Consider the following 72,089-nt stretch of genomic DNA (forward strand, 5'->3'; position numbering starts at 1 on the left):
GGTAAAATAAAGAACACCGTGGTCAGTACACTCAGGTTCATTCACTAAGACATAACATAGGCCTATCCAGTCAATATAAATATATATATATATATATATATATATATATATATATATATATATATATATATATATATATATATATACTATAAATAAAAAAAAAATAAAAAGTGCCTGCAATAGTATATACCTCAAACAATCCTTGTCAGGTGCACCAGCATACAAAAATTAGAAACGCCATAATTTGAAACTAGAAATGCCAATTCCACCCGGTATCCTTCGGCTAAGGGCGGGCTCCTAATGAAATCCAAGAAATAACTAAATAATATCTAAAACTAACTTAAAATTAAATAACAAAATATAAACTATATAAATGGCAACAATAACAATAACAAATAAATAAAGAATATGAGCAGGGTATCACAGATGTTGACTAGAAGAAATGTCCATCATGGTGGCCGTCCTTCAGCAGAGCGCAAAAGCGAAGGGTTCTCTGCGACCACGCATGATGGAGAGATGACAGGAGAAAAACCACTCATCTCTTGGACCTCATCAGTGAGGGGCCGTAAACTTAGCCGCACATGTCAGAAGGAAAACAGCTCAGCAAAACTAACAAAACACTTAATTAAACCAAATTTTAAACTGGAGCTACTCCTAACTTGTACACCACGGCTCGGAGTCTTGACGCCACTCTACTGGAAAGGCCAAACGCCTTCAAATGGTCAGTGGCCTCTGCAGCCAATAAACCACACACACATACACTATATAAAACACACATGAGCCAGGGAGATATAGGTATTGAACCGGCTCAGTACTACATGAAGTACTTACTTTAACTTAAAAATTGCGTGCGTAGCAGGGGTAAAATCTAGTTTACTCATATTGAAATACTTGCATAAATTTACTTTTCATTTCATATTATTGTAATCATATAATATTGTAAGATAGAAATACATTTGTAGTTCAGAACTGAACTTGATTTATTTTTAACTCTCTGATATAGATTTGAGTTTACACGAGATTTAGATAATCGATATTATCGATAAATCTCCTCTACAATAGGTTCACCTGCCTAGAAACTTATGTTAATTTTATATTTAAATTACATTTCTAATACTTTTGGAATATAATAATATATTTTTAAAACCAGTAGATATCAAAAGTATAATACTGTATACATCCACTACACATGTACTTTTAATACATAATAATATACAACAGTTCTTAATGTACTATTGTGCTTAATTTATTGATTTAGAGAGCAGTCTTGTAAATTAGGAGCATAATATGATTTAAATATAACGTGAAAATATTATTTAAAGATAAAACTAACGACCTCAAATGGCTGAGCTAGTAGTTCATCAGGAAACTCGGCACGTCTTTGGAGAAGCTGGCCTCAGCTGTTTCAGTATCCGACTAATTACTTGTATCAAAGCCTCAGCGGTCAGCTTTTTTAATTAATTAAGATGGATTGTGAAAAAAATCAAATATTACGTAAATCTTCACTTTTTGTTAGATTTTAAATGAAAAGTCAGTTATTTCAGTATTTTATGCAGTTACAATACTGCGTAGAAGTGTAAAATGTTTGCTACTCCTTCCATGTAGAACACGTTTTATGATACTCTACTTTTAAGACATCGTGCATTTATTTGTACTTTGTCTCAAGTAATAGAGAATTTAACATTTTTAACAATTTATTGATTATTTGCTCTACATTTATTATTTACGCTTTACGATGGTTTATTTCAAAATATAACATGATTTCGAATATTTGGTATCGTGAAAAAGGTAAAAAGAACTAACAAATACGAGTAACATAGTGTAGATATATTAATTAAATTAATCAATTGCTGAATTCTTTATTCTAATTTCAATACCTTATAAATGGTGTTCAAAAATTACTTCCTTGATAATTTTTGCACAGTCCAGTGTGTCGAAACCTAATGTATGTACAAGTAAACAGGTATTGCATTTTCTCTCTTATTTCTTGTAAGTGATGATTTTATTAAACATTAATTGTTTAACTTTGTTTTTGTTTTTATTGGCCAACTTTACATCATTCACTTCCAAGTAAAATTTTAGTTAAAACTTTTCCGTTACTATTACCGATTTATTGAACTTAATGTTCTTCAAGACCGAAATGTTCCATATCTTTTTCTTACATCTTACATCTCTGATATAAAAATCAGCATGATTGTGACAGCAGTGATATGATAGATTTTAATTTATTTTAAATATGTATGTAAATTTTGGAAAATAAATATTTATTTATTTGTGGTCCTAAAGCTCTGGGTCGTATTGTATTCAAATTTTCAGTTAACTTGATATAAAATACGATACATTTAACACTTAATTGTACACCTATAAAAATATCACTTTCGCTTTATATCCGTCCTTTCCCAGATAATCGTGTGAAATATTTCGCTACCAGTAGTTCGCAATTAAAGCGTTCCCAGACTTACGTTTCTATAAACTATATTCATTATTTTGATGAGAGGAAACCACCTGAGAAAACTTTTGGGTTACTCGTAAGGTATCCTGTATATAAAAGGTAAACTAATTCCACTTTAAACAAAATTAACTATACAAACCTAAAAATATTGTATTAAAAAACATAAATTAGCGAAAAATACGCATATTACCAATACCGCTAACTTGTATTCACCTTGAACTCTGATGCCTCAAGTGCAAAGGCCCACATCCTCCCATCACTATACTGCAACAGTCCGCAATATTAAGCCTCTAAACACTGCCTCGCAGGACGTTTATCACTAGCTTTGGTGTTTGCTTTGAGACCATTCCATAACCAAAACAAGTAAATGTTTAAAATATTTAAAAAAATATGATTTAAAATAAAAAGTATTGGTAAATTGGAATAAATATTAAGTTACTCCTAGAATTTTATTTATTTATTTCGAACATAGATTAAAAGTATCTTAACAAATTGTTTGGTCAGACCGTTGACATGAAACTTATTAACTGTGGAGTTCAATCTGCTATTAGAGGAAAAGATAAATTTCAAAGGGTAAACCTGAATTTAGTCTATAATGTTGAATTTTTTATGTATAAATAATATACACTACGGACAATCTTGTAGAAATGTATATTTAATGAACATAACTTTCTGGTTTATTGCCCGTATGTACATTAACTCTTTATTCAGGATGTATTTATTTAGATCAATCATACTAACTCTGTCTACTCTGTTTCATATGTCTCCCTTAATTAATACAAGAGCATAGTTAACATTAGCTGATATTATTAGGCTATGTAACTATTTATTTTGCATGTATCCATATATATATAAATAATCTGGACGGTGCCTATTTTCATTTAAGTGTCGCCTACACAATATTTTGTACTGAAAATATTCAATGTAAGCAAATGGTTTAAGTATCAGTTAGTCTCCTCAGAACAAATGTAATAATTTGTAGATTTGTGAAGCTGCGAAAAGCACAATTTAAATGAAATAAACTTTAGTTTTTTTTCAATTTTCAATTTACCTTTATGCCCTTTATTATAGTACCATTCATATAGTGTCATATTTGTTTTTTCAAATAAAGTGCTGTTGTAAAAACGATTTATTTTATTTGAAATGTTAAAAAATAACGTCTGAAACTTTAATTTGATATTAAAGTGACATTTGATTACTTCTCTAGCAAGACCAAACAGGTTACGCATATCGACGGACAACCAACATCTCTCAGAGCTGTGCCGTACAGGTTTACAACACAAGTTTCTAATATGTTTACTGTCTCACAGTTCTTGTATATTGCGAAACAGTTATATCTACTTAATGAGTCAGGTAACGCACATCGACGATTAGACACAACCAATTTCTCCCAGAAGGTCTGACCTTAAAGCACAAGGTTCTAACGTGTTTACTGTCTCACAGTTCTTGTATATTGCGAAACAGTTATATCTACTTAATGAGTCAGGTCACGCACATCGACGATAAGACACAACCAATTTCTCCCAGAAGGTCTGACCTTAAAGCACAAGGTTCGAACGTGTTTACTGTCTCACAGTTGTTGTATATTGCGAAACAGTTATATCTACTTAATGAGTCAGGTCACGCACATCGACGATAAGACACAATAAATTTCTCCCAGAAGGTCTGACCTTAAAGCACAAGGTTCTAACGTGTTTACTGTCTCACAGTTCTTGTATATTGCGAAACAGTTATATCTACTTAATGCGTCAGGTCACGCACATCAACGATTAGAGACTACCACTATCTCTCTAGTGTTATAAGTTAGAAAACAATATAAAGATTATATTGTGTTCATATTATATATGTAATCAAGTTATTATATCATGATCTAGAACAACATAGTTATAAAAAGGGAAGAAAAAGAAACAATTTGATATAGTACTATAGTTTACAAAATATATATGGAATTTTAAATTGTAATAAAATATAAAACAGTACATTGTTTTTTATTTTTAGTGTCAAATCGTTATTAGTATAATAAATGACTAGATGTTTTTACTGTTAAAAAGCACATGTAAAATACAGTATATCCAAAAATTATCTCTAGATAATCACATTAAATTTTTAAATTATATTTAGTAAAAACATATTGCTTTTGGTGACAACATTTACACATTATATATAACCTAATGTTATGGATATAACAAGGTGATGCAGTCTTTTTTGCCATATTTTAAATATTCAAAATAACCTTGTGTAATGCATAAGTAGTAAATAAGAAATATTGAGTATTTTCTTGTGCCATACTGGTGTTTATATTGTATACCGAATCAAGTACATATATAATAAATAGGTGGAAAAAGTTTTTTCTTCGGTGATAAGAGTCCACTTTCGGCATTATTATCTATTTCTATAATAAAGTAAGTTTTGGTGCTGAAGCCGCGTTTGCCATATTGCATAGTTCAAGAAAGAAATATAAAATGTTAGTCTGAAAAGTCTACTATGGCGACCTAACTAAGTTACCACCAGTGCCAGTAATCCTTTAGAAATTAAGACGTACTTTAGTCAAAACTAGAACATCTGAATTATTAAAAAATAAGATATTATTCTCCTAGGAGACCGAAGCCTATATGAACTAAAATGGGAGGATAATTAGCATTCAAATATAAATTTTTGAAAGGACACAGCTCTATTTAAACCCTTAAGGAGTTTTTTAAGTCATAAACATTCTTTAGTTGTTCTATTTGAGTCATGATACATAAAATAGAGATTAATAAGTAGGTGTTTTAGCGGTTTAGCATTTATGTATATAGATAAAGAAAAATTAAATGCAATAATTATTCAATAACACGCAGTATGCTAGGTAGACATTATTCTATACATTATTAATTTGTTTTTCAATTAAATATAATAGTTTGTACTAGCTGTATATAGAAATTTTTTTGTATTTTAATACTGGAATGAGAGTGAACTTCTATCATCCTTCACTCAAAGAATGCAATTACAGCCTGGAACATGTCAGTAGAAATATTTCCCGGAATCAACATTCCACTATCACTGTAAGTTAAGGAATTTCTTCTTTAGCCAAAAACTTAGTTTTAGTAGAATGTTCTTAAATTCTACGTAAGATTTCCCCGGAGCTTAATTCGATAAAAATGTTTCATAAAAAATTGAAAATGAGGATTGTTTATAAAAACCATTACATAATTGAAGTATAAATTATAAATAAATATATAATTATTAAAAAGTCTACTTTGATAACGTTAAGTCTTGTCTTTAAATTACATTTATACATTAAATTAACTAATTAATAACCTGAACATTACACTTATACATTAAATTAACTAATTAATAACCTGAAAATTGTATCCTTCCTGTCTTCTTCCCTTAGTTTTAGATCTCTTTTTTAAAGTTGAAATCACTTTTATGGATTAACTATCTTTTTATTACGTGATATGATTTATATGATAAAACTTTTGCAATTGATTATAAAATACGTCAGGAACTAGTAAAGTAATATTTGTATAGTAATTAAGTTGACACGCTAAAAATATTAGACCAATGTAGAGATATATCTACTAATAAAAACGTTTTGTTATTTATTTGTAAATATATTTTTAAACCAATTTACACTAAAATTATAGTGAATGACCTATAAAACTACTTTCATCAAACACTACCTAGGTCATTCTGTGATATGATATAATATATGATGTGCCACAAAGGTCATGCAACATGTGCGTGAGAACAAATTCCCGTAGTCTGATATTTCCCTTTTAAACAGAGGGAATATTTGTTCTCTAGTGTCTGTCAATGCATTTTCTGTATCATTGAATCTCTAATTAATACATAAATGATGAAGACATTGGGTTTATATTATCATAACTTTCAAGTCATAGAAAGAATACATTGAAGACCACCAAATATTCGAAGTTCTTTTTATGAAAAACACCTCAATTAATACAGGTAATTCGCTTCGAGATGTGTAGACCAATATTTGAACAATTCTACAATAAAACTCGTCGTGGTAATATTTTCTTAATTAAAACTGTTAGACAGGAACAAATATCACACGAAGATGTGTTTTAAATGTTCTATCAGTATCTATTTCAATATAATTAAATAACTTAACAATTGAACTAAAAGCCTCGTTCAGGAAACACTCCCATCTATTAGCAATGCACCAAGCCCTTCACCCTCGGGGGCTTTTTGAGAGCTTTTGTAATCATTCTTTGTGTAGTTCCGTCGGGAACAGGCGCAATGTTTTAAGCCAACTAGTTAAGCTTCACCAAATAAATTAAATTGGGTAAATACTTGTGTATACAGTATTGTAAAAGAATTCTACTCACAACTTCAGTACACATATAGAGATTGATATATTGATATTGATTGGGTTAATTTAAATTATGTTCCAAATAACTGGCATTACAGATCAAAGATGTTCATTTTTAATAGATACCGTACATAGACTGACGGTTAAAGTAAACGAAATAGAACATATTGTTATATTTTATGTGTCTACTATAACTTCTTTCAGTCAAGTAAAGCTCTCAAAACACCTTGTATATGACGTTAAGTATTTATGCTCTGCTGAATACCGGGATTAAACTTTAAAATTGGCAACGTGGACAGGACCTTTACAGTTGAACAGGACACTGATTACAGCAAAAGCCGATGTATACATACATTTCCCAGACCCTATGGATGTCTAGGAGCGGTACTTCGCTAAGCGAAAATGTCGAAATTCTGGGGCACAATGGTTATTCGATAGGTATAGTCCACTGCGAGAGATAACTACTGGAGTTGATGGTGTTTTTCTCCTTAAGAATCAATGGTTCTTGCCAGCCTAGACATAAGGATGTACCACCTCCTGATGGTTTTGACAGGAGGAGTTAGTTCAGAGCTGGCTTTTGCTTATTTCAAGGGGTAATAACTGGAGATTAGTGCACTAAACCTTTCCTCAGGAATATCGGTAGGAGGCGCCCCCTACTCCCAACCTTATCCATCCAAAATATCTTCCAGAAGCAGTAGGATAGGTATAATTAAGACTGGATGAAATTTTCTAAGCTTCTTGTCAAAAGATTACAAAAAACAACATTAGAGTATACTTTATATACATGGCTTAATTTAAACCTGGACGAAAGATTTCATTTCAGAAAATAGTTAATTTCTTAAAGTATTATAGTCACATAAAAATAATTAAATCGAGCCATCAAAAAAGACAAAATATTATTGGAATAACGATAACGTTTACATAAAAAGCAGGTTTTCTCTTTTTGGAATTTAGATAGAATTTAGATATACCTATAGCATTTTTCAATTTTTTTCTTAACAATTAGTCACTGCATGAAAATGAGAGAAAATTTAAAGGAATTATAAAACTTTCCGTGAATCACATATAGGCCTGAAAGTAGAACAGTTGAACTACAATTTCTTTGTCAATCTCAAGATCTCTTCACATCAGATTTAAAGCATTGAGATTCAGACTAAGGTTATAAATAAATTATTTACTAATTGGTAGTTAAAAAAATTTGTAAATAATTATTTTTTCAAACACACAATCCCGTACACTTGAAAGCTACGGTTTCACTTTTACAACTATTGTGGTATATGTGTCTCATTATTTTCCACAGGGTATGGTATTTTCGGGGCACGTTAATCCGTCAAAAATAGTAGCAAATAGTCAAATTGTTCAAAAGGCAGACAACAAAACGTGGCTTTTAACAAGGTACGCCGTTCAGGCTGATTGCACTAGAAGTTATTTAAATTTTAGAAACTTATGAATAAAATGAAGTAAATTTTAATTATTAAGTTATTCGTCTGTTATGTGTTAAATCATGTACCGTAGGCTATGTACTACCTATAAAGGTTTGAAATGCTAATAAAAACAGAAAGTGCACCTTTAAAACTAACATAGATAGGTACTTGTCTTGTCAAAAAAATTTATATTATTGTAGTTTTACTGAAATAACTTTTCATATTTTAAAATAAAATAGAACATTACATTCAAAAAACCAGTTGGATAAATACTATTATTTATCATGAGATTGGAACGTATGTATCGCAAAGTAACGGTGAATGATTTGAAAGGAGAAAAGGATTTTTAATTTTTTCTTATATATTACAAAAATACAAAACTATATGTTGAAAGAATTTAAATCCATCCTATATCTCTGGTACCAAAATTACTCTTATAAATAATCCAATACAAGCACATAATATAAAAATACAGGGAGAGATAAAGTGTCAATAATGTTATTGTATATAAAATATTTTTAAGAGTTTATATTTAAGTTATTTGAATAAAATATCACACTATAAGCTTTAATGTGTTATGATACGCTTCGTCACCAACATTACTTTGCTTTTATACTTACAAATTATCAGCAGTACCGTTAAAACCATCAATACCGCGTAAGCGTACTTACAATGTTGACATACCCAACAAGCATTACAACTGTAACCTTTGTTAGTGACTGTTATTGGTCGAGAAACCTTAATTAAGGGCCTTGTAAAATTTAATATCTTCTCTGAATCTGCCTTTCCGCGTTTCTTGAAAGTTAACTGATCTATAGATTTGACTTTTTCATGGAGCTTATATTATATAGGAATCACTGGCTATAAAGATGCTGCACGTCACTCCGTGGGATATGGCTAAGCTTTAGAGAACATGTTTGTTGTTCGTGTTTTCGGTAACAAAAGTGATAACGAGAAATTCGTTTCACAAATACATGTGGAAAGAAAGTGAGTACCACCACAGACGTTTTAAAATTTGACATATTAATACATGTAGCCTAATGATATAAGCCGTAAACTGGAAATTTGTAATGTAGTCTCAGAGAAGTCTTGTACTTGTATTACGAACTCGATCTGTCATACCCACATTTCTTATCATACCAATCTCTATAATAAGTTGCATAAGGACACTGTAAAGCAACTTTGAGTTTTTCACACAAACTGAGTATTGCCTGAGTGGTCTCAGCAACCTAGACATTAGTAGTGGATAAAATATGAGGGTGAAAAAATCAGTCCCAGCTGTAACATTAACCACGCCATGACCTTGGCAGCAAGCCAAGGTTACGCTACACGTGAGGCAAGCTGCACACATAGCGATATTGGAAACAAGATATATTCTCGTGTTATATTTTGACGGTATGGCCTTACAAATAGCGAAAGTGATTATTTTACAGTATATAAACAGTATTTACTTTATTTATAATTAGTTCCATAACTGTATCTATTTATATCAATCTAAACCCTGTGTTCTAAAGATTTTCTAGTACACACGGTTCGATATATAGTAATAATTATTGACAATGGGAGAAGGTTACCTAACTGACCCTTAGACCAGCGGAAAAGTGGCATAGGTCTGTTAGGGCGCAAGACACGAGGCAAGGCAGTAATCCTGAAACAGTGTCTAGGCCTGAATCCACGCGACCCGTATTGGGTTTATTATGTATTCCCTGTGTTACAAGGGACGGGTCCCACACTCTCTGCATCAATAAATTTTCCCTACGTACAAATCAATAGAAGAAAATGGTTATCGGGGAACTCATAATACACGGATTTTAATATTCATATTAATCTTCATAGTGAAACATACCTTTTCAATACCTTATCGCATATCATTGAAAATATTTTAAAATTATATTTTGTAACTAGGTATTTTGAAAAAATATTTTGTAAGGGCACAGTAATTTTTTAATTCATCTTCATTTGGAGGAAAAATATAAGAAAAAAGTATTAAGTATTTGAAAATAAAGGGGATGGCTATACATTGTTGATGTTTATAAACAGATATAATCAAATTATAGAACTAAATATAGATCCAAACACAAAGAGTCAACGAGGGATCCAGTCAAATTGTGGAAATATCGTTCACGTAAATCCGAACTCTAATCTCTTAATGTGGATGTGTGAGTTCGTCTTCTTCAAAACAATAGTATGTATGAGTGTGCTGAAATTCTGCATGACTTAAGTTTCAAAACCGAAAAAATAATTTACGTCAAATATCCCAAGTTATATTCAAAATTATTATTAGGCTTCTTCGTACTGAAAACAAGTTATTATCAATAATTAATGGAACCAAGCTTACTGCTGACTTTACGATGGAGCCATATGGAGCTCTTAGAGCTTATTCTCAGTTTTATTACACCATAAAACGCACTTTTTATTACAGCCTTGCTGTATCAACACAATGCTAATTGGCAACTGAAAATAAGTATTAGCAATAACCTGTTAACTTATCCCAGCTTAATTGAAAACACGATATTTCTCCTATATTCATAATAAAAATATATTGTTGTGTTTAACAAAATATTGAAAATACGCCATGAGTATATCTAAGTTAGATATCACCTGGTAGGTGAACATTATTTTCATTGCTTTGTAACAGTTAAGTAAAACTTGGGATACTACCTTATTCAAGAGTTTTAAAATACGTTTGTTAATGCCGTAGTTTAATACTAGTCGTCTTTAAATCTGGTAATTAGTGCATAAATTGTGACAAAATATTTTTGTAACATATTTGAACTCTTAATTTTTCATTTTTGAGTAAAAGTAAGCCTAAACTTAACATAAATTACATAAAAATAAATTTGTATTAATAAGCTATTAATTTATGAATGAATTCATAAATGATATATAATTAAAATTTTAGAGGTATCTGTAATTGCAGGAGAAGATTTGGAGAACAGAGAATGCACAAAATTGATCTACCTGTGTTACTAAAAGTAAACTGTATGTCAGCTAATATGCAATCTGCATTACACAACTGATCAAGCACTTTACAAAAACAGTTTTGTAAGTTTTAAATGTGAGCAAATATTTCTGTCTCTTTTATTAACCTCAGCTGAACGTATTACCCGATGTTAAGTAACAGTTTACTTTGTATCACGTGCCGTAGCGCCGTCACCTGGAACTAATGTAAAGAATTCGAAAACAAACAACTACTTAGAAATTCAAAATTAATTTTTAAATTTTCCAGCGGACCAAATTTTAAATCAAACCAATCTTATACACCCTTCAACACACACTCAAAATCGGTCCATTCGTTTTTGGGGGGGATTTAGTGAGATACACACGCAACCAAGAGATATATCATATTTATACTGTATATTATACTCCGAATGCATCTTTAGAATTATAAAAAAGAGATATTTAATACAGGCGCTAGTTAACTATGATGGAAATCCGCACAAATCGATATATGTCGAGTTTGTATGAATCCGTATACAAAATCCAGGATGGTTTGCTTTAGATGATTCGAATGTATATTAGTAGAAAGTAAAAGCTAAAGAAATTATCCCGATTCTAATGTAAGTTTTTATAACATATTGATACAGTGCTCTTTACCAAATAATGATTTACCAAATGCACTGCTCTCTAGTTTCTATTAAACTACTAATTAATTAGTTATATTGAAACTGTAAGAGAAACATTTACACAATTTCTGAAATGTGCGACTCAAATTCATATTAAACTACTAAGTAATAAGTTATATTTTAACTTATTCTACATTGAATTGGAAACAAGATGATGTAAACTAATAATTTTTGTCCAGCATATAACCTTTTTAACGAGTATATTGCAACACGCTTGTCAAATAACCGAGTCATAAAAATAAAAGACAGGTTAGGCTGCAGTCTAAGCCATATCGGTGTTGGCAATACCAAAAAGGAAATCAATGACTTGCGAAATGTGATGACACATCATTCGTGGAGACACGGTACTTGTCGATAGACTCGTATTACTCTCATTGAGCTTAAACGTCCAAATATTAATTTGTTTTCAGATTGTATAGTTAAGCTTGAACGAAAATTTACTTTGATTTTAAATAAATATTGATTGGAAATACTTGAAAAATAATGTAAATATATGTTTTTGGTACTTCAGTATTGCGTGGATATATTAAGCTAAATGATATAGCTGCCTTATTCTGATATTATTTATATTAACGGTTACGAATAATTACTATAAAAAGAAATTGGTAATCTAAGAGTTAAGATATCCTATCTTTTTAAATCTCTATTACTTGAACGCAAATACTTGGATTTTTTAAGGGAATCATATGTAGTAGATGAATAGATGGAGCCAGAATATTAACTAAGCTGTCCAAGTTATAGTGTTTAGTTAGTCCAACATATAAAAATAAATATATAGAGAAGAAATTTGTGGGAATAAATATTCCATTTTAAATGGCATTACGTTTCGACACTCCTACTTTACTCTTGTTTAGGTCATAGATTATCATTCCTTATCTCGGGTACAAATAACGGTATAGTACTAAAATAAAGCATAATATTTGAATTACCTATTTATTTAATATTTTCACGTATTTTTCCGAATAATAGGTTTTACAAGGTCCTGGATCGGGATAAGGAAGGGCCAACGATAGGTCTACAAGAAGTTATATAAGGGTTTATTGCCCTTACTGTAAGCTACGTGTTTCAGGCTAGTATATGTTGACTAGGCTATGTGTACAATGTAGCTTATTATTAGTTACGTTTACCAACATTCAAAAACAATTTATTCCGCAATTTTATATTACCCAAATTCTGTTATTTAACTAAAATTCTTTTATATTTACACTGTTGATTTGCATAAGGAATAAGAGTTTGATGTTTTAGTTTATGTTACAGCTCTACACAAGTAAATCACAGTGTATTACAACTAAAATTCTGCGTATAATTTGAATGAGTTACCAATAATATAACTTTACATAAGTTAATTTAAGACAGAAGAAACGAAATAAATTTTGTATGTATTTTTATAAACGAATAAAAAGTGATCTTGTGATCAAAAGCATGCAAAAGGGCCTACTTTACTTTAAGTTTCCAGTTGAGTGCAGCGTTAAGCGACCGACGTTGAAAAGGTTAATTAAAGAAGTACCGTGAAAACTTGAAACTAGCACCAAATGTCATTTTCCTGAAGCCAGAGAAAAATATTTACTCCTTTTTTCTTTTTCCATTAAAGAAACATTTCTTCAAAAAATTGCTATGTGTAAAGAGAATAAGTAATAATTTTACACTATAAAAAAGCGAGTTATGTCATTATGAGTTATTTTATGTATGATTAAGTATAATTGCTTTGAATTTGTTTTATTGCTTTTTTATCAACACAAATTTATTCTAAGGTGTAAAATTGAGGAGGTAAAAAACTGGACAACATTTTTTGCCAAACCCTTTTCTTAAGTTTACATTGTGGTGTTTGTCTTAGAGATACAATGTTTGGAAGCAAATCTTAAACATTCTCTTAATATAAATTGATCTGATTGGTGATTTCAGCTTTTGCTGAGTTATAAGCTAATACACTTTTATCCACAGAAAATGGTTTTGGTTTATTTAATTTTTAATTTCGTAAGTACATTATTTAATATTCAAGTTCCTTAGTGGAATGAGCTAGTTCTATATAATGCTTAAATATCTGAATTCAATATACCCTGTAAACTTCAAAGCAAGTTAAATAACAGGCTGAGCCGTCTATATTGGCTGGCGCCTTTTACCTGTTAGAGATGGTTAAAAATTTAGCTGTAAGATCATTACACATAAAAAGTATTTTGACTCATACCACTATGTTTGTTGGTAGGATAGATTAAAAAAACGCTTACGTTATATAACGTTTCAATTACAAATAGAAGGAAGCCGTAATGGAAGTGTCTGCAAGAGCCATGAGATGGCTTATAAACTGAATTAGACATGCGATAAAAACCGAAGTTGGCTCTCAATAATGGAGACACCTCTCGTAAGTGGGGCATGATTTCATCTTCCTACCGTAGATGTGATTTGACATTTCTGACCGCATCATAAGAGTAGATTACTTCTGCAAAACATGTTCTTACTATAATTTTGGTTATATCCTTCTTCGCTAACGTAAATTAACGATCCTTATTGAAAATTATAAATGCTTCTATTCTTGTTACAAGTAGAACATTCCTACATGTAACAATACATAAGCTAGAACAGAAAGTATAGTGATTTATCCTAAACATCTGTGGATACTTACTCGTATTCCACTTCCTTGTAGAATTAAAACATATAAGAACTAAGTAAGAAAGTGTCATCTCACAGGTAATTTTCTAACTACAACACGATTAAAAAAGTTTAACCCTCCGAGTGGTATAAAACGCTGCACCGTCTATTTCTGCGCTTCCGTAAATGGTAGAGACGCTCCAGCGTCTATTTATGCAAGCCTTTTTTCTTTTTTACGTTTTTTTCTTAGTTATGAGGCAAAATAAAGTGTATTTGGTGTCTAAATGAAGCTAAGATTCTGAACGTTAATTTTGTATAGTATACGTTTTTGCTGGCTGGTTTGTAACCTAAGTATTTTTAGTGTTATACTCTATGCTTTTGAGCCTGCAGTTGCAGTCAGCTGCCGTGAGGTTATGTAAAAGCGTCTGATTGTTGAGCTTTATACTGTACTGCTTACTTTGTTTTAAGGTAAAATGAGTAAAAATTTACGATCTGAGGCTAGTTAAATTCGTTATTTGCTTGAAGTAAGTTATAATAGTGACTTAGATGGTTTAAATTTCCCTGATGATGATAGTGTTGGTGATTATTCATCAAGATCTGGTGAATTGTTTGAACCCAATTTAGATGAGGCTTCATCTTCTGACGAAGGTAGGCCTAGTTTAGGCGAAGTTGGTGCTAATGAACCAAGTTATCATGATACTTCTAGGCCTTCAACATCAGTTCAGAGTAACTGGGTTCGAGCCTATAATGGGGAGCCACCAATTGATATTGAAAGTAAATTCTGCGTGAGACATCCTGGCACTAGGTTATGTCCACCTCAAAATAGCTCACCAGTTCAATATTTTATTTTGTTTTTCACAACTGCAGTATGGGACAAAACTGTTCATGAAAAAAATGCCAACGCTAAAATTCTGATTGAAAATAAAAGGAGTTCTGGCAACATGAAACGGTGCTCAAGACTACGTAAATGGGTTGATGTAACAGTGGCATAAGTAAACAATTTCATTGCTTTGGTCACAAATATGGGCATATAAGAACTAAGTAAGAAAGTGTTATTTCACAGGGAATTTTCTAACTGCAACACGATTTAAAAAAATTAATAGCATTAAAATGTTGTTGTAAGCTTTTATTTTTATTACCTAATTGTTTATGAGAACTAAAAAAAAATATTGCAACCAAGGATTCATAAGCATTCCAGCAGCCTCACCTACCTAAAAAACTCAGTAAAACTACGTTTCGAGAACTAAAATCTAATCTCTTTATCAGGTGGATATTAGTATATTTTAAATATTGGTTCAAAACATCTTGACATTATAAATGTTTTGCAAAGTATACAAAGCGAAAACTGCATGTAATGTTAGGAGACCTCAAACACAATCGTGTTAAACACATTTCAATGCTGGTCTCAAACACTGGTGTTTTCATAATATCTCTCCGTAGTTGTGTATCAACGTTTATAATTTTAAGGCTAGGTCAGTCTGAATTTTTTTATTCTGGTTCTGGTCCATAGATACATCTAAATTCGTATATAGAATTGTAAAAGTTTCGACGACATAAGTTGTATTTTACCTATTTGCATTCTTGACTAAAATTATCAAGATCATTGTAATTCAAGATTTCAATCAAGTAGGCAATATTTGAAACAATATGAACCGGAAATCTTATACAACAGTCAGAGAGTAGGTAAAAAATATTTAACACGCAACTTTTAATTCTAAAGTATCAAGCACCAAAGAGTCAGATAAGTCAAATCAAGATAGCTTGTCTGACATACAAAAAATAAGCAAGAACATACTATATAAGGCACATGTCTTGATAACAAAATGAAAATATATTTTACGATATAACTATTTAAGAGGTTAAATTTGACGGTTACGTATTTTATTTCCTTTACCTATCATATTTAGAAAGGCATATATACTGGAGGATTTCTCAAGTTTCATAAACTACAAATATAAAATAGCATAATATAACTCGTCTTACAGTAATTTTAAAATTCGTTTTAAATTATATATATATATATATATATATATATAAACACGTAAATACATGGATAAAATTACTTAAATTAGCTAATTTGTAGTTTATTTTAAACAATTAATAAATATTTGTATTAAAAATTGTTATATTTTGATTCTGGACCACCTTTATACTTATTAACACTTAATATCAAGAATATAACCCTTTAAAAACACGCATGTCAAGTACTGAAATCGTAAAGGAAAGGTTTGGCTGCAGTCCAAGCCATATCGGTGTTGGCAATACCAAAAGGAAATCAATGACCCGCAAAATGTGAAGACACATTATGCGTGGACACCCGTTTCGTGTCGATAACCTATCATGCTGCTCGTCCTCAATTATGCTGAAACGTTTCGTAAAATCAATTTAAAATTTTTAATTGGTATTTTAGCTTAAAGTTTCATATTAAAATTTAAATTAATTTTGTGATGAACTGGAAATGTTTACCAAATAATTTAACTATAAGTTATTGGCAATGAGTATTGATTGGATTTGTCATGTTGAGCGGTATAGTGTCCATATTGTGAGATTAATTATATATTTTTTATAATTAATTACTTTAATTGAAATGTTTCATATTGTAGCGAAAGTATCACATGATTAATTAATCTATCTCAGGGTAATACATCTATTTGGTATTTTCTAGGAAGTCATACAAACCATACGATCAAATAGAATCAGAATATTACCTGAGCTGCACAAGTTATATTAAATTATAAATTCCGTCTAACATCTAAAATGCAAAAGAAATACCACCAAATTAAGGCATTAAATGCTCCATTTTAAATGACGGTAAGTGTCGCCCCTACCGCTTCACTCCTGTTGAGGTTTCATACATTCATATTTTTAACGAATACAGATAAAGTTAAAGGACAAGAATTAAGATCATTAAAATTTGTACTCAAGTAAATAATGTTGCTATTTTTTCCCACCAAAGTTAAAAATTACTAACTCCAGGATTTGAAATAAAAGAAAGAAACATTTATGGCAAATTATAAATTAAAAAAAAAATATTTTCTAGCTCTTGTACGCTATATACGTTGAAGAGGCTATTTGTGCTGAAATGAGATTCGTTTAAATTAGACGCATTTTAAAACAATTTATAGGGGTTTTAAAACTTTACCAACACTATATTTGTGAAACAGAGTTTAGTAGACGTTTACTTATTTTTATAATTACCTGTCTATTGGAATAAAAAAAATGATTGTTATGCTTTTGTTATTTTTATAATGTTGCAGCTCAAAATTATAAAACCATTTATATTAGCTACATTTATTTTTAGTTTTCTATTAAATTATTTATTTTAATGCATATAATACGCATAAATTTACATGAATATATGCAAAAAAGAACAAACTAAAATAAAACAGTATATTTATAATTATAAACAAATTAAAATTTAGCAAAAGCATGCAAATAGCTTTACTTTACCTTGGGTTTTCCTGCAGAACGTGGCGTTAATCGGCCGATTTTCAAAGAGTTAATTACATATGTACAGTGGTAACTTGAATTTAGGAACAAATGATTGCCCTTTTACTGAAGTCAGAGAGAAAGGTTTTACATGCTATCATTAACTATAAGGAACCTTTATCCTAACGAATTGCTTCTTTAATATAGAAAACCTTTTTTACAATAGATAGAAGCATTTTTCATCACTAAATACTTTTTTAGTATTTATAGCCAAAAATAATAATATTTCGTGTTTTAGTTTACTATGCGCACTAAGACAAATTTAATTTGTTGAATTGTTAAAAATACCCACACCACGTTTGACAAGAACCCATATCTGAAGTTCAAGTTCTGGTGTTTATCTTTCAGAGAAGATGTTTATAAGCAAGTATTAAGCTTGTGATAATCTAAATATTTCGAAATTCTGATTTAAACCTGAGATTTGTTAAAAATGCATGTACTTGTATACTAACGATTTTTTTATTTTATAATAAATAATAACTTACATACATTATTTAATATGTGTTATTTTTTAGGATGAACCGCTTTTATAAAAAAGTAGACATTTTAATTCAATCTGCCTTGCTAACAACAAAGCAATACATACTGAGTGATCATCCATTTTAACTGAGTGAGTTTCAACTGCTAGAGATAATAATAAATGTAACTGGTGGATATTTGAAGTGGATAAAACTTAGAAAAGGACAAAATGACATTACGATTCAATCAGGAATGGAAGCTATAAATGGAGTGGCCTTGTGATAGCTTATAAACTGAATTAGACCTGCTATATAAATACCTCAGATCTCTATAATGGGGAAATCTGTGGTAAGTGGGGCTTTATTTAATCTGTCTGTATTTCAAACCACACCATATGAGTAGATTACTTCTGTTAAAAGTGTCCATCCTATACTGTAGACTGCTTGTTCACTTTCCAATAATAAATTATAGTGCTTACTTAAAAACACCAAAAGCTCTTATGAATGTTCAACATATGTGGGTACTTATTCAAATACAAATATATATATATAAATATACAAATTCCAATTCCTTGTAAAAACATAATTCAAAGTTAACTACCTAATTACTACCAAGATTGAAAAAAGGTGAGAGGATTCAAATATATATTAAAAAGATAAAATATTAAAAACACCTACTCATTATGCACCACAGTTAAAAGATATTTACGAATGGTAAAGAGCCAAAGACTATTTACAAGAGCTAAGTTATAATGTAAATTTATGTGTATAAATTTCTGCTTGAACTTAAAGCTTGAGTGTTATTCCACCTAATAACATATACGTGTACAATGGCTATAAACAGTGTTGTACAATTTTAATATATTTTATTTATCTTTATTACGAGGCAAACACTATATCGGGACTGGAAATATAATTTTTTTAAACAATAATTACTCATATACAGACACAGCTTAGAATAAGCGTGCAAAGCCCCTGTGAATTGGCTAGTATTTATAAACAACTATTACATACTTTTAAATAGACAATCATTAATGATCTATTGATCTACTGACATTCCAACCTGAATTTACAAAGTCCCGGCTATATAAACTTTAAGCGTGAAAATATGGTACCTGCTTTTTATAAAAAAATTGGGATCTCATTAATGCAGCATCTATATTCTAACAATTTTGCTGCTGTTTTAGTAGTTATAACAGTTATTTAGTGGTTTTAAGTCATATCTTCCTCATTACATAAACTTGTAATAGTTGTGTGATATAATATGTGTAATGGTTTGTGCCAATTATCTATATATTTAATAAATATTTGTATAATAAAAAATAGATTATTAGTTAACTAGTTGCGAAATGATGGTCGCATAAATTAACATTATTTTTTACGTTAGTATTTTACAAATAACATTTTCTCTGTCTAAAAAAATGATAATATTAATATTATTGTAATTTTAGTATTACAAATTAAAAATATAATGTCGTAAAACGCATCATACATCAACAAAAATAAAGGTAAAATACGATAAAGTAGTCCGCCATACCCTTCCGTGCAAACAAGAAAGTTCGTGTTTAATGAATAAGAAAGAGTTTTCAATCGTAAACGGTCTAATTATAAAAGGATTTTTCAAATTTCTGAACTTTATGTTGTTAAACTTTCTCTCACATGTATTTAGTACCTAGACTAGGGGATTAAATAGTATACTGTCTGCTTTGGGAACCATTTCCGGCTCGCTTTGCTTTTTTGTGTTTCAGCCTTAGCTTCCAGATGCAATATAATTTAAAACCCAGCTAAAACCATGTTCTTGTTTGATTGCTTTGGTTTGGCTCAAATTTATGCTTTATCATCAACTATATACGTATCTCGACATACACTAATTATTTTGCTTATAGAATGTACATATATTTGTAACTGAGTAATCAGCTTTTTATTATTTAGTATTTGAAAGATCATTGTGGTGGTGTTTATGAAAAAAATCTTGTTATAAACCTTGAGCAGCTAGAAAATATGACTTTACATATGAGGTGTAAAATGTAATAATTTATTAAAATTTGTATTGCATTTAGTAAAAGAAGCAAAGTATTTCTGTATCTAAATGCTATGTCCTATTATATATTTATATATATATTTTTTTACCTATTATAAATATATTATTTTAAACACATTTAGTTTATTAATCGTCTACGATTTCTTTATAAAATATACTGAGCACTTACGTTATTTATTCTTCGTAATAAGAAATAAATTCTGTGTGGGTTACAATTTTTAACTTTAAAAATTTTTAATTTTACATTTTATAATTTGAAAGAAAATTTAAAGTTCATGTTTTACCTCTCCCTTCTATCTTTCTGAAGTATTTGACGTAGCTTTAATTAAAAAAAGAAAAATGTATAAAATTTTAAGATTAAAAAGTAATAATGCAATATTAAATAAAAGGGGGGTAATAATTCAGTCGAATTTTGAAGAAGAAATTCTATTATTTCATACTTGCCAAAAACACTATATAATTCTGTAACCTCTCAATCAAGCTATAAGGTATTTTAATTGAAGGAGATGGTAAATAAATATAGCAGATAATAAACAATAACACGTTTCTTATCTAGCTTAGTTCAGAAATGTCTTGATATTATAAAGAATTTATCTATGCTGAATTTACCTATGTACAGAATTACATAACCATGCAAAATAATGTATTCCTTTCAAACGCTGAGATTTTAAAATCTTTATGGGCAATTTTCTTTCACTCAATGAATGTATAAAAATAATTATAAAATACTATATTTTTAGGTTATGCTAAATCAAATCTAATGGAATATAAGATTTTAACATATATTTGATTATATTAGAACATATTATTATCTATACCTTTTATGTCCCATTAATTAAAAAAGGTTATTGAAGAGGTGCATTAGTAAAACTTACGAAGCTTGAACGTTAAAAGTACATACAAATTCACGATATTATTTTCAAGCATATATTTATAATGAGAATAATAATAAAATCAGTGTCAGAAATCAAAATATTAAAAAGATTCATAATAAATATTCAATAATATTATGTACGGTTTTTCATTTTAGGCGGGTAGATGTAGAGATGAAATAAAACAAGCTATGTATGATATATTAACGAAATTTATTTTTCATTTCAAAGGCCCATCTATGCCATTATGTGTGGAATATAAAATCGTTAAAATGACCACCGCGGTTCCTCATAATAGTATGGATTCGATTGGTCCAATTTTCAATTACTCTGCCGTATAAATCCGGTTGAATTTGAGCGATGGCCTGGGATATGTTGATCTTAAGCTCATCGGTTGATTGTGGCTTATTAGCATAGACCTGTGACTTCAGAAAACCCCATAAAAAAGTCTATGGGCGTCAAATCGCTAAATCTCGTTGTCTAATTCATGTCACCTCTGCGAGAGATAACCATACCCTCAAATCGTCCATGCAAAATGTCTATGGTTCCGTTCGCTGTGTGGCACGTAGAGCCGTCTTGCTGTAAGCACATGTCGTTTACATCCATATCGTTCACTTGGGACCAAATAAAAATCCATTACCATCGTTCTGTAGCGTTCGCCATTGACAGTGATGGCCTCACCAACGTTTTTTTTTTTCAAAAAAATACAGACCAATCACACCGCCAGCCCGAAATCCGCACCAAACAGTAACTTTTCGTGGATGCACCGCTACCTGGTGAACATCATGTGGGTTTGAGTTGCCCCATTTACGGCAACATGCTTGTCAACATAGCCATTCATCCAGAAATATGCTTCGTCGCTGAAGATAAATTTTCTGCCGAAATTAGGGTCCCCATCCAAACGCTCCAAAGCCCACTCGTCAAACAAACGGCGATGTGTATGGTCATAAATTTTGAGCTCCTGGATTAGTTGGATTTTGTTAGGATGCAGGGCTAAATCCAGACGCAAAATCCGCCAAGTTGAAGTTTGTGAAAGGCTGAGTTCTTGTGCACGGCGAGGAATTGACTGTCACGGGTTCCTCTGCACACTTTCACTGACAGTGGCGACGTTCTCGATAGATCTGCCGTTCCTTTGACGTCTGGGTGTAAGCTGGTTGTTTACCGAGCCGGTCTTCTCGAATTTAGCTACCAAACCTTAAGAGATGAATTTAAGGACCTCCACGTCTAGGACAACGCACGTAACGTTTTAACTGGTGAACACTCATTTTGATAATAAAGTTTAATCATCTGAACGTGATGCTCTATCGTGTAACTCATCATAATGAAATAAATTGTAATGAAATGGCAGAACTTACTGAACAACAATACACTAATGAAACACCTGGCACCAAAATAACATAGCCGCCATAGGCTGCCAACATCTACCGGGCCAAAATGAAAAACCTTACATATATATGTGTGTGTGTGTGTGTGTGTGTGTGTGTGTGTGTGTGTGTGTGTGTGTGTGTGTGTGTATGTATGTATCCAAATTTAAAACTAACTTTATATTTGTAATATTTTTTAACAACAAATTTTTGATGTGATAAAATTAATCCAAATGTACTATTAAATGAAGAAGATTTTCTAAAAAAATGTATTTTTTGATGAAATTTTAAGCGATATCAATTTATCTCTTAAAATTATATACAAAGATTTAGCCACCAAGGTAGTTCAAAGCATATGATAATTTACTTTCAATGATTTATTTACTTCAATTAGCTTAACCTATAAGTACCTGAAGATAAATTCATTGAATGAAAAATGTATATTGTAAAATAAAAAATACATAAAAAGTGTTAAAATGTCTATTATTGTATATTATATCAAACAATTCTTGAGGCTCCATTTCTAATATAAATAATATGATTATATTAATCTTGACCATACACAAATATGGAACATCTCCACGCAAGAATATTCGCGATACTAAGATTATCCTTAAATTTAAAATGCAATCAAAGGTTTGGTGGTGGATTGTGTATATGGTTTTTGTATTTCACTATCTACCATTGGCATTTTTACTGAAACGTTGCAAGTATTGAAAACAGTGTTGAAATTATTAAGATAATTTCTTATGTTTTAAGATTGACGGATATATGCTAATAAAAAAAAACCTTCATTTTATTAATATATATTTTGGTAAAGGAATGCTCAAAAGTGGCAGTAGGCCAAAACAGGTGTGTCGTAACAGGCTTAGCTAAGGCTATATTAAAATGTTAGTCTATAGATCATTTCATTGTTGAAAGACAAACTAACAGGAACAAAATAAACCTTTACTTTCCCCGGCTTTAAAGGGGTGAAGCTTTCATCAGAACTATTTCTCCGTAAATAAAAAAAATTTTGAAAAGATTTAGCTCATTGGCTAACCATTTTAAATGTACACAATTCCATTCTATGTTCGCAGCTATGTATTACACTAAACTGCAGTGATATCGAATTACTTGTTTAAGGATTTTCATGGTTGTATATTTGAATTCATACACCATATGGTATTTTAATATTATTAATAATAAAAATGATATAAACCTTTATTTGTGTGATTGCTTTACTATGAAAACCTTAGTTGTTACAAATAGTAATAAAAATTTGAAAAGTGTTGTTTTACTAAATACTAGTTTAAAATAGGTCGGGGAGTTTTCAATAGTTTTATAGGTATATCTAAAATTTAAATGTGATAGTGCATAAATTATTTTAATAGTATAATTAAGAATATATTACACCATTTATAAGTATGTTAAGTATGACACTTAAATAGCTATCTAAAATGCCTTAATTAACCTGGTACGTAGGCTAATGTAATTATACATAGCATTAAAATTATATTATTCTTTAGCATTTAAATGTTGTAATAGTGATAAAACTGTATTCTACAATGAAATGAATGGATTGGCGTTATCTATTTTCGCCATCACACAAAGAACTACGTGGTTAATACCGACATTGTAGTCAATATTGGTTTTATATGAGAAGAAAAGACAATACGGACTTGCGAAATACAAAAACCAAACACACTCCATCAATGAACTTTAGATTACCTTTGGGATTTTCTGAAGAGTTCTTGCCTTGGACAAGTTTCCAAACAAAAGCAAATATTCTTCTGAGCAGTTACAGATACATCATGTTGAACTAGAATGTATTCTTGACTTCTTGAGAAAAATAATATTTGCATGAACACATTTGTATTGATAATAGTAAAGTATATAAAATATTTAGTCACTTATATTTAAATTTTAACATGTACATCTACAAAGATATAATAGAACTTAGTAATTCTTGATTTTTAAATATTTTATATGCCGATATTTTTTTTTAATTATTAATATTATTATATTTTGTTACATTTAGCATTTATGGGTGTGACAAAACATTTATGTCCAAAAAACAAATGTTTCAACTTATTTTCAAGATATGAAATTTTCCTTGTGAATACTTAGTAATATACCGATACTGTAATCATTTATAGTTTTTATAAACTGTATATCTAGTACATCAATTTCAGCTAATGAATTGTAATATCTAAGTTTAAAAATGTAGTTTTAATAAGAAATATTACTACATATTAATTTGGTTTGATAATAGGGTTATATATAAATATACATATGTGTGTGTGTGTGTGTGTGTGTGTGTGGGATATGTATATATATATAAGTAGATATGAATATGGCGGTTCTAGACCACTTTTGGAGTAAACAGAAAACCAACGGAAAATACTGTTTAAAGGACAATAAACGAATCTGTAAAATCAAACAGTAAGGGGTTCCTAGACCACTTTTGGGACAGTCAGAAAATCAATGTAAAATACTGTCCATTGAACCATAAACAAATCTGAGAAATCACGAATGTTAAATAACCGAATCTTTAGCTGTTTTACTGTTCATTGTAGGCTTCTACATTTCTAAGCTGTTTTAATGAAAAAATCCAGAAATCTTCGAAATCTTTATTCCACGAAGTTAATTGTAACACAGTCTTTATCTTTAATAGTCTTCTTTCCAGTAACAACCAAGTGTAATTTTTCATTTTTGTTCAATTCTTTAATCTTTTTTTCATCCAAAACAGTCAAAAATCTGTTCGGTAAGTGTACTTTACAATCTTCCAACTCGGCAATTATTGTAAACCCGAATTTATCTTTCATTTTCTCCAAATTCACAATTTTGTGTTTCTTATTTTCTTCTAATTCTATTAATTTCTTGTATTCTTTGAACTTTAAATCACCAACCTCATTTAATTCCTTTAGTAGCTCCATTTACATAAGAAAAAAAATATTGAAAAAATAGTATAAAGAATTTAAATTACCCCCTACAAACCAATATAGTACTATTTTGTCCTATAACTATACTATTTTTTCAATAATTTTAAGTCTTAGTTTACAGATTTTTCTATAATAAATAGAAGAATCTATCACTGTTTCACCAGAAATTGTGCTGATTTCTGTCAAATTCAAGTAAAAATCATTAATTTTTTAAATTCTAAAAATATTGAAAAAATAGTATAGAATTTAAATTACCTCCTACAAACCTTAGTTAAGAAATTTTCCCTATTTAAATGGAGGGTGAAAAAGTAACATGTCCGTTTTGCAAAAAAGAAATTTTAAGAAGAAACTTCGATCGACATTACAACTCAAAGATTCACTTAAAGAACAAAGACATTTACTACAAGGAATTGAATCATTTAAGACAATGGGCCAAAGAAAATCAAATTGACGATCATGAAAAGATGTTCAATATTGAACAATTACGAGAATTAAAGAGAAATTTCAAAGTTGAAAAGAAAAATCTCAATCTATTTAATGATGAAAAAATTAATTCAATCGCTGAAAAATTGGCTATCGAAACTAATGATAAAACAAAGTCTGAAATGATCGAAGAAATTGATAAACACAAATCTGAAAATATCATTGATGTAGAAGTTTTATCGTCTATACACGGTCTTTTCAAGCAATACATTTTAACGAATTTAAACGATAATTTCATGCCACTTTACAAATATCTTTCTATTTTGTGGCCAGAGATTAAGAGTTTAATAGAAAAATTTCAAGAAACTGTGAAAAACAGTAAAGGATATATCTCTTTTGAATGTGAATACGAACGTACTTTAGTGAACGGTGAAACACAAACTTGTCCAATGTACTTTACTATAAAAGCAGACGAAATCTTTGACATAAACGACTTTATTACTAAGCAATTTAATAAATTAACACATCGAGAACAGACAAATCATCCAAATCGAGGTTCTGGATGGACATTAAAACGCTGTAAACAACTGATTTTGAGCCTTAATAAACACGAATTTATGAACGCAGGATCATATATCGATTTACCAAAGAAAATCAAAGATAAGAAAGCTTGTATAAATATCAAAAATAAAGATGATTATTGCTTTATTTATTCTATCCGATGTGCTATTGAAAAACCAGAAACTCATGTAGACAGAGCAAAACAATATGAAAAATTTGTAAATGACGAGATATTTTCAGGTTTCGAGTATCCAATGTCCTTAAAAGATATACAATTATTTGAAAAACGAAGTCACAATTCCAAGTACAAATATCCAAAAATGTCTATAAATATCTACAGTTATGATGAGAAACTCAATATTGTTCCATTACAAATTTCTGAAAAATACGACGCTGAGTTAAACATTGACTTATTGTATGTTAAACAAGAAGACAAATCTCATTATGTTTTGATAACAGATTTAAATAAGCTCGTTTTCTCTCAGTTATCTAAGCATGAACACAAAAAATTTCTATGCAGAAGATGTTTAAGCCATTTCTACAAATCTGTAGATTTAACAGACCATTTAGAAATTTGTAAAAATCACGAAGTTTGTAAGCCAATTATGCCGTTTCCAGGTCAAACAACATCATTTACTAATTATCAAAAGAAATTTTCTCATCCTTACGTTATTTATATGGATTTTGAAAGCATATTAGAGAAGATTCCCACATGCAAAAACAATCCGCAAAAATCGATCACAACCAAGATTCAGAAGCACATTCCATATGGTTTTACTCTATACTTAGTGTCTAATGTGACCAATCGTATGTACAAGCCGATATGTTATCGAGCAAAAAATGAAGAAGATTTGCCAAATGTTCCTGCAAAATTGTTTGAAGAACTTAATAAATTATCGAAATACATAGCTAAAAAATATAATTCTAAGAACCAAATACCTATGAAATTGACCGAAGAAGAAGAATTTGCGTACCAAAATTCTAGTCTTTGTCATATTTGTGAATGTGAGGGTTTTGATAATCAAACAAGAAAAAAAGTACGAGATCATTGTCATTTAACAGGTAAATTTAGAGGTTCAGCTCATTTATCTTGTAACTTGAATCTCAAATTTCCTCAAAATATTCCCGTTTTCTGTCACAATATGTCATGTTACGATACTCATTTGTACATAAAAGAGTTGGCGAAACAATATGGAAACGTTGATTTGATCGCAAACACCGATGAAAAATACATAAATTATTCAGTAAATTCAGGATATGGGTATGAGTTTGAAGATGATAAACCAAGAAAGTTCATCAAGTTTTCTTTCGTAGATACGTTCAGATTTATGGCATCGTCTATAGAAAAGTTAGCTAAAAACCTCAAAAAAGATGATTTCAAGCATACAAATCATTTTATACAAGATGGTCTGAACGCAATTCTAGATAGACAACCAAATGACGAAGACGAGATTTTTAAAATTCTATCTGGAAAAGGAATATTTCCCTATGAATTTATCGATAGTATTGAAAAACTTAATTACACAGAAGAATTGAGAATTCAAGATTTCTATTCACTTTTGACAGATGAGAGCATATCTGAGAAAGATTTTCAACATTATTTAGCTGTTTGGAATAAATTAAAAGAGAAAAATCTAGGAAATTACTCCGATCTCTATAACATTCAAGATGTTCTATTGCTCGCTGATATCTTTGAAAATTTTAGGAATATTTGTTTGAATTGCTATAAACTTGATCCAGCACACTATCTAACAGCTCCCAGTCTTGCATGGGATGCTATGTTAAAATTAACGAATATAGAATTACAATTAATTAGTGATTATAATATGTATTTGATGATCGAAAAAGGTATTCGCGGAGGCATTTCTCAATGTATTAAACGATATGTGAAAGCAAATAACAAATATTTAAAAGATTTTGATAAGACAAAGCCTGAAAACTATTTGTTGTACGTCGATGCTAATAAACTTTATGGGTATGGCCTAATGCAAAATTTACCATATAACGAAATCAAGTGGATGGATCCTAAAACGTATACAACAGCAGATTGGAAAGAAACAATTTTGGAACTCACTGGCGACGAAGATTATGGCTATATTCTCGAAGTCGATCTAGAATATCCGAAGAATTTACATGAAAATCATAAAGATTTGCCTCTTGCTCCAGAACATTATAACAACAAACTTTGCACAACTCTACTGGATAAAACTGAATATGTTGTTCATTCGAGAAATTTGAAATTCTATCTGGAACAAGGAATGGTGTTAAAACATGTGAATAGAGTTATTGCATTCGATCAGAAGCCTTTTATGAAAGATTACATTGATTTTAATACTAGTATGAGAACCAAAGCTACAAGCGACTTTGAGAAAGATTTTTACAAGCTGATGAACAACTCTGTTTTTGGAAAATCTATGGAAAATGTGAGAAACAGATGTGATATTAGACTAGGAAATGAAGAATTTTCAATGAAACAAGCTAAGAAAACAAATTTCAAATGCTTTAACATCTTTGACGACAACTGTATAGCGAGTCACATGTACAAGCAGAAAGTTAAATTTAACAAGCCAATCTACATAGGTTTTTCAGTTCTTGACCTTTCAAAATTGTTAATGTACGAGTTTTATTACAACAAATTAAAGAAGTTTGATCCAGATTTGAATCTGTGTTACATGGACACAGACAGTTACTTCCTAGAATTGAAACGTGATCCTTACAAAATTATTAAAGAAAATATAGATGATTTCGATACGAGCGATTATCCAAAAGATCACGAATGTTTCGCTACTAAAAACAAGAAGGTAATAGGGAAATTCAAAGACGAACTAAATGGGGAAATCTTAGAAGAATTTTGTGGTTTGAGGTCAAAGATGTACTCGTACAAATATCTAGACAAAAATCCAGTTAGGTGTAAAGGAATTAAGAGAAGCGTTGTAAATAAAACAATAAATATCGAAAACTTGAAGAGATGTTTGTTCGAAGATAAAGAAGAATTTAGGGAGATGACTGTAATAAAAAGCTATAAACATGAATTGTATACCATCACCATAAACAAGCTGGCACTGAACGCTAAAGATGATAAGAGAAATGTCCTAGAAAATAAGATCGATACAGTACCGTATGGATATAAAGGCGAAGCAAAATCTAATATATTAGATGAGTTAAATAAACTTGGAAACTTTGACATGTAAATGGAAGATGATTTGATTCACTGCCACAAATGCAAGAAAAAAACGAAAAATATAGATTCTAAAATCGTTCAAACTCAAAACGGGTTGTATAGAATTGCTGCAAAATGTTCCAAATGTAAGACAAATAAGAGTCAATTTATAAAGAATCCAAATGAAAAACAAGTAAAGAAAGAATTAAAGAATAAGGAAGAAATCGAGATTGAAGCTAGAGAAATTCATGCACCAGTACGAAAGAAGTTTAAAAAGAGAAAAATTATAACATTAGGAATTGACGATTTATGGGCAGCAGATTTAGTTATAATGTCTAACTATTCAGATCAAAATGATGGATTCAAGTATATGTTAAATGTTATTGATACTTTCTCAAAATATGCTTGGTCAAGAGCTATCAAAAGAAAATACGGCAAGGATATTTCAAAAGCTTTCGAAGATATAGTAAAAGATGCCATAAGGATCAATCACAAACCTCCAAACCTACTTCATACAGATAAGGGTTTAGAGTTCAAAAATAAAGAATTTAACGAAGTTTTGAGGAAATACAACATTAAGATTTATCATACTGAAAACGAAGAGAAATCAAGTATCGTAGAGAGATATAACAGAACTCAAAATGAGAGAATGAAAGTTCTTTTTGAGGTTAAAAAAACTTTAAATGGATCGATATTCTTCAAAAAATCGTAAACAATTATAACGATACAGTTCACAGCACAATCAAAATGAAGCCCAAAGACGTAGATAAGGATGCAGAAAAGGAGTTTTTAGAGACCGTTTTCAAGTATGTTCCACCTGAAATTCACACGAAAACTAAATTTAAAATCAATGATCATGTAAGAATTGTTAGTAAAAAACAAACATTTTCGAACAAATATAAGAACAACTGGTCAAGAGAAATCTTTGTGATTTATCAAATTAATAACACAGATCCTGTAACTTATAGTATAAAAGATTTAAATAATGAAGAAATAACCGGAAAGTTTTATGAATATGAATTGAGAAAGTCAAAGATTTTTTCTATATAAATGGAGGCTCAAAAGAAATGTTCAATGTGCAAAGAAATAAAAGGTTTTGAAGCTTTTTATAAAGATAAAAGTAGAAAAGATGGAATTATTTATAATTGTAAAGATTGTTATAGGAAGTATCATAAAGAGCTGTATGATAAAATAGAAAAATTAACTTTGGAAGAGAAAGAATGTCTTAAATGTAAAGAAACTAAAAAAATTTCAGAGTTTAATAGTCATCCCTATAGTAGAGATAAGAAAGACTCATATTGTAAAGATTGTGTAAAGAAGAATCACCATAGATTATATTATGAAGATACTCAATGTGAATGTGGAAGAACTATAAAATGGTTAAATAATTATCAAAAACATTTACAAACAAAATATCATAATTCAAGAGTTTTTAGTAAAATTGAGTAACATTTTCATCGTGTAATTTAGATATTCTATAAATCAGTCGAGATTCTGCCATATTTGTAGTAAAATGATTTCCGTTGTATAAAATATTCAAAGATTCTTTCATTTGGTTATACAGATTGATAGAATTTGGATCTCCTTGTCTTAATAAAATTTCCATTTCTGGGTAATCAATTTCAAGTTCTTTCAATCTTTTCGGTATTTCTCTCTTTTGAGCTCTGATAACGTAATAAGGATATTCCCACATGTGATTCTTCTTAATTAATACAAAAACATGGTGTTTTTTCTTAGCAAAATCTTTACAAACAAGGTCTGGTTTCATTAAGTCAATTTTTACACTTTGTTTTGCGATTATTTCCGTTTTTATTTCATCTTTAATTTGCAAGTGTTTAACTTCGTCCTCTAAATATTTAATCTTGTTTTCAAGTTTGTACACACCAAATTTACGAATACTTGGTAAAACTTCTTCTAAAACCCAATCTTGAAACATTTCTGCTATTTTCATTTTAGATTTCAAGATTAAAGAATATATGCCTGCTTCATTGATGAAAACAGTGTTTTTTTGAAAGTTTGAAGGCGGGGGCGAATCACCCCTACCTTCAGAATGTATGTTTTCGAAGCTTTTTTTATATTTTTCTTTGACATGTTCTTTAATTGCTTTCTTCGTATCTTTATATTCTAACACCTCTGCAACATCTTTCGCCTTAAACCAAAATTCATTATTTTCGTCAACAAATGTTAAAATTTCTTTATTATTGAATTTGAGTAGATTCACAACTGACTCCATTTAGATAGAAAAAAAATTTAACTAGTAATTTTTATTTTGAGAGACCTGGTTCATTAACGAAAACAGTGTTATTTTGGAAGTTTGAAGGTAAGCTATTTATAGCCCCCCCTTATATTTAGATTAAAATAGAAGTTTTTATCATCTTCGTCAACGTTTATTCTGATCGTTTGCATAGTATTTTCATATTCTAGAATTTTTGCTACGTCTTTAGCCTTAAACCAGATCACATTGTTTTCGTCAACAATCGTAAAGATATGTTTGTTATTGAATTTTAGTTGATTATTAAGTAGGTCTACAACTGACTCCATTTAGATAGAAATAAAATTTAACAAGCAATTTTTATTTTGAGTATAAAGTCCTGATTCATTGATAAAACAGTGTTTTTTTGAAAGAGTCGCGATTCGATACCCTTGTCAGAATCTATGTTTTCAAAGCTTTTTTTGTATTTTTCTTTAACATTGTCTTTATTCGTATTTTTTGTGAATATTTGTGAGGTGGCCCTCGAGGGCTACCTTATCTTTTAGATAAAAGTATTGGTATTTATCATCATTATCAACTCGTTTGGAAAGTTTGAAGGTAAGAACGATTCGTTCCCCCTTGATTCATCATTCTTTCGACAATCTTAAATATATTGTTGTTTTACTCTCATTATTTAATAGATTTCCTTCAGAGTCTTGAATAGTCAGAACGATTTTTTGAATTCTTTTAATATTTTTTCTAATTGGAATATAATCGATTTCATTCGGTTTTTCACTGATTTTTGATCCATAAGCAACATTTGGGAAAAAAGTGTACAAAATTTCAGATTCTTTGTGTAAATGTTCGGTATGATTTTCAAAACTAGGTTCAACGAGATTGCAGTGCACTTCAATTACATCGAAAGGTCTAAATTTTGGCGTTTTATTTCCTAAATATACCTGATTTGGCTCAATAGTTTCTTGAACAAACCCTAACAAATCTACAATAATTGCTGAAAACATTATTCTTACTGGTGATTTTATTTGAATTTTATTAGAGAGATAATTTTTTTGCATTTCAAACTTGTTTTCGTCAAAGTTTAAAGATTTATCTGATTGTTTGAATGTTTTTAGATAATTTTTAAGGGAATTTTTAATTTGATCGAAAGTATAATATCCTTTGTTTAAACCATAATATTTTGTTATGTTCTTCTCACTAAATCCTATACAATAAGGAGAACTTTCACTAATATTTATTACAAAATTGTCAGAATAAAAACCGCTTAAACCGATAAAATAATTTGATTCTTCCTCTAAGTGTATAGGATGTTCCAAGTTTAAAACTAATTTAGAGCTTTCTGAAGTCAACTTGAACAGCTTCATTTTCGCAAGCGTTGCTTCAAGATGAAAATCTTCTATTTAAATGGAGAAATTTTTAAAGCAAAAAGATCAGATAAAACTTCAAACGTTTGAAGAAAATAAGAAAGATCAACCAATCAGATTGTTAATTGTTGGTTCAAGTGGATGTGGAAAATCAACTTTATTATTGAATTTTATCTACAATAGGTTGATTCCTTATTCCAATTTGTATGTTTTTAGTAAATCTTTAGAACAAGACGCTTATAAAAAATTGCAAGAGAGATTTGAAAATATTGAGAAAAACTTAAGCAAAAAGGTATCACATTTTTATAATGCCTCTGAGGACATAGTTCCATTAAGCGAGTGTAAACCCAATTCGTTAATCGTTTTTGATGATTGTATTTTGGAAAATCAGGACGTTATTAAGGAATATTTCGTTATGTCTCGTCACAAAAACATATCTTGTATCTATCTTTCCCAATGCTTTTCAAAGGTTGATAAACAAGTTATAAGAAATAATCTGAATATGTTGTGTATTTTTAAGCAAGATGATCACTATTCGAGAAAGATTTATAACAATTATGTGGGATCTGATATGAGTTTTAACCAATTTAATGAGCTGTGTGATAAAATTTGGAAGGAAGACTACGGATTTTTAACTATTAATCTAACTTTGAAGCCTAAAAATGGTAAATATTTGAATAAATTTTCTAATATAAATGCTGCTCAGTGGTCTGGCAAATCTACTTGATAAAATATTTTTTACAATTATTTTTACATTATCTTTACTTTTTATTTACATTATGAAAACAACTGAAAAACGGTAAATCTGTTCACGTTTTTACGTTCCACGTTCACGTTTTTACGTTCAACGTTCACGTTTTTACGTTCCACGTTCACGTTTTACGTTCCACGTTTCGTGTTCCACGTTTCAAAATTTTCCTAAATAAATGGTGAACGTAACTTCTGAAGAAGCGAAAAAACTTGATCAAATCGAAAAGAAATTAATCAAAGAATTTAAAGAACAGATTCGAATTGATGAAGAAGAACAAGAACTTATTCAAAAAATTAATCAACCTGTAACTTCTGCAATAAAAAATGTTGAGGGCAAAATTGAAAATGTTTTAAGCGATAATCAAAATTTAATGAATTTGGTTCCAGTTGTACGACAATTTGCCGATATTTCGATTCCAGAATCTGAGTTTGAATTGCCAAAATTACCATCTTCAACACCATTTAGACCTCGAATCATTGAAGACTCTACCATAGTTGAACCAATAAGTCCTGGAACAACGGATATAATAATTGGTGAAATTGGTAAAAAATTTCTTCCTAGAGCGAAGGATGATAAATTTGGTTTGTATTGGGATAGAAAAAAGAAAAGTTTTATGATTGGAAATTTACCCGTTAATTTTGAACAAAATGATATAATTATTAATGAAAAAATGTACGAAGGTACTCAAGGTTTATGGAGATTATTAACAGACAATGACGTTCCAAAAGATAATTTATATTCTGAAGAAGATTTGAAAAAGTATACAGAAATTTTATGGGAATCTGACTCAATTTACAAAAATAATGATCCATCTACTAAGAAGCCTAAGTCAAGTAGAGGTAAAAAATATATCAATTTGATTAAACCAATTTGGGAAAAACGAATCGAAGGATCAGGTGTAAGAAAATACAATGATAATAAGATTGAGTACAGATATATCGACGATTTGACAAAACTCGATGGAATTATAAATTATATTTATGCTCAAGAGAAGGCTGGAAACAACAATTTTTTGAACGAAAAGAAAGCGATTAAAGATTTTATTTCGAACAAACTTGATGAATTGATTGAAAAACCTGATGGAATTAAATATTTAAAGCGAGTTTTGCCAGCAATAAGTTCATCTATGATTGAAGGTAGCGGACTTTTGAATGATTTTATCAACAATTTACCTTTTGAATTACACGTACCAACTTATCAGTATCTGGGGCCTGGCACAAAACTCGAAAAAAGACTACAAAGAGGAGATCCTGGTATAAATAAATTAGATCAAGCTGCTATGGAACACGATATTTTTTATGCAAAACATAGTGACACAAATTCCAGACATATAGCAGATAAAGTTTTGCAAGATAAGGCAATGGATAGATTTTTATCAAAAGATGCTAGTTTAGGTGAAAGATTTGTTGCACTTCCAACAGTTGGAGCAATGTTTTTGAAGAGAAAACTAGGAATGGGAATTGAAGAGAACTTGAAATTTTAACTATATAAATGGAGGTGAACGTAAATTTCAGCAAAAATCAGAAAGAAAAAATAAAATCCGCTTTTAAGAAAAAAATACCCGTTAGTATTCAATTTAAAATAGATCAACTAAAAAATGGCGAAGATAAGATATTTTTAACAAATAGACAATACAATAAACTCGAAAAACATAAGAAAAACAATAAAGGAACCAGAATAGAATTTTCTTATAATCAGTTGAAAGAACTTAAAAATGGTGGACTTTTGAAAGATTTATTAGATTTTGGAGAAAATATTCCAGTTGTTAAAAATGTTGTTCCTTATGTTCGTAAAGCTGCTCCAATCGTTAAAAAGGATGTGATTCCTATTGTTCGAAACATTTTAAATTGGTTAGATAAAGAGTTGGAAGATGTTACAGGATCTGGATTAGATGAAAAAACTTTGAATTACGTGAAATCAAACATCGGAAAAAAAATTTGAACCCTTAACATTCGGGGAATTGGAAGAAATCTGCAAAAATATTAAACATTTTAGAGGAATCTTCATGAGAGATACATTACCTGAAAAAGTTAAGAAATTTGAATGTGGAATTGTGAATTTAGACTCGATTATGGGAAGTGGAACACATTGGATTTGCTATTATAAAAATGATAAGATTGCGTTTTATTTTGATTCGTATGGAAGAATTGAGGACAAACCACCTATAGAATTGATTAAATATTTGAAAAAATCAAGCGTCTACTACAATGATTCTCAGATTCAAGACTATAAAGATCCCCCAATTTGTGGTCATTTATGTGTTTTTGTTTTGAATGAACTGAGTAATGGTAAAGATTTTAAAGAAGTTGTTAACAAATTATTGCTTAATAAATATGGATTCACAAAATATTTTTGACGTATTTGGTACACAAATTATTCAAAATGTAGATAATAGTTTCAATTTTGATAGTTTGAGAAATGAGTTTGATAACAAGTTAGAAAATTTATTACAAAACCTTCCAGATTCAGATATGTTTGCTGTCGAGATTGAAGATTTTAAAGCAGAATATGATAACAAACTTGCAAATTTCATGAGTTCAAATGAAGTTGCTGATAAAATAAAAACATTGGAAAAAGAAGTTGATGATGGTGTAAAAAAATTATTTACCAATTTAATGTCTCACATCGAAAAAGCTGATGAAATTACTGAAGCGACCAAAGTTGAAAAGAATTATGTTAGTTTGGCTAATAAGAAAAGAATTGTCGGTGTTCGACCTGGTATTGACAAACATGATGTTGTTGTTAAAGAACAAATTTTAAAACCTCTAAAATTATCAGAAAACATCGATATTGTTGATTTACATGATCCGAATGTTAAAAATGCCTTAGATTTTAAAGGAAAAAGAATTAGCGGTGTTAGTAAAGGAATTAATCCATTTGATGTTGTTGTAATGATTCAATTAGAAGATCCTATTAAAATGTTTAATGAACTAAAACAAAATTATGAGAATCATAAACAGCATGTTAAAGATTTTACAGCAGAAGTCTATGACAAGTTAGAAGCCAGAAATAGAAGATCAGTAGACGATGTTGGTGAAATTAATGAAAAACTTACTAATTTTAAAGAGTCTTTTGATAAGTTTAGTTTAGATGCTACGAAAACTTTTGAGAATATTGGTCATAAATTTGTTGAATACAATGATTCTTATGCTGTCAAATTTCAAAAATTAGAAAAAAAACTTAATAATATGGAGGAAGATCTTACTGAAATAGGTATTCGTGTAGGGTTTTATGCATGATAAAATTTCCTTATATAAATGGCGCTCATATACTGTGTGAGGTGTAAAGAAAAAACTGCAACAAATGATATAAAATACTATGCAAACATCAATGGAGTTAAAAGAATTTCGGGAAAATGTGCTGAATGTAACTCAAAAAAGAGTCAATTTATAAAAACTTGAAATTTTTTCTTAATAAATAGAGATGGCGGGACATTACAGTGCTTTCGATCTTTTTATAATGCAACACGAAAGAGATTTGAAAAAAGAACATTGGGATGACATTTCTCAAAAATATGAATTATCCGAAGATATGATGAGATTATACGTAAACAAATTGAATTGGTATAACATTGCAAAATATCAAAATCTGTCCCCAGAGTTCATTCAAGAAAATATACATTATCAATTAAAAGATCATATGTCTGTTCTTTGTCTCTATCAACACTTGAGTATAAAATTTTTGGATGAAAATAAAGATACAGTTGATTGGAACAATATTATAGATAGCGGTTACTATCCTGTGCAAATTTTATTGAAATATGTGGCCGAAATTGCAAAATTTAAGGAAGAGAATCCTGAATATGACGAAGTAGATCATTAAAAAATGACTCTAATTTATATCTTTTCTTATAAAAACGTACATTAGATCGATGAAAAAATGATACACGATGTTTAAAATTTCTCTTATTAAATGGTGGACTACAGAAAGTATGCTAGTGATATTGAAAGGGCGGAGTTTAAAAATTTCTATCCAATTAGTAAACAACATTTGAATGAACCGAATAAAAGAACTGAGTTTAATATTGATTTTGGAGATAACTTTTGCTCGTCTAACTTCCAGTTTTATATTTCTGGAACTTTAACAAAACAAGATGGTCAAGCATATCTTGGAACTGATAATGTTAGATTAATCGATAATTTTATACCGTTTTTATTTTCTAAGATTGAAGTAAGAAAACACAATAAATTGATAGAAGAAGTCGAAAACTGTGGTCAATTAAGCACAATTAAAGGAACTATTTGTTATTCCAAAAGTGATGTATTTTCAAACAGTTTTGAATCAACTTTTAAATTTGGACAATTTGAAGCGGTCGGTGATTTAGCACATTTCGGCTTAGGATTCTTTGAAAATGTAAATTTTCCAATCTATAAAGGTGGATTTTACATTAGTTTCATAAGAGCAGAAGACGATGATGTGATTCTGAAGACTGCAACTGGAAATGTTATGCCTGTTGATGGAAAAATAACAATTACAGATTTTTTTATTAGAGTTCCAATGATTGATTATAAAATCACGAGTAAAATAAGGTTGATTGATGAAATTACAAAAAGTCAAAACATTATGTTTAATTTTCTAGATTGGCAATGTATTGAACAAAAAGGTATTTCCGGAACAACTTATTCGTTCGATATTACAAATATTTATAGAAATATCTTCAATCCCAAGTTCGTTATCATTGGTTTTCAAACAGATAGACAGAATAATCAAGAAAAAAATCCTTCAAAGTTTGATAGTTTGGATGTAAAAAATATCAGAGTAAAATTGAATGGTTCTTATTATCCAGATGAATTACAAAATTTAAACATTTCCGGTGGTCTTTTCAGAATCATGTATCAGATGTATCAAGATTTTAAGAAAGTTTACTACAAAAATATGGAAATGTATTACAACCCCAAAGAATTTATAGCAAATAGACCCATTTATGTCATTGATACAACAAAGAGTTTGACAAATATTTCTAGTTCAAAGAACGATATAATTATCAATATGGATTTTCAAAATGCTGTTACAAACGCGATTTGTTATGTGGTTGTGGTTTCTGAGAAATTTTTAGCCTATGACGTGATTAAGAACGATATTAGAGAAATTCAGTAGTTAATGATGTTCATATTGTTCTCTTTCATTCCTTCTAAAACTTCAAAAATATACTCTTTCGCTGATGAAAAATCTCGATTTCTTCCGTAATAATCTTTGTTATCATAGACAAAATATCCTAAATAGTTGAATAATAAAATAAAATCATTTCTTTTTATCTCGGTAGTTGAAATATAAACATAAACATTTGCGCTGAAAAATTTATATCTCGGCAGACTTAGTTCCATAGCTTCCATTTATTCTTTTTGTAAATGGAAGAGTATAATGTCAACTGTTACAAGTGTTATAATAGAGGAGAAATTATTGATAAAAGATTAGTTTGTAGAGATTGTAATTTAATTTTGTATGAAAGACCTAAACCTAAGAAATTTCGAAATAAGCTAACACATTTGAATAATCTGCTTAGAAAATTACAATATGGAGATAAGAAGCAAACAAAATTTGTCTCAGAATTTAGAAAAAAGAACAAAAATTTTTACTTATCTCTTGGAACCGTTGACAAAATTATTTTCCTTTTCAAAGAATACATTAGGTTTGTAGGTTTAAATACACACGTTTATTATGAGAAGATTTTACCTATAATCTTTCACTATTTGGACATTGAATTTGACTACGATTTTAAACCTGAAATCTTTGATGATTTTATAGTACATTTGGAGAAAGTAAATGAAGAACCTCGTGAAAAGAATGCGGTTTTACTCACATTCTCCCCGGTTTCTCGAGTGATTGTTAGCAAATTTCATTATTTCCGTTTATAGATCTTTTATTAAGATTTCTGGATTTTTTCATTAAAACAGCTTAAGAAATTAGAAGCCTACAATGAACAGTAAACAGCTAAAGATTCGGTTATTTAACATTCGTGATTTCTTAGATTTGTTTATGGTTCAATGGACAGTATTTTACATTGATTTTCTGACTGTCCCAAAAGTGGTCTAGGAACCCCTTACTGTTTGATTTTACAGATTCGTTTATTGTCCTTTAAACAGTATTTTCCGTTGGTTTTCTGTTTACTCCAAAAGTGGTCTAGAACCGCCATATTCATATCTACTTATATATATATATATATATATATATATATATATATTATATATATATATATATATATATATATATATAAAACAAAAGTTCAAAAAATGTGTTTACATTATTTTTATATATTTATAATATAACTAAAAATGTAGATTGACCTCGTATTATATTGGTTTGGAAATTGTCCTTATTCACTCCTTATAGATTTATACGATTCTCACCAAGAGTAATGACTTATGAGGACGGATATAAAGCTTAAACTTTTATGACTATCTTCTTTAAAACAAAGAACCGAATGGCTCCTTGAGATTTTAACTCCTAGGCTAACCTAAGACGTATAATAACTATGAGTATTTTCTTTTTTATATTTGGATATATATATATATATATATATATATTTTACTAAATATTTTTTGAAATAATAATTCACTAAAATTCATCTAATAATTTGTCACGTGGAGAGTTACGTTTTTCCAACACCCGTACTAAATGTGTTGTATACTAAGTTTCCTTATCTGCCTCACACCTAATAAATACTTTTGCATGATTTTCGCAGTTGTTCATGAACACAAAACAGACGTAGCTGTGAATGCAAATACGTTAATAGGAGTAAGAAAGCATGAATGTTCGCGGTCACAGATACAAAAATTAAAATTCGTTTTGTATGGAAAACAGCTAAACATCTTGCATGCGAATAGCTGTTCTTACTTCTTTACATCAGACCTATCACATCAACTTACACAGTGCTTAAAAACCTTTTTCTTTGTATTTTTTTTTTTAATATGCAGGCTTAAGTCCTTTGCTAGAAAGTAGGGTGATATCTTTTGCTAGCCGTAATTATCTAAAAAAGCATTTCTGGACATATGTTTATATGATTTTTTTATGAGAGGAAACCACTTGAAAAGTTTGTGGGGTTACTCGTAGTACGCTATTTATAATTATAATTTCTTGTCATAGGTCGTTAAAGACGATGATTATTAAAATACCATAACCTTTTATGTACAATAGACTAGAATTAACTTTGGAAAGCACTACTGCTAAAAATCGTGTCAAGGAACGTATAGCCGATGATCGAGTGGTTTAAGATTTCGAACAAATAGTGATATTGGGCACATGATATATTTTCTTGTTATATTTTTACAGCATGTATTGTATTTGCACATAACGAAGGCGATTTGTTTGCAACATATAAACAGTATTTTCATTATATTTCAGCAGTTCTATAAGTGTATGCATTTAATGAATTCTAATTCTTTGTGCCAAGACTTTTCTTACATATGCAGATAGATATATCGTAATATTAATCAAGAAGAGCACACTATACAGTTTTAAATCTAAATATTAACCCTGTAGGAAAATATCCTCTTATCAATGTAAACTGCCTATTTTACTTTAAATATTTCCATCGATTATATATCGTTGGTAATATTTCATAATTATCTCATGTAACTAGGTATTTTAAAAACAGTTTTAACGGCACTCCTAGTTTAAAAATTCCCTATATACGTTGAAAAACACCTGATGGCTAAATATATGAAAAGAGTGTTCAGAAATCAAATAATATTAAGGCGATGTCCTCACGTTTTATGAGGTTTACAAATATTTATAATCCGAGGGTGGAATCTGAGAGTAGAAGTAAACACAAATAGCCATTAATGATGTTTCTAATGAAACAGATAAAGTACCCTTTAGGTGAATCGTAACTCTAATCTTTATATGCGAGTGTTGGTTGAGATTGCTTTTCGTGAACAAAAATAATGTGTATTTATGTTCTGAAATTTTGCTTTGCTTTCTTTTTAAAACATAAAAATAACTTATGTAAAATATTCCAAGTTATAATTCGAAATTCTAAGTATGCTTATTCGTACAAAATACAAGTTATCATTACAATAAATATGAAGCCAAGTTTACAGTTGATTTTACGATGGAACCATATTGAGCTCTTTGAGCTTATTCTCAGTTTTATTACACCATTAAACGCAATCTTTATAACACCTTTGTTGTGTCGACACAATTTTAATTGGCAATTTAAGCTAACTGATAGATATAATCTTTTTAACTCACATCATCTTAATTGAAAACACGGTACTTCTCATAGGTGTTAAAAAAGATATTGATGTCATTCACAAACATTGAAAACAAAACCATAAATATACCTAAGTGGGAAAATATAAGTATTTGAATTTTGTTTTTATTTCCTTGTAACCGATTGCAGTAAAATTATTTTTCACCTTATTCAATGGGTTAAAATACAATTTTTGACTTCAAATCAAGTTAGAGACGTATAAATTTTCACACAATATTTTGTTAATTTATTTACAATCTCATTATATTGCTTTTAAATAAATAGTATTGCAGTATTTTTTATTGATATTTTATCTGTTTACATTATAGATCCGTTGCATAAACAAAACGAAATAAAAGTCGTAACATTTGCCATCTGTCATTGTGTCAGAACATATAGAGATCAGAGAATAATTCAACTACGTCTGTTTCTAAAAGTAAACTGCCTGTGAGCCAATACTTATCTCATGTTAAGCAATGTATTGTGGCATTCAATGCATAATTTGAGACCACTGGTTTTCCGACCTTTCATCTAATTTTATATGTTTATTTTATAATTATTTTAAATTGTTTCATGGAAGTTAATAGTTTTCATATACTGTTGATTTCAAGAATATTTATTTGTATTACTGTAGGAAATCAAATACAAATAAAAATACAGGATTTACCCTAACTGTAATATTTATAAAGCGGGGAAGACACCTATTTTATTTCTATTTACTATAGTTTGAACATTAAACTAGGACTTGTAGATACATTCTATTTTTTATATTATTTTTACGGAATGGTAAATAGTAATGGCATTTTTTCCTTTGCGTTATTGAATTTTCTCTGAAGGCATGGATCCCTAAGAAATAGTCAAAGAAATATACACAAAATCATGTTTTTAATTGATGATAACTACATGAACTTTGGATTTCATCACTCGATATTTTTTTAATTTGAGGCAAAATCTATATATGACAATCCCTAGTATTGTATAAGTAGCAAAAGTAGAATTTGTCGATTATTGTTATATATTTTAAATTTAAATATTTCTATGAAATTTGAAATTTGTTACTGATATACATCATGCCTTACAAATTAAAACAGAAGTTTTGTCATGAAGATAAAACATACATGGAGGTTTAAAAAGTGTGTAGCTCTAGAAGACTAGTATACAACGCGGTGTAAATCTGCGGGTAACTGCTATTTTATATATATGACAAAACTGCATACAATATCATCTGAATCTGGGATGGAAATATGAATAAAAAATAAGGACAACTTTATCAGTATTTCTACGATATATTTAAATTGAAATAGTAAAGACATTTATCTTCAAAAGTTTCTCTCCCATACGATGAAGTTGTGTAATTGATTCGAGAGTGGAAAATTGGGACAATTATATAAGCCTTTAATCGTCTAGTATTCATCATCCTACACAAAATAACCTGAAAATTATTATGTGGTTGCTCTAAAAGTACATAGTACTTAGATATCGTGAAAGTTATATTTACTCTGCAATAATTTATTTCATGCACATCACATGAACTCTCTTAAACGATTTGAAGTCCAAAATTTAAAAAAAGTAAAATATAATAATAAAGCCAATGGTCTAGGAGCTTGTATAAGTTCCAAATCTGTATTTATGAATAACATGAAAACATTAAACAACTTAAAGTTAACACTTATTATGAGAACATAAAATTCAAAAAGAATAAACTTTAATAAACATCAAATAAAAAGAAATCAAATATATAGGATTCAATTCCCATAAAATAAATTCATTTGGCATGCTATTGTGTTTATCTAGCTAGTTACCGATTGGATAATACTTACCGCGATAGGAAAAACTATAAACAATGCTATACTATTGAATCGGTGTTATGTATGGTTGGTTTTATTAGCTAAATGCAAGATAATTTTGAATTGAGTACAATTCTTGGAATAAATTTTGGCTTCCCAATTCATCTTTAGAGTTATTACAGGGGTTGGTTACCATGAGTGCTAGTTAACTGTGATAGAAATCTGCACGATATTTCGTGTTTTTTTTTTTATGAAAGAAAAATTTAAATGTTTTCCTTTATGCGGAATATATGTTTTTCTAAGGCTGAAGGGATTTACCGATTTTAATGCGGTTTAATAACTTATTGAGCAAGATTTGTGTAGAATCTCGTTGTAATATACCGCACTTTTTGATGTTTAATAACCTTATTTAGATTTCGTCTCATTATTTATTGCAAATTTAAAAGATTCTCTTTTCCAAATAAGATGAGAGTTCTAAAATGTGATTATCTCTAATTCCTACTAAAGTTCTAATTAATTAGTTTTATATTAATTTTTGTTGTATGGAATAGTGAAACCATTATATACATTAATAAGTTTTCATTCAGAAATAACCCTTTAATATATCATTAACAACGCGTGTGTTAAGTACTCAAATCAGAAAGTAGAGGAAAGGTTTGGCTGCAGTCAAAGCCATATCGGCGTTGGCAATACCAAAAGGAAATCAATGACCCGCGAAATGTGAAGACACATGATGCGTGGAGACCCGAAACTTGTCGATAGTCTCCAATTGCAGGAGGTCTCATTTTACCCCCATTGCGCTGAAACGTTTCGTACAATTATTTTCAGCTTCTTACGGAATATACTTCAGTTCAGATGAAAATTTACTTTGATAACAGATTTCACGTCAATTCTGATAGGAACAACTTGTTAGCCGAGTAATGTAAATATCCGTTATTAGCAACCATATATTGAGTCTATTTATTATGCTAAGTAGTACTTTATCAGTTTAAATATCTATTATGCAACTACAAATACTTGGTTCTTGCAAGGAAGGAATATGTAGCCTGTGATTAGATGGAGACATACATATTTAAATATTTTATTAGAATATTACGTAACATGTACATACCTGAGATTACCATACCTTAGTTTGGGTGCAATTACAGGTATATGACTAAAACAAATTACCATTATAACCATTTTAGTTACTTTAGCGAATAATATTGCTACCTATTTTCACTCAAAAATAGAGTGTACTAGGTCCAGGATCTAGAGTAAAAGAACGGACAAGTGAAGAGGATACAAAGTTTTAGTAAGGTTATATTGGCCTTGATGTAAGCTACGTGTTTCATGCACGTTTACCTTGACTCAGCTATGTGCACGGAAAAGGACAATCCTTCCATTTATTGACATTCCAAAATAAAGTATATATTATTTTAAACTATCTAAATTATGTTAATCATCTCATATGTTTGTAGACAATAATTAAATTTACAATGAACTGTATATTACTTTAATTTAATTACTTTAATTTCCCAACTGTGTTTTGGGGAAATCTTTTTGCATATTTTAGTTTACGCTACTGAACAACACTACAAAATAAATTAACTCTTTCAAATTTTATTACAATTAAATCGCTGTGTGTTATTTGAATTGTGTTGATGTTCAAAGGGTTAATTACAGATGTACGGCGGAAAGTTGAAAGTAGAAACGAATGATGTCATTTTCCCGAAACCAAGGGGGAAATTATTACCCCTTTTTACTTTGCCCATAAGGGAAATTATCCCCATCAAACTGTTTCGTGGAAAGAGAGTAAGAATTATTTTACAAGAGAAAGAAGCACGTATAGACATTATTAAACTATTGCACTACTAATTTCCAAAATAATAAGATATCGTATTTCAGTTCGATTCCTTATTTTCCTACCCAAAATATAATCTAAGTTGTAAAATTTAGTTGCTAAAAACATTTTGGCAGGTGTTGTGTAAACATCTTTTTTTAAGGTAAAGTTCTGGTGTTTTTCATTCAGAAATGATTTTTATAAGGAAATCTTAATATTGTTATAATATAAATTTATGTAAAACTGTTTTGTGATTAAGCTACGTGATAAATTAATATAATTTTAAAGTAAAGAAAGTAATCTTGTTTTTATAATGTATAATAACGTATATACATTTTCTAAAACTGAACTTACTTTGTGGAATGAGCTAGTTATATAAAAATGCTTAAATATATAAATTTGATATGCCCAGCATAATTTAAAGAAAGCGAAATGACTTAGACTGACCTATCTATATTGACTAGCACTTCTTACCGTTATAAATAATTAGAAATGGGGCTGTTGGAGATTAATTCACCTTGTTAAGTGTTTCGACACATAACACCACGTTTGAAGGGGTGTAAAAAAGGCTAAAGTCACGTTCCGTTTCAATCTCTAATGGAAGAAAGCCATAAAGAGAGTATATTTGTGATAGCCAAGAGATGGCTTATAAACTTAATTAGACTTGAGATATAAACGTAAGTCACCTCTCTTTAATGGGTACACCTGTGGTAAGTGGGGATTTATTTCATCATTCTGTTGTAGGTGTAATTCAACATTTCTGACCGCATCATACAAGTATATTACTTCTGTAAAACCCTTAGTTCTTCTTACCCTTAATTAAATTATCCTTCTTTTCTATCATAAAATAAAGTGCTCCATAAAAAAACTAAATGATCATATTCTTATGATATCGATAATTTTAGCAATAAATAAGCTACTATTAGATATATAGTGTTTTACCCGCCAAATTTACAGATTATTAATATTATTCCACTCCCTTGTAAAATTAATATTTACGAAAAAAATCACCTTTAATCTTCTGACTACTACCACGTTTTTAAAAGTGTTGAATTTAATTCTAATGTCAATTAAAACTTTTAAACTCTTTTGTTTCAACACGAAAATTTTACATTTGTTTTTAATAACTTATTACAAATGTATGATGTGAAATGAAAAAAAAATAATACAACCAAAGGACACTTAAACTTTCCAGAATCTATACTTAATGAGAAAACTCAATAAAACTAAGCTTCGAGAACTGAAATCGAATCTCTTCCTTCAATGGATATGAGGATATTTTTATCTTGGTAAAAATATACAATTTAAACATTGTGTGGATATTATAAACGTTGTTTAACTTATACATAGTACCGACTGCATGTTATGTTATTGGTTACAGACGCAAATGTGCCAATTAATTGTCAGTACTGGTCTCAAACACCTGTTGAATCCTGAGACTGAATTAGTTGTAATAATATTTTCCATAGTGTCGAATCTTTATTTTTTATTTATTAATGTAATGAAGCTTGGTTAGTTTGTAGTTTTTATTCTAATTTTAGCATATCTAACTTTCACATATTAATTTCGTTAGTATGAGTTGCTGACTAAAGCTATCTCGGCATATCAAGGCCAACGTAATTCAATAGTTCAATCGGGTGAGCAATACTTTTACACAGTGTGAACTGTAAATCCTATAAAACAAAAAATATATAAAAAACTCATTAACACGCAACTTTGAATTCTAAAGTGCAACAGACCTAAAGATTTATCACGTTAAACAGATATCGTCTTACACGGTGGTCGTAATATTATTTCATGGTGTCAACCAATAAATTTGGAAAATAGTTCAATATGAACATCCCCGTCAGATTTTTGTGATATTAAACATAGTAAAACGCTGAAATCGCGTTATAAATACCTTCAGAAGGAAGTAAAGTAAAGTAAAGAATGTCTTATTTTACCAGGCGAAGTTAGGGCTAAGAAGCCCTCTCTAACACTTAACCTGGGGACCAACGGCTTAAAGGTGACTTCCGAACCACCACCAATGGCCGGGCAGGCGGGCCGCTTGCAAGTAGTTCATTATGAATGAAAGAAAGAGATTTGTGACCTAAACAGGCATTTCAGACAATGCATTTATTTTTACTCATTTTTCAATAACCCTTATGGTCTAAGAAAGGAAGCAGTTGTAAGTTAGAGAAGTACCAAAGGAACCTTTGTAAGTGAGTAATTTAAAAAATCATAATAATTTCCGATTTAGTTTAAATAAATCAAGTTTTTAGAAAGAAATTTATATTCAAAACTTTTTAGTCATAAGGTTACAAGGTTACAACTTCTAAATTTTTATAGTATTTAGATTATTTTGGCGTGCTAATATCAGTGTTATGCAAATTAAACAACTTAAATAACAATGATCTATAGTTCAACATTTAAAGATGACGGCCACATTTAAAGTTCTTTCTATAACTAAGCCGGCCGTCTTTTTAACATCTGACTGCTATCATTTTCACGTAAGGGACCAAAGTAAAAATGTCCACTAACCCTAAGGCAAATGTCCATAATCAAACATGTATTTCAGGATGCATAGCATCATTTTTACTTTTTATATTATTTATAAGCTATTACATGATTATAAATTTTCAGTAAAGAATACAATTTATAAAATGTGCTACTATCTAATTTATATGAAACTACTAAAAATTTTTCATATTAAATTCTAGAGCACTTCCATATTCATAATTCATTTTCGTCAAGAATATAGCCCTCTTAACAATAATTATTTAACAATGCACGTGTCAAATACTCAAATCAGAAAGGAAATGTTTGGCTGCAGTCCAAGCCATATCGGTGATGGCAATACCAAAAGTAAATCAATGACGCGCGAGATATGAAGACACGTCATGCGTGCAACCCGTTATGTGTCGATATTCTCACACTATGCGTCCTCAATTGTACTAAAACTGTTCAAAAATAGTTTTGAGATTTTTACTAATTGTTTACCTTAGTCTAACATTTACTTTCATAATACATTACAAATCAATTTAGTGAAGAACTAAGTGTTTATAAAATAATGCAACTTTCTGTTATTGGTAATTGAGTATTGCGTGTATTTATTCTGCTGAGAGTTAGAGCGGCCTTATTGACATTTATTATATGTTCCATATACTTAATTAATTTTAATGGATTTTTTCATCTTAGAGCGAAGGTATGCTATGACTACTTTGAATCTATCTAAGGGTAACAAATCTATTATGGGTTTTCTGGGGAGTCACATATAAAACAGATATCCATATAGAATCGGAATATTAACTGAGATGTACAAGTTATATTGTTTCAGGTAGCCCATCAAACATCTCAAATGAAAAAGACGTAGCGCCATAATATGAATAAATGTCCCATTTTAAAAGACCTTACATATCTCCCCTTCCACCTCAGATCCGTTCAAGGGCTCAGACATTCATATAATACACGGGTACAGGATAAAGTTATGGGATTAAAGTATACTTAACATTATCATAAAAACTTTATTAAAATATTAACAATATCGAAGTTTGATGTACTCAATAAACTAATATTTCTGCATACTTTCGCCCAAAAATAGAGGCCACATTATCCATGATCTGACGTAAAATAAAGGAAGAATTATGGTAATAAAAGTCTCACATGCATTTATATTGCCTTTGTAATCTAAGTGTTTCAGGGACGTACACGGTGAAGAGGCTATGAGTACAGAAAATGAGATTCGTTTCATTTAAACTCATTTAAAAATAACGTTTTAAGCGTACTAGATTTACTGCGTTATTTAGACGACATATTCGTATGTATTCACTTACTTTTATAATAAAATGTTTTCTGATATTAAAATAATGTTTTATTTCATGTACACAATGTTGCAGCTCACCATTTTAAAACAAATGTTTATACGTTTTAGGTTTTTACGTTGGAATAATACTGTATTTTTTTTCAATTCATATAATATTATACATTTACAACATAAATATAAAAATTACAAATGAAACCAGTGAGTAAAAGCATGCAAATAAGCCTACCTTACCTTTGGTTTTCCAGGAGAGTCCGGTGTTAAGCGGCCGATGCTCAAAGGGTTAATAATATTTGATGTACTGTGGAAACTGGAAATTAGGAGCAAATAATTGCCCTTTTACTGAACTCAGAGGGGAAGTTTTTACTTCTGTTACCTTTGCGTATAAGGAACCTTTTACCCAACAAAGTGCTCCATTAAAGAAACAATATCTATTTTACAATTGAAAGAATCATGTACTGCCACTAAATAATTTTACTATCTGTAAATAAAAATAATAACATTTCATGTTTAATTTTTTTTATGAAACACAAACGAATAATACAAGTTCAAAAATTGAGTTGTTAAAAATCCCACACAACATGTCCTGTGAAACCATTTTTGAATTTTGGATTTTTGTGATTTTCTTACTGAGAAGATATTTATATACAAATCTTAAAGTTCGGTTAATGTAAGTTCTGGATTCAACTTGAAATTTGTTTTAAATTCATATCTTTTTGTACTAAGGAATGGTTTATTTGTTATATTATGAAATACCTTTCTTCGATTATTTATTATGTCATTTATTTTGTGGTTTGAGCTAGTTTTATAAAACATTTAACGTCTAAATTCAATCTACTTAAAAGCAAGTTAATCGACAGAGTCAGAGTGATCTATTATTAATGACGTGTTTCAACGGTTAGAGGCGATTATACACGTAGCTATCGGAGCTTTGTTCACATATACGGTGATTCGGCACATGCATTTGATGTGGGATAAAACAGAGACAACTCCTAAATTACGTAACCTTTTAATCATAAATGGAGAGAAACTATAAATTAAGTATCTTTGTGACAGCCACGAGATGACTTATAAACTGTAGTAAAATTGCGATATAAAGTAGAGTCAGCTCTATAAAATCCCCATTTCACACCTGTGTAGTAGGATTATTTCTGCCATGGATGTTATTTAACATTTTAAACCGCACCATAAGAGTAGATTACTTCTATTCAAAGTTTTAATCCTGTACTTTAGAATATATGTTCCCTATCATATCATAAATTAAGGTATTTATTTCAAAACAACAAATGCTCTTATTCTCATTAGAGTTAAGAAATTGCAGAAAAACAACATATAAACAACATTAAGCAACAACATATAAGCAATATTAAACAACATATAAGCTATCCCTATAGTCAAAGTATTTTTGATATGTACAACATTTGTAGATAATTATAATTTTTTTTTTACGTAGGGGAAATGCATTTGCGCACGGAGTGTGGGACTCCCTTGCGGAATACCCACTAAACCCCCTACGGGCCACGGAGGGCCCAGGCCGGAACCCTTTCGGATGAGATCTTGCCTAGTCCGTATAGCTCAGTGGTAGAGCATTCGACTGCAGATACTTATACATGTTCCACTTTGTAGTAAAATTAATAACTCGATGCTATTTTTACGATTACCAAACAGATTTATAAAAAGGTAAAAGAATTTCAAATATTATAATAAACCACCTCATTTTGATTAGCAAATCAAATATTATAGATTTAAAATAAATTTCATACCTAACTTAACATAGTACCAGCTATATATCTCTTTGATGCGAAAGGATGGTACGGTATCTGTTTTATTAAGAACTCGGTGATCTCATTAATGCAGTCCATGAACCCTAATTTTGCTGCTGTTTTCGGGTAAAGATACAAACGTAAATGAATTTTAAAATCAATTGACCCGTTTTGCAATTTTGAAGTTTTGAAATGTTGATTGACCTATATTTCCATTTAAACTTTTCGAGGTTTGAACTCGCAAATTTATATTGAAGAACGATGTGTATATCGAATTATTTATAAATAGTGTTATCGGAATAATTTATTTGGTTGGTATAGACCTTACATTTATTTACCGCTTTTAGGTTAAATGATTCTTGATACTTAGACTATTTGTTTATATGAGTTGTATAATTTTATGTGCCACTGATCTATTTATCTACTAAATACTTGCATAGTATAAATGCACATTAAAAATAAAATAGTCATTAAACTATAGTCGTAAAATTTTAAATAATTTTAACAAGCGAACGTACTTATTTATACATCTATAACATATAAGATACAACATATTATGTTAAACATATCAATAATATTGAAATATTATTTGTTTTTGCAATAATGTAATGTCATAAAATTGTTGATAGATGAACTATAGTACAGGTAAAATATGTTAAATTGTACTATAAAGCACTTCCATGCGAAAAATATTGCTGATGTTTTATGACCAAGAAAGAATTATGTATCGTAAGTGTCTCATTGTTAAATAATTTCTCAAATATCTAATTTTTTTAAAAATTGTAAATGGGTTACATGTTTTTACTAATTTTCTCACCTGTTTTACTTTCCAGATTAGCAGACACCCTTTTCTGCTTTGCGAACCAACCCCGGTTTACCTGTCATACATTTTCTTCGTGTTCCAGCCTTGATCTCCGTATAAAATATTATAAAGTACAATATTTATGTAAGCTTTTTTAATAATAGGGTATATTTTAAAACACAGGAAATATCAACTATTACTGACGTATGTAATAAATCGTATAATAAAAATAGGGTTTCAGTTGTTTTCTGAAAATACTTTTTATAAGAAGCTCATTTTAAATACAAATAAACTTTATTTACGACATTATATAGTTATTGTTTAAGGATAATGGGTTTAATTAAAATTTAATTATGGTTTTCACTTAATAAAAAGAACAATTTAAAAGAGAGTTCAATGCTAACATCACGTTTGTTTCTATTACAAATTACCGAGTATAATATCATGTAATATATTAGACTATTACACGTTCAATACATTATGATGTTAGCAAGTTGAGGTTAATGTATAACACTATTATGAATATTGAGTAAAAATATTAGTTATTTTTAAAAAGTACAATAAATTCAACGTACTTGTTTTATTGCCCTTGACTTGTTCACAGGTCCAATAAATATAATATAAATTTTTAAGTAATATTGTAAAGAACGAGCCTCGTTATATAAAATCAAATCAAATTGTTTTGTCATGTCTGAGACGAATTGGAACTGGCAATCTCGAAGATTGTCCCAAATTAAGAATTCAATATCAAGAAGCAAAATATTTTATTGTATTGCTTCGAACAAAACATGCTTTATTTGTATTCATGTGTTCCGTATTCATAAGTATCTTGGTATTATGTATTACTTTTAAGTGATGCTCTATGATGTTGAAAAATTCAAAGATAATCTCGTTATTTAAAAAATAGTCCTAAATTCTTTCAAATAATTTTGAAACTTGCAACATCGTACGTTTTTTTGTATTTCACTAATACTAAGACTTTTTCTGAAACATAGCATCTATTGAAAATAGTGTTTGCATTATTTCAATGATTCCTTACGTGTTGAACTACACGGATATATCCTACTAAAGGTACGTTGGTTTAGTAATTATATTAGATTTAGGTGAATGAATATTAAGAGGTAGGCCTCACGTGTCACGGAACAGGTTTAATTAAGGCTACATGTAAAATATAGGTGTAATGATCATTTAATTTTTGTGAGATAGGCAATAATCATACATAACACAGATTTTATTTCAGTAACTCATTTATATTGATATGAAATGAAATGGAATATAAGTTTATTTCCACAATCTTCATATAGGTACAGAGATAACAAATCGGTTTGAAAATAAATTTTTTTTAACAATGAAATTTTAAACATTGTAATTTCTAAATATATATTTGTAGGAACTTAGCCTTCATGGGCAAGCAGCCAGTTTGTAGGCATATTATACTAGTAGTGGATTAATAAAAAATACTAAAGAGCCACATGTCTCTTTTGATAATCAGCAGTTTGAAGAGTAAGAAATAGGGATGTATTTTAGTTCCACAAAAGCCCTATTAACATATTGGTTTTAGAGTAGCCGTAGCAAATTATCACTTTTCAAATATTATTTAATTGTTTGATAAACATTATATTGTAAAAACAATAAAACTAAGATTTAAATAGTATTTACCACAAACAAAATATGGAAGAATTGAAAAACTTTCTGTAGAAAAGCACTGCATTGAATCAGAACTCACAATGGCAGAAGAAAATCTAAAATATAAAAAGAAGTAGTAAAACAAATCCTCTAAATTGCTGAGGGTATCACTTTACACAAACATAAGTAAAAAAGCTCATTATTAATGAGGAAACCCCTACTGACAACTCCATTCTAGTTTCTCATAATTTATAACTGTCACTGTGGCCATATCTAAATTTTCATACTGATTAAAATGTTTCTGTAGTTTTCTTTTTGAATGAAGGCAATACGAGACTAACACCACTATTTTTTCCTATATTTGCCTTACATGAGAAGAAAAGACAATACGGACTGGTGAAATACAAAAACCAAACACACGCCATCGATGAACTTTTTATTACCTTTGTGATTTTCTGAGGTTTCTTGCCTTAAAAAGCTTTCCAAACAAAAGCATATACTATTCTGAGCCGTTGCGAATACAACACCTTAAAGTAGAATTTATGCTTGACTTTGAAAAAAATAATATTCGTGTGTAAAATATATAATATTAGTATTGAGAGTGAAAAGGAAAGAAAATGAAAGAACAATTCTTCTATTAAATAGTAGTTAGGACTATAAAGACGTCTCTACCACTCAAGTTATAATAAAGGTATAATAATAAAGTATATGAAATATTCAATATCTAATGTTTAATCTTTTTACAATCAGATCTAAAATAACAATCATATAGTATTACTTAATATATATCAAGATTGTAGTAAATAATTATTATATAACATTATTATGATAAATATATAATATAATTATAATAAATATATAGTAATTATGTGTAAAATTATAAATTTATGTTTGATTTAAAGGTGTATGAAAACGTTTAGAGCAAAAATCCATTATTGATCTCATTTTCAAGCTATAAAACATGTTCTAGTAAATAATTAGTTGTATAATAACTATTTAATAATAAATTATATAATATCTGGATTCCACCGGATATATAGAAGGCTATGATCTTCCATAACTCAGGCTCATTGTCTCCATGAGTTCCTTGGCTGCTGCCATTATAACATAACCTGGCTTGTAGGTTTTGTCCTATAGGCAGTTCCCGAATATCTCAACTTTCTGCAAGTTCTCAGCTCCATTTATGGTCTTAACGGAATGTACAGTTGTATCTAATAGCACTTTCACTTCTATATCCAATCCTCCAGACTTTTCTTCCTATTGGGCAATCTGGCCAATTTCAGATTTACAGATGTTTTGTTTGCATAGTTTCTCGTACCACCTACCCCTCAAATTCAAAACAGAAATATTGTCAATTCTTACAAAAACGTAAACATCGGAAGAGATAACATTGGTACCTTAAACATAAGTGATATCTATACGGCTGATTTTATAAATAGGTGAGGTTTTCAGCCCTTTATAAGTCCTTAATATTTTTTATCCTTGATGATATTTTGGAGACCCTTGCTTCTATTTGGCACGTTGGCGATTATGTCTAGAAATTCTTCACATTTATGAAAACCTATCTGGGTCAGATTCCATTATATGCCCCCAACGCTTAATTTCTTTTCAATGAACTTATTAACTTATGAACTTAGTTCTGATAATCAACTACATCGTTTTAAAACGTTCTAAGTTCGTTGAAAAAGTTTAAGCGTTGGGGGCATATAAAGGAATCTGGCCCCAATCTGTAGTCACTTTATTTTTGTTTAATACGTTACAGTCGAGTTATTAGATCTAGTTAGTTAGAACCTGAATTTTAAAAAATTCAGTACCGGTGTGGCAAATAACGAGCAGTCTATGACGTCATAATTTTAATTTTATTTAGTAATAGAGCTTGTTAAATTGTATCTGTGACTTACATCGGCCTCGCTTTATATCGGCTAACCTTTTTATTCTCTATTTACAGGATCATATGATCCTCACTGAAGAGAGGGTTATATGAGAACGGGCAGTAGGCTTAAAAGAGATTAGGCGTTGATATAAAAAAATAACTAAATTGGCTCCTGAGATATACAATTTCATAATAGACTTGCCTTATACGTGTAATAATTAGCAAAATTTAATGTATAAACAAAATTTTTAATGGAGTTATTTACTGATTTATGTTGAAATCATAATTTAATATAAATTATACAATAATTCTATCACACGGAGAGATACGTTAATTCTAACACATTTACCAAATTTTTTGCATTTAATATTTTATTTCCTCATATGACTCCCACAGAAACAATACGTCCTCAGGTTTAGGCAATGTTTGACGAACACAAAGAAAGCTTAGCTCTGAAGGAAAGAGAATAGGTGAGTGACCACAATAAAGTACCAAAGATCCTGGTCACAGATAAGAAAAAGCAATAAGCAGTTTTGTATGGAAAGCAGCTAGACATATTGCATACGAATAGCTGTTATTTCTTTTAAACATCATACCTACCCCAAGAATTAAAATCGTGCTTAAGACCTCTTTACATTTTCTCTGCGTTTTGTCCTTTTTTACCGTGCTAGCATAAATACCTAATCGTAACTTCTTGTCTTAGTCTTTAAATGACTATAATAATTTTAAATACCATAAATTTTTATTTTCACTAAAACTTCGTATGAAATGCAATACGTCAAATACAATAAATCATGTCAAATAACGGAAAATCGGTGACTGTGTAGTTTTAGGATGTTGAACCTAGTATCTAAGTTGGTAGGTTAAACTGGTTACAATGGCTAAATACTAAAACATTTTCAAACATTTCATCTCCGCACACTTATAAATAAATTAACATTTGGCACTCAATTCTTTGGGATGTAAATATAAGAACTGAAAATGTGCCTATTTTAGTAACACATAGGATGAGTACATAATTTCTTCATATCCAAAAATTCGGTTACAATTTGGTATTGTTTAGACCTCAAAAAACATAATGTAAAAAAACACGCAATGAAAAGGGTATCTACTTAAGGATTTTATATAATACTCAAATCTGTACTTGCAGGTTAATCCAAAAAATAATACAAATAAATAACAAAATTGGTTTAAGTTGTTCAGATAAAGTTCATAAGATTGTGATCATCAATATATGGTTTAAATACGTTTAGTTTTATGTAACATGCTTAAAGCAAACTTTTTTAGATTTAGAATAGTATTTTCCTTCAGTAGGCGTATGGCTCTTCTGATGAAAGCAAATATGGTGATATACTCAGAAGACATCAACTATATGTCATGTTTGCCATGATCCTTATACCAATCTGTACACTTTAGCTATACACTATATGTATATGTAACAAAAATTAATAATGACATCAATACACATTTACTATTTTATAGTGACTGAATAACACTAATAGTAAAGATTATATCACTGCCGCGCTTTTTTATTAACATAATTTGTGTTTGTTTAGTTTTATCTAAAAACGTATTGATAAAGTAATAAAAAATACAAAGGTGAGTAAATAATGTTCACTTTTTAAAAAATTATCTAATTTTTTAATAAATCTAATTTATTTTAAATGTACCTTATTAAATTATTAAATCGATTGAATAAAAACTGTCATGCATGCATCAAAAAAAAATACTGCAGCCTCTTACAATGTAATAATCACAGTTTACACGAATCTTATGCACTAGGTGAAGTAGTAAGCATAACTATAACATCTAGCTAGCGTGGATAATATTTTAAGTTAATTGTAGGCTGAGCTTATAAAAAAATTATTGAAAATCACTACAGTTTAAAATTTTAGTACGCCTAATTATAAATTTTTATAAATAAAATAATATCATTAATATTACAGTCACATACGATTTAAAAATTAGTGTAAGCAAGTCATTGGGTGGTTATTTTTAAGGATATGTCCATCTCCTTTTAATTCTTATTCTGTTCATCCTCATTGGCTACCGGCCTGTACGTGAATCTGATTGAAAATTATTGTTCTGGACAGTCGATAAAACATAAGTTTGATGGTACTGATGACAAAAGTCATGGTCACAATGTTTGCACATGCGGTATTCCTAGCCCAGGCCCAAAGAACAACGCCTTAGACCGTTTGGCCATCTGCACGCCTCTAGTGTCAAAATATTAAAATAATACACTAATTATATTAATTGAAAAAAAAAAAAAATTCTGTTTTATTATATTCTTTATAGTGTAGCATATTTCTTGCTAAATTTTTTGTTTTATACTAATTTAAATAATTGTTATGTATTGAGTGTTTGCCATACTTCTATAAACGCAAAGACAGTTTTTCCTTAACTTAAAGGCAACCCAAATGGGGTTTCGAGAGATAATACGGGGATCCAGTGGCACGTGAAGATATACGATGCGACGCTTGCAGACCCTACAACTTTAGATAACGTCTTGGTAGTTGAACCACCTATACCCTGTAATACAGGGATCAAGTGAATCTCGGATACAATGTTACAAATATCAGATAAGGTTAACTCAAACAAAATATTTAAATTCCAAAACTTTGGGATTCTAACTTTATTTATAAACTCCATTAATGAAATTTGGCTCAAGCTAACTTTGTAATGATAACAAATTATAATATTACCTAATATGAGCAAAAACGTTACAAAGGAAGAGTGGAGATAGAGTAGTACGTTGTTGCCTAAAAGTTGTCCCTTTACCTGAATAAAGTAAAATATTTGAATTAACATTTTGTAAGTAAACCTAACACAACCTTAAATATCTCTATGAGCTCTTTTGCATAAAGAATTGTCATTTGAAAGACGATGAGAACATATAATGCAATATGAAAAAATGCAATAAATTACAAATAAATGAAGACCAAAATAAAATTGTCTGGTATCCTATTGTGTTTTAATTACCCATTGGATAATCCTTACTTGTAGAGGAAGGTCTGAAAACAATTCAAAAGGAATGAATCTCTCTCTTTTGCATAAAGAATTGTCATTTGAAAGACGATGAGAACATATAATGCAATATGAAAAAATGCAATAAATTACAAATAAATGAAGACCAAAATAAAATTGTCTGGTATCCTATTGTGTTTATTTTACTAATTACACATTGGATAATCCTTTTTTGTAGAGGAAGGTATGAAAACAATTCAAAAGGAATGAATCACCCAAGCACTTATTTGATTTTATAACAAAATAATTATTTATTTTTAACGAATTTCAGTTATTGAAAAAAATGTTCTGGTTCCAAACACACCTCTACAAAGAACGTGTTTTTAGCACAGGCGCCAGTTCTTTGTAATCACACTCTGCACAGTAAATTATATTTCGTATTCGTAAGAAAGTATGATCAATTTTTTACATATTTTTCTCTAAGTAGTTTGAATTTATAGATTGTAGAGATTAATATCTAAACAAGAAAAACTGATTTTAATACTTAATTTTTCATATTTCACTGAAATTGAAATTAAATCCATCTTGATACATTGTATTATTTTAACATTTATAGACCTTTTTACCATTTTTCGTTGTCTATTACCTGTTTTCGTTATACAAATAATGATAATATTTTTAAAATATGCAACTCTCTAATTTATGCTAAAGAATTAATTAATGAGTTTTACTCAAACTTTATCTATGCGGATTTTGGATATACATATACCTTTTACATACATTAATTCATTTCATGTAGAACCCTTTCAACAAGTATTTAACAATACACGTGCCAAATCCTCCAATCAGAACAGTAAATGAAAGGTTTGGCTGCAGTCCAAGCCATATCGGTGTTGGCAATACCAAAAAGGAAATCAATGACCCGCGAAATGTGAAGACACATGATGCGTGGAGACCCGGTACGTGTTGAAAGTCTACATTACCCGTCCTCCATTGTGCTGAAGCTTTTTTAGTAACGATGTGTTTAGATTTTAGAAACAAATATTTTAGCTGAGACGAAAGTTTACTTTAATAATATATTACAAATCAATTCTGTTAGGATTACCACATGTTTACCAAATAGTGCAAATATTGTAACAAGTGTTAAATGTATTAACTATGCTGAGCGATAGTGCTGCCTTATTATAAGGTCAATTATATTTTGAAAAATATAGTTACGTATCTTTTCCCAATACTATAAACTACAATGTCCAGGATCTGAAGGAAAATAAAGGAAGATTGATGGAAATAAATGTTTTTACGTGAGCTATGTTCCTTGTAAACTATGTGTTTCATGGTCGTATACGTGAAGATTCTCTAGATGTGAATATTGAGATTCGTTTCATTCAAAAACTTGCTTATACTTTGTTATATAAACCATATGTTTGTGAATATTTACATACTTTTGTAAGTTTATAAAGGGATAGCAAAGTTATTTGCAAAAATACCACTCAACATTTGTTAACATACCTTTTATTTGAACGATCTTGGAGCATGAGAAAAACGTTAATTTTACTATCACTGGTAAATAAATATTCAAACATTTGTATTTATTTACCAGCGATAGTAAAATACCTTTATCTAGTGATAATTAAATACTGTATTTAATTGAAATATATATAATTAGTATATTTTACATCAATAAATGAAAAAAATTTAAAAACAAAGTTGTATGTTTATATTTATGAACAAAGGTACTGTGAAAAATGCTTGAAAATAAGCCTTATTTACCTTGGGTTTTTCCAGAAGAGCACAGAGTCAAGCGGCCGGTGCTCTAAGGGTTAATTACAGATGTACGGTAGGATTTTAAATTAAGAACAAATGTTTCCTTTTTATTAAAGTCAGAGAGAAAGATTTTAGCTCTGCGACCTTTTGGCTACAAACCTTTCCCAAAAAAGTGCTAAGTAATATTATTAATAGAATGACGGTGGTGGGTTTTTCACTAGGTATTTGTACTATTTGTTATAAAAATAATATAACATCGTTTCTTACTCTAATTACTTATTTCCCTACCAATACAGATTTAGTTAAATTTGTAAAATTTAGTTGATATAAAAAATCCACATAAGGTGTCGAATACAGCCCTCCTATTGAGTTTACATTATGGTGTGGTTCTTTCAGATACAATGTTTAGAAGCTAATATTTAACGATTCCTAGTATAAATCTATCTCTAATTCATGCCTGAGCTATATTAAAAATAATTAATATTTTCATTAAGAAAATAGTTTTGTTATTAATATTTACTACCTATTTGCATTGCATAGTATTAAAGTTGCTTATTGCGATCAGCTGCTTTTATAAAAAGCTTGAACATTTAAATGTATTCAGTATACTATACCAACTTTAAAGGAAACTAAATTATATAGACTGTGTGATCTTAATTGACTGTTATCTTTAACTTTTAGAAATACATGTAATTAGAAAAAGAACGGCCGATGCATTGATTACATGTACGCTGATTCGACGCGTAACGCCATGTGTCTTTGTGATAGCCACTAGATGTAAAATAAAATGAATCAGACCTGCGGTAAAACAAAAGTCAGCTATGTATATAATGGGGACACCTGTAGTAAGTGGGACTTTATTTCATCTAAACGCACCATAAAAGTAAATTACTTCTATTGAATGTGTTTTTCCCATACTTCAGAATATTTTTTCACCTATCATATGCTTCATAAAAAATATAAAATGTCCCTTTTCTCATTAAACGTAAGATATCTCTACATCTATAAACCATAGAAGCTATCACAATAAACCAAATGTTTCATGTCTAAATTATGTTTCGATAATTATTTATATTCCTCTTTATTCAAAAATTAGTCCGAATTTCTATATTAAAATAGACCTTGAAAAAACTCTTGCTCAATCAATCAATTTATGATTTCGAATCAGCTTCCAACCAGAATATGATTTAAGTCCAGAAAGATGACCAGAAAGACCAGAAAGAACGAGAAAGATTTAAGTCCTGGCCTTTAATCTTTTGGACACGAAAGGATGGTACCTATTTTAATAAGAACTGAGTGATATAATTAATGCAACAATGGATCTTAATATTTATGTTTTTTTTTACGCTTAAAAATAAATAATTGAATAAAAATTTTAAATATGTGTACAAGTTTTGAAATTTTCTGTTAAATACATAGGTATGTATACACATTAAAATAAATCTAGATTGGAACCAAAACTTCAGATTAAAGAATACTCTGTAAATAGAATCAAATAAAAATAGTGTTATTAGATTAGTTTATTTAGCTGGTATAACATATATTTAATAGGTATAACATTGATGTACTGAATATAACATTAATTTAGTAGGTATAACATTTACTTAGTGGTTATAAAATTTATTTAGTGGGTATAATATTTATTTAATTCTTTAACTTATACCATTTTCATTACATAAACTTTGATTAGTTATTTGATAAAATCTGTATAATGGTATGTGCCAAATATTTAAATAAGTTCAAAATATGTGTTTACTACAAATATAGACCATAACTAAACTATTTACGAAACGTCTGTCACGATGAATACAAAGTTATACAAATACAAAAAAAATTGAGGGGGCTTATTACACCAAATCAAACAGGAATACGAGGAATATAATTGACATTTAAAGAAAGATAAAAATTTATGATTTGTTTTAAATAATATCATTGTCTTACGACAAGAACATACATTTATACTGGCTGGAATAATTTAAAATAATTAAATATATGTATAAATGTATTTTTGTACACATGTTACATTTAAAAACACAGAAAACATTAACAATCATTAAGTAAATATTTAATTGAATAATGAAACAATGTTTTTAGGACACTTTGATAAAAAAAACCAATATTTTTTGATAAATATTGTAAGAAAATTTGTTTAAATTTATACAAATACATTTAGCTCTCTACATCTAACCTAAAATTTGTAGTAAATAATTTATGCTACAATATCTTTAATTGGAAAATCCTCAAAAATTATTATAAACATACTAGCAGACCCGACAGACGTTGTCCTGTGCACACGTCTTTAATTCGAAAATTTTAAACTTTGATTAATCTGACACAATCTGGGCTGTTTTCATAAAAATTTATATTAAAGTTATTACTATATCTAACGTCATTACATGTACATTTAATCACACTTCCACCAACTGATAGTGTGTGAGTATAACATGAGTGAAGTGAAATGTAGAGGATGTTTTTAAATGAAAACTTAAACTTATTTAAACTGAAGGTAAAAAAGTTGAAACTAACTATTTTATAACAGGTATATTTTTTCAATTTACAACTTAATTTATCTTAATGCCATTGTATGTACAATATTTTTTGTTAATCCTTCAGGAGTATACACAAACAAATTAGATGGTTTTCCGACCCTGGAACACGCAACATATAACTGGCCGTGAGAAAAGCATGGATTTTCTAAATCTAAGCCACAAACTGTCATTGTTTGACCTTGTGACTTATTAATAGTCATAGCAAATGCCAAGCGGATTGGAAATTGCAAACGTTTGAATGGTATAGGCGAATCTGAAGGAATTATTGGGATCCGTGGTAGAAGTACAACTTCACCTTGAAATCTTCCGCTTAAAATACTGGCTTCAAGAATGTTGGCCATGATTTTTTTTATGACCAGTCTCGTTCCATTACACAATTTCGGAGCATTCAAATTCCGAAGCAAAATTATTGGTGAACCAATCTTCAATCGCAAATTATGTGGTGGCATTCCAGGTAAATCCAGTGAATTTAAAAACTCTACAGGATAGTTGACAGCTTCATCAGGATCAACAACGGTGTCAATTGATTTGAATGTAATTTCATTACCAGGCAAAGATTGTTGTATTTTAAAATTGATTGCATCAACATCTAAATTTTTTGCGGCTAAAATAGCTCGCTCACATAGCCATGCATGATTGGTATAATTATGTTGCAAATCTGGAAATACACATTTTACTAAGTCATCTTTGGTAGCCACCATGTTGCAAAAAATTCTCTGGGAGTCTTATATATTGTGTATTTTCATAAAATTGAACTTTACCATTGCCAATGTCTAACAATATTTTAGAGAATTCTGACGCTAATGGATCATTGTGAAGTTGAACGTGCATATTAAGAGTAAGGCATAATTTGCTGACACTTCGCCATAGATAAGATTCTTTCAAACATGCATTTATTTCGTCCGCATATGTCGCACGTGGAATGACGGGTAATGTTTGTCTGAAATCACCAGACAGCAGAAGTAGAGTACCACCAAAAAGCCTAGTATCATCTTTGATATCTTTTAGGGATCTGTCGAGAGCTTCAAGCGAATGCTTGTGGGCCATTGTACATTCGTCCCAGATAATAATTTTTGCACTTTTTCAAAACTTTTGCCATGCCTGAATGCTTATTTATGTTACACATTGCTTCGGGATTTGTATGAATATTTAAAGGTAATTTAAGTGCTGAATGCGCAGTCCGTCCACCATCAAGTAAGGTGGCTGCAATGCCTGATGAAGCAATTGCCAATGCAATATGATTTTGTGATCGAATGCGCGCAAGTATCAGTGAGATGAGAAATGTTTTGCCAGTGCCACCTGGTGCATCCAAAAAAAAGAATCCATCTTGTTGTGCTGCAAATGATACGTTTATTCGATCATACACATTTCGTTGCTCAACAGTAAGCAATCGTTCATTATTAGCAACAAAAGTAGCCAAATAAGTCATATCGAATTGGTGTTCACGTTGAACATCGCTGTTGATGATATCTGCTGCTGGGCGGTTCGGTGCTGGCATGTTGAAATGGATGAGCGGCATGTTCGAAATGAGAGTACAAATATCTTCAATCATTATTAATGCCTTGTTATATATTTCTTCTGAGAATTCAATGTTGGGATTTTGATTAGTAGCTCTAATACGATGCAAAATATCTTCACTCATTGAGTCTTTATATTTGTTCCACAGAGTAGATGCTTCAGTTGGAAAACACGTTGTCAATATTATTGAAAATAATTGACGAATTTGCTGTGGAGATGAGCTCAGTGCTGCATCTGCAAGTGTGAGGTCCCAATGGTTATCATCCTCCAATAAATTTAACTCACAACATGCATCAAAGAAAGTGTCATATAAAATACCATTTACTTTTCGCAAATATTGAAAGGATGTTGGTCCAGGAACATTAACCAATAACAAACGCAGAAAAAAGCATTCGCGTTGCTTAGGATGAACTGTATATAATCTGCCTAGAGTATTTGTCATAAATATATTGGTGAACTCTGGGACTGGAATGCCTCGTTTCCGTGGTTCCCAACGTTTTGATTGTTTATTCCATGTAAAAAAATTTAGGAACATCAGTATACAGTAACGTCTTTGCGAATTGACCAACAACATCTTGTCGTTTACAAAGGTTGAAAAATTCAGTAAGAGTTGTTTTTGGAGCTGTTAAAGCTTGTTGTATTGCAGTCTGTTCTGTAAAATAAACACGCTGTCCATTTTCAAGGTGCACAGCCAAATGTATAACAGCAGGATTCCTTTCATGTATAGGGAACGAAAAAATGCGCCAAATAGCTTCATTACTACTTATGTATCTCCCCAATTGATAACGTGTTATTTCATCATTGTCGTTTACATTTTGAACAGAAAATATAGCTTTATCACTGCCCTTATGAACGTACTTACAAATGTATTTGATAGACTTCACCGAACTGCATAATTCAACGTTTATGTGTGCTTTATAGGTTTTGCACAGCAATGGTGAATATGGAACCACCCAGCGATTATCAATATCTACTCTTACACCGTTTGACAGGCGTAATTCATATGATTGACCACCATTGATTACGTCTCTACGACGGTAAGATGGATAACCGTCGATATTGGTGATAGTATCAGTTTGACATGGTTTTGGAAAACGTTTTGTACATTTCCCATTATCCATACATGGTGACACCATATTTAGAGTACCACATGGACCATGGATCATATTAGTAGTAACAATGTTAAATAATTCTTTATCAAAATTCGGATCCGGAATCTCCGCTGAAATAATTTTGTCAATTTCTTGTGGGCATACTTTATCCACTAACCAAATCAAAATATGCGCATGAGGTAAACCTCGTTTTTGCCATTCAACAGAGTAAAGCCAACATAGTGTTTCACCAAATACCGAGTGATGTGTAATCAAATTCATCAAAGATTTTAATTTTTGTTTGAACACACGTGCAGTAATATCATGGCGATGCATTGTTGTTTGACCTGACAACAGTAAAATGTTAATTTCATCCCAGTTTGGATTACACGTAAATGTGATAAAAAGATCTGGTCGGCCGTATGCACGTACGTAAGTCATGGCGTCTTGAATATATTCTTGCATATGACGCGGACTACCAATGTATGATGATGGAAGAATATATGCGGTACCGATGTTGTTTATATCATTCGTTGCATCTACGTTACCGATTACAGCATGACGTAAATGAATGTATTCCTCAGAACGAAGTTTTACTTGATTAAATTTTATATACCGTAACCTCTCACTTTCGATTTTAACATACATATCGACTACATACTGATGAAATAGCTGTCTGCATCGGAGAATGTGATTTTCTTCATTAGCACGAATCATCAACCGGTATGCGTAGAAGTTCATCGCACTAACTTTCTTGATCAGTTTCTTCACCTGGAAATAAAAACATTTTTAAGATAAACAGAAATGATTGGTTAAAAAAAAGAATAATCCAGTTTTATTTTTTGATTTACATCAATGACTTGTGTAATGGGCGCTTCAGGGGTCGCGTGTTTGCCTTTGCCGATGACACAGCTTTTATTTTTAAAATTAATGTTTAAACACCTTGAAAAATGAAATGGAGAATGATTTAAAACTATTACGTTTATGGTTTGATAAAAATCACATGATTTTGAGTGAAAAAACAAAGTTTTTAATTTTTGGTCTAAAGACAGAGTACAATTTGGAAACACCTTTGAAATTCCATGATTTTAATTGTTTTAACAATACCTACCAACAGTGCAATTGCATGATTATAGAACAGAACAATAGTATTAAATACCTTGGACTGATTATCGACAGTAAGCTAACATGGAAGTCACATATTTTAAAATTGAAAAAGGAACTGTACAGTAGCTTAAGGAAAGTTTTATTTGCTTCGACAATTATGTCCAAGGAAGGTTATGATCAATGTGTATCACGCTCTCATTGGATCCAGGCTGGGGTATGGAATTGCTTGCTGGGGCGGAGCCTACCAATCGACACTTTATCCTATTATTATATTACAAAAACACTTTGTCCGTGTGATTGCAGGAAAGGGAAAGCTTGAGCATGCCTGGCCGATTTTTCTTGATTTGAAATTGTTTCCACTAAAGCATCCATTTATTTATAAAGTGTTAAAACAATTTTTTGTAAGAAGTACAGCTTTCTCCGTAATGACTCGTAGTACAAACCATAACTTAAGACGATGTCAAGTAATGCATGTTCCGAAATCACATTCAGCAGCGTATCAAAATTTTTACAGTAGTATTGCACTCCGAGTTTTTAATACAATCATCCACCAACTTGAAATTTTTTCTAATATAGATCAATTTTTGTCTAACTTAAGAAAGTGGCTTTTTATTACAGAAAATCTAGATATTGTTTTGAAAATTGTACAATAGAACACTATTGCAACTGCATTATTAACAGTTTTAATTGCAAATAGTTAGGTTCGCAACATATTATTTTGTATGTGGTTCTGATTATATTTAATTTAACTTACTATTGCACAGATATTACATGTTTAGTTATTTTGATAGTTTAATAATATACTTATTTATTTATGTCATGCCGTTTTTTAATCTTTAATAATTTTAACGTGCTGGCGATCCCACCACAGGAATTTTCGTAGGGGATAATCTATTTATTTTGCTTAGTTATGAAAACATAGTGAGTATTCATTTGCAACCAATTTTTAAGTTGGAAAACTTGAGTGTTTTTTATCATGGTTTGTTCAAATAATGTAGTCAATGTACAACTATTATTTAAATTTAAATATAAGTATATTGTATTTTGGATGTTTAGGGTGACTGGGGCCGCCCTTTGCGAGGGACTGTTTGTAATAAGTCAAAGTTTCTTGATGGTAAAATATGTTGATAGTTTTATTTATGTCATGCCGTTTTTATTATGGAATGGTTTTTTTGCGGGGGATTTTTCGGTTGTTTCTTGCGTCTAACATGTATAATAGCATCTCTAAGAATCAATTAAAAATTATCTTTAAGTATAATATAGTTATTTATTGTTGTACATGTTTAAGGGTGTAAAATACATATTCATGTAGAGTTGTAAATGTGTATTTATTGTACTAAATTGTATTGCAGTAAAATAAAGAATTTTCTATTCTATTCTATAAATAATAATAATCTATAAGTTTTACCTGTAGTTGGATTCCGTTGTTTAATATTTAAATGATATCCATCTTCTCCTTCCCAAAATATCAATGGATATTGCAGTGCATCATAAGAACGATGATTGTCTTGAATTATTTGCATCGTGTTATCTCTGCGTTGTATGCGAATATCTCGACGTTCACATGGATCACCAGCCATAACAACTGCAACTTCATTAAGAGTTGGAACATTATATGTGCCTGCGTGCTCTCCATGGGGCACTTTGTCTGCTTTAATAACAATGACGTAGTTGTCGTATTCCAGTCTGTTAGAAAGAGTCTTGAACAATCGTAACAATTGGTTATGGTTTAGAAAAAACGTTTCCAAAATGTCCACAATTTCTCGTTCCTCCATTTGCTCCATATGATTGTATACACAGCGCATATGGGTTTGTTGCTCCTCATCACCCATAAAATAAATTTGTAAGAATTTTGGATCAGCATCAGGCATTGGAAGCAATGAACCAATTTGGTGGTAAACTTGACCTTGAATCTTGAATGTAGATTCAAAATTACGTCCATCTTCATTATGAACAATTTTTGTTGCTCCAAATGATGTCATTTGAAAGCAAGAATTGAATTTACGAATTTTTTTAAAAAACAATTTTGATTGAGATGTGTTTCCAGCTAATAGTGATTTTAAAGGTTCGGGTGGTGGTTTTAATGGTGGCAGTGAAATTTTTCCAGATGTGCAACATAAACCAGCTGTTTCATCTTTGTACTTCAAAGCATGACAATATTGAACACTCTTTGTCCATACTGCCGATCATAATTAGTACATGTGATGAATAGTCTATTTCAGGGTCATATTCAAATGCGAGACGATTAAGAGATGCTCGTGTCAATGCTCGACTATCTTGCATTCGCCGTTGGTTACGCTCTCTGTGTGCATTGGTCGTTCGTTGACGTGCCTCACGTTGTCTTAATGCATTAGCACGGAGACGTTGATTCCGTTGTTCTGAATTTTCATTTGCACGTGTACGTGCAACTTGATCCATTAAAGTTACATTATCCGTTGAGTGTTCTTGATCTGTTCTATTCAATCGACGATCATGGGCCAATTGTGCGTGTCGAGTACGTCGACCAATATTTCGTCCTCTTCCACGAAGACGTGGCATTTTTTCTGTAAAAATAAAATTCTGTATAATAGTAAACAATGAATATGAGGAAGTTATTGAATATGTAATTTTATTTAAGTAACTTCTAGATAAAAATGTATAACAACGTAGACTACGGTATCTAAAATACTAAATAAGTATTCCTCTATAGGTCTGAAGTACAATAAATGGCCACCATCACAATCGAATTATTGATATTTCTGATTAATCTATCTAAACTACCGAATTACATTATAATTATTTAAAATTACAGTATAGTATCGGAACTGGCCAACAGAATTTAATTTATCTAATATACTAAATAAGTATTCCCTATAGGTCTGAAGTACAATAAGTGGCCACCATCATAATTGAATTATTGATATATCTGAATAGCCTATCTAAACTACTAAAACGACGATCTAAATTACAGTTATTTAAAGGCTGAAGTATAATAAGCAGCCACCATCTCAATCGAATTATTGATATTTCTGATTAGCCTATCTAAACTACTGAATTTCATTATAGTTATTTAAAATTACAGTATAGTATCAGAAATGGCCAACAGAATTTAATTTAAAACCAATTCCTACATTATTAACAATAGTTATTGACACATGTGATTCTCTATTAATTTAATATTACAATTAGCACTCACACAATAATTACACGATGATACAAAACAACACACAAATTTGATAGCAGCACAAACTGTCGGGAAAACCTGGAATTAAAATAGAAAAACATTTGAAACTGCGATCGTAGCACATTCTGCTGGATCCAATTTAAAACATACCAAGATAAAAAAACAATTTATTTATAAACAAAAAATTAACTGATCAATCGGTGCACACTTAATATTTACAAATTTAAGTTAAAAGTGTATTTTTACTAAAAACTGCCAATTTTATATCTGGATAACCTCTATTGATATTCCTGATTAGCTTATCTAAATTTAATTTAATTTAAAACCAATTCCTACACTATTACAATAGTTATTCACACATCATGTGATTTGGATGCTACTTAATTTGAACTTATCTGACCAATTTTGACTGCAGATGGAAAATGTAAATTACAACAAATTATTTTAAATCTGTCCATTAGTTTAAAACTTAATTATCTAAAATGTTAACAATAGTTATTCACACATAGAAACACAACCTTTTGATTTGTATGCTACTTAGGTTATTTGAGATAATGCGACCAATAATCTCTATTAATGTACTATTACAATTTTAGCATTCACACAATAATTACACAATGTTTTACTTTTTTTTTTTCTTTTTGCCTGTTGGCTTTTATAAACTTATAATGCGGCCACGTAGTACACTTTTTATAACTTCATTCTATTATATTTTAATGTTATTTGCCGTATTTACTTTTGAAACATGAACCTTACAAAACAACACACACACAATGATAGCAGCACAAACTGTCAATTTCAGGTAAAAGATAAAACCTCCAATTTTATATCTGGATAATCACTATCCTCCAAAGTGAGTACAGAATATATTGAAATAAGAAGTGGTGTTATTTTTATATGTTTCATGCTTACTCTATGCTTTCAAGACTATTATTGATTAAACGTATGGCTGTGTTGTAATATTATAATGTTTACATAGAACAATTAATTGGGTGAAAAATTTAACTTTGCAATCTGCGTTAGACTACTGATCAAGCACTTTATAATAATGTAATCTAAATGTAAACAAATGTTTCTGCCTGTTTGGTGAACTTTAGCTGAAAATATTCACATCTGTTAAGTATCAGTTCACTTTGTATTTACGTGTCGTAGCGCAGTCTGTCGGATCCAATATAAAACACTCCAACATCAACAACAATTTATAATTAAAAAATTTAATTAAATTTGCCGAATAAATAACTATAATGAAATTCAGTAGTTTGGATAGGCTATTCAGAAATATCAATAATTCGATTGTGATGGAGGCCACTTATTAAACTTCAGCCTTAACGGAAAAACCATCTAATTTGTTTATGTACACTCCTGAAGGATTAACAAAAAGTATTGTACATTCAATAGCATTACGATAAATTAAGTTGTGAATTTAAAAAATATACTTGTTATAAAATTAGTAATTCAAAATTACAGTATAATATCGGAACTGGCCAACAGAATTTAATTTAAAACCAATTCCTACACTATTAACAATAAGTAGTTATTCACACATGTGATTTGTATGCTACTTAATTTGAACTTATGTGACCAATTCTGACTGCAGATTAAAAAATGTAAATTACAACAAATTATTTTAAATCCAATTAGTTTAAAACTTGATTATCTAAAATGTTAACAATATTCACACATAGAAACATAACCTTTTGATTTGTATGCTACTTAGGTTATTTGAGATAATGCGACCAATAATCTCTATTAATGTACTATTACAATTTTAGCATTCACACAATAATTACACAATGTTTTACTTTTTTATTTTTTCTTTTTGCCTGTTGGCTTTTATAAACTTATAACGCGGCCACGTAGTACACTTTTTTATTTTAATGTTATTTGCCGTATTTACTTTTGAAACATGAACCTTACAAAACAACACACACACATTGATAGCAGCACAAACTGTCCAATTTCAGGTAAAAGATAAAACTTCCAATTTTATATCTGGATAATCTCTATCCTCCAAAGTGAGTACAGAATATATTGAAATAAGAAGTGGTGTTATTTTTATATGTTCATGCTTACTCTATGCTTTCAAGGACTATTATTGATTAAACGTATGGCTGTGTTGTAATATTATAATGTTTACATAGAACAATTAATTGGTGAAAATTTAACTTTGCAATCTGCGTTAGACTACTGATCAAGCACTTTATAATAATGTAATCTAAATGTAAACAAATGTTTTTCTGCCTGTTTG

This window comes from Homalodisca vitripennis, chromosome 1, assembly GCF_021130785.1.
Source record: "Homalodisca vitripennis isolate AUS2020 chromosome 1, UT_GWSS_2.1, whole genome shotgun sequence".
Classification (NCBI taxonomy): Eukaryota; Metazoa; Arthropoda; class Insecta; order Hemiptera; family Cicadellidae; genus Homalodisca; species Homalodisca vitripennis.